The sequence below is a fragment of the Oryctolagus cuniculus genome, chromosome 8 (assembly GCF_051225735.1).
Source record: "Oryctolagus cuniculus isolate XC-2025 breed Fujian yellow rabbit chromosome 8, ASM5122573v1, whole genome shotgun sequence".
Classification (NCBI taxonomy): domain Eukaryota; kingdom Metazoa; phylum Chordata; class Mammalia; order Lagomorpha; family Leporidae; genus Oryctolagus; species Oryctolagus cuniculus.
This window is the reverse complement of record NC_142874.1, coordinates 138,954,389-139,024,982: the sequence shown is the minus strand read 5'-3', so window position 1 is coordinate 139,024,982 and position 70,594 is coordinate 138,954,389. Positions and strand designations below refer to the sequence as shown.

Here is a 70,594-nt window from a genome sequence, read left to right as displayed (position 1 = left end):
GAAAGCAAGCAGTCAGCTGTCTCCCATTCAGGGTGACGTTAGCTGTCGGTTTGTTACAGATGGCTTTTTATGTTGAGGTACATTCCTTCAGTAGCTAGTTTGCTCAACATTTTTCATCACAAAGGAAGTTGAATTTTATCAAATACCTTTACAACATCTATTGAGAAAATCAGGATCATGTGGCTTTTGTCTGACATTCTGCTGATGTGGCGCATAATGTTTATTTGCATGGGATTTAAGTCTATTTTACCAAATGGAAATGTGGCTAGTCTTCTTTTCTTTTAGATTCTGCTTGCATGGAATATCTTATTCCATTCCTTCACTTTCAGTCTATATATCCTTAGAGGCGGCATGAATTTTTGTAGGCAGGCTATATTTGGGTCTTGTTTTCATTGTTGTTTATGTGTTCAATCACAATGTGTGTTTTTTTTAAAGATTTATTTATTTACTTGAGAGGGTTACAGACAGAAGAGGGAGAGAGAGAGAGAGAGAGAGAGACACGTTCTATCTGCTGGTTCACTCCCCAAATGGCCGCAACAGCCAGAGCTGAGCAGATCCAAAGCCAGGAGCCAAGAGCTTCTTCTAGGTCTCCCGCTCGGGTGCAGGGGCCTGAGCTCTTGAGCCGTCTTTTGCTGTCTTCCCAGACCATTAGCAGAGAGCTGAATCAGAAGTGGAGCAGCCGGGACTTGAACTGGTGCCCACATAGGATGCCAGCGCCACAAGCAGATGCTTAACCTACTCTGCCATAGTGGCGGCCCAGTGTCTTTTAATTGGAGAATTTAATCCATTTACATTTAAGCAAAGTCTTCCTACTGTCACTTTGACGACTGTTTTCTAATTTTATTGTAGTTCATTTCCTTCTGTCTCTCTCTCTTCAATCTTCCATTGTGGTTAAGTGACTTTTCTCTGACAGTGTGTTTTGATTTCTTGCTTATTATTTCTGGTGTCTCTATTATAAATGTTTGCTTTGCAGTTACCATCAGGGTTATGATGAACATCTTTTCATTATAACAAGGTATTTTGAAGTGATAACTTAACACTGATAATAAAGTTAGGAAAATAAACAAAAAGATAAAAATATTAAATAAACTCTATACTTGCTCTTTGTTCCTCCTGAATTGTTTGGGATTCATTTCATATCTTCCTTTCTTAATACATTAATGTAGTTATATTATTTCTGATTGTTTTCCTTTTTACTGAGTGGTTTATATATGATATTTACAATGTGGCACAGTCTAAATTTTCTGAATAGTTATTTTACATTTCCTCTATAGTTTGTATAGTAACTGTAAATGAGTTTTCTACCTTCAATATTTTTTCTTCCTAGTTAGCATCTCTTTCCTTCAGTTTGAATAATTCCCGTTAGTATTTCTTGTCAGACACTCTGATTGTGGTTATAAATTCTCCCAGCTTTTGACTTGGAATGTCTCTATCTCCCCTTCATATCTTTTTTTAAAAAAAATATTTATGGGGCCGGCGCCATAGCTCACTTGGATAATCCTCCGCCTGCGCTATTGGCATCCCATATGGGCACCGGGTTCTAGTCCCGATTACTCCTCTTCCAGTCCACCTCTCTGCTGTGGCCCGGGAGGGCAGTGGAGGATGGCCCAAGTGCTCGAGTCCCTGCACCCACATGGGAGACCTGGAAGAAGCACCTGGCTCCTGGCTTCGGATCAGCACAGCGCCAGCCATAATGGCCATTTGGGGAATGAGCCAACGGAAGGGAGATCTTTCTCTCTGTCTCTCTCTCTCTCTCTCTCTGTCTATAGCTCTACCTGTCAAATAAAAAAATATTTATTTATTTATTTATTTATTTTAAAATCAGAGTTACACAGAGAGAGAAGGAGAGGCAGACAGAGAGGTCCTCCATCCACTGGTTCACTCCCCAGATGGCTACAGTGGCTGGAGCTGCGCTGATCCAAAGCCAGGAGCCAGGAGCTTCTTCCAGGTCTCCCACATGGGTGCAGGGGCCCAAGGACTTGGGCCATTTTCTATGGCTTTCCCAGGCCATAGCAGAGAGCTGGGTCAGAAGTGGAGCAGACGGGTCTTGAACCAGCATCCATATGGGATGCTGGCACTGCAGGTGGTGGCTTTACCCACTACGCCACAGTGCTGGCCCCCTCCCCTTTGTATCTGAAGGTTGGCTTTGCTGGGCAGAGTATTCTCGATGGCAGCCTCTGTCCTTCAGGATTGTGAAAACCTCATCCCACCAGCTCCTGACCTGCAAGGTTTCTGCTGAGAACCCTGCAGCAGGTGATCCGGGAACCCGGATGCTATTTGATCTCTTCTCTTGCTCTGAAAGTCCTCTATCTGTAACCCCGGAGAGCTTAATTAGAATGTGTCTTGGGGTAGACTTCATTGAACTGCACATGACTGGAGCCCTACCACCCACCTTGCTGAGTTAGTTCTCTCTCTAGGCTTGGAGTTTTCTCTTATCTCTTTGAATAAACTTTCTACCGCTTTGGCTTTCCTAGGCACCTTTGGAACGCCCGAAAGTCAGATATTTACTCTTTTAATTCTGGTTCCAACGGCCGGCGCCATGGCTCACTAGGCTAATCCTCCGCCTTGCGGCACCGGCACACTGGGTTCTAGTCCCGGTCGGGGTGCCGGATTCTGTCCCAGTTGCCCCTCTTCCAGGCCAGCTCTCTGTTGTGGCCCAGGAGTGCAGTGGAGGATGGCCCAAGGGCTTGGGCCCTGCACCCCGTGGGAGACCAGGATAAGTACCTGACTGCTGCCATCGGATCAGTGTGGTGCGCCGGCCGCAGCGCGCTGGCCGCAGAGGCCATTGGAGGGTGAACCAACGGCAAAGGAAGACCTTTCTCTCTGTCTCTCTCTCTCACTGTCCACTTTGCCTGTCAAAAAAATAAAAATAAAAGAGGAAAAAAAAATTAATTCTGGTTCCAAGCTCCCACAAGCTTTCTTCAATCCTCTTGGTTGTTTTATCTCCTCCAACTGCATGTTTTCAAATAGCCTTTCATGTGATTCATTCTGCTATCAATGCCTTCTATCACATTTTTTACTTCACTTTGTGTATTTTTCAGCTCACGAACTTCTGTATCATTATTTAAAATTACTTCAATCTTGGCCAGCGCCGTGGCTCACTAGGCTAATCCTCTGCCTGCAGTTCTGGCACACCAGGTTCTAGTCCCGGTTGGGGAGCCAGATTCTGTCCTGGTTGCTCCTCTTCCAGTCCAGCTCTCTGCTGTGGCCCAGGAGTGCAGTGGAGGATGGCCCAAGTGCTTGGGCCCTGCACCCCATGGGAGACCAGGAGAAGCACCTGGCTCCTGGCTTCGGATCAGTGCAGTGCGCTGGTCGTGGCGGCCATTTGAGGGGTGAACCAACAGAAGGAAGACCTTCTCTTTGTCTCTCTCTCTCTCACTGTCTAACTCTGCCTGTCAAAAAAAAAAAAAAACAAAAAACAAAAAAAAAACAAAAAAAAAAAACTTCAATCTTCCCGTAAAGTTTCTCTTACAGAGTGTTGAATCATTTCTCCATGATTTCTTTTTTTTTTCTTTCTTTTTTTTTTTTTTTTTTTTTTTTGACAGGCAGAGTGGACAGTGAGAGAGAGAGAGACAGAGAGAAAGGTCTTCCTTTGCCGTTGGTTCACCCTCCAATGGCCGCTGCGGCCGGCGCACCGCGCTAATCTGATGGCAGGAGCCAGGAGCTTCTCCTGGTCTCCCATGGGGTGCAAGGCCCAAGGACCTGGGCCATCCTCCACTGCACTCCCTGGCCACAGCAGAGAGCTGGCCTGGAAGAGGGGCAACCAGGACAGAATCAGCGCCCCAACCGGGACTAGAACCTGGTGTGCCGGCGCCGCAAGGCGGAGGATTAGCCTAGTGAGCCGCAGCACCGGCCCTCCATGATTTCTTAATGCTCGTTGAATTTTCTTAAAACAGACCCTTCAGATGCTCCAAGAGTTTGCAGGTATCTACTGCTGGAAGGTTGATTTCTGGGGCCTTACTCTGTCAGGTGAGGTCGTCAGGCTGTAAAAATTCTTAATGCTTGTTGATGTATGACATTATCTGCGCATTGAAGAGTTAGCTATTTACTTCAGGATGTCTGGCTTTGCCTGCACCTGTCCTTCTAGGAATCCCAAGCAGTCTGTTCTGTCTGAGTCTGGGCTGATCTCCGCCATGGCAGCACCAGATGGTGGCCCAAGTCCATGTTGTCATGAGTTCACAATTGGTGTGTTGTGGCTGCTTCAAGCCCAGGTTTGTCCCAAACCTACAACTGGCGAATTGTTTGTTGTGAACTGGGGAAGAGTCCAGAAAGGGTGATCCATCCCTGCAATCCTCTACCGGGGCTAGCGTTTCCCAGATGCCTTGGCCACAGTTACCAGCCATGACCAGGCGCTGTGAGCCACCCAGCCCTGGACTTCACTGTAGAGAAGTAGAGAAAGAGCTTCCATGCAGTGATTTGTCCGCCTCCCTTGTCTTCCCTCAGTGCACAGTTACTCTCTCTGTGCTTTGGGACCTGGAGTTGACACAAGACTGGGATAGGCAATCCCAAAGCCTCCATTGACACAGTGCAATTACACCTGGAAACCACAGAGCCCTGAGACCAGTGCAGCACAGGGGTAGGACCGATATGTGCAACCTGCTGCAGAGGCGGGCTCACGTCCTGAGGCTGTTGCAGCCAACAACAGCCACCTGGAGTCCACGTACCCTCAACTGGAGCTGTCTGGCATCAGAGCAGGCCCAGAGACTCCACGTGCAGGTATTGGCTTGGGGAAGGGACTATTAGATGTGCCCAGTGTTGGGTTTTTCTAACCCGACCCTGAGGTCTAAGACAAAGCCCTGCACTCAATTTCTGCTCTATTCCTGAGAACTGGAGTCTTGCTCCTCGTCGTGTGCCCATGGTTGGAAGGTGGGCGGTAGGAGCTGTTCTCCAGCTACCCAAGCTGACACTGGGTCACAGCTGATGCTCACAACTACAGGATCCAGCAGTCTCGGGAGCGCACCCCAGGCCCACAAACAGCGGGCAGTAACGCATGCAGGTCAGACTATAAGTCCATTTCACAGGGACACAGATCTCCGCCAGATGCCAGGGCGGGTAGAGAGGCTCCCTCTGCAAGCACTGGCCCGGGCCTACAGGTCTACGTGCTTTACCTGGGGCTAGGTCTTACTGTGCAGACCTTGGACCAAAGTCCAAGGCCAAGTCCCAGACTCACGTCCCCATCCTGCTCTCCAGGGGTTCCAGTCCTGCTCTGCTGTCTGTCCAAGATAGTGGGGGCGGCTCCTTAACTGCCTGCCTAAGCAGGGCCTGGAGACTCAACCTGCAGGTTCTGTGCTGGGAGCAGGGGTCGTGGGCCCCATCTGGCCCCGGTTCGCACTGTGGTCGGCCCGGTTCTGGTCCAAGGTCCAGATGTGTTTCCCTCGCCCTCTTTCAAGGAGGCTCCATCTGCATGATGCGTGGCTGGTGTCGGGGGAGGGGTCACGTAGGCAACTCCTTCTTTTCTTCCACTTCCTCAGCTGGGCACTGTGGTCTCTCGCCGGCTTCCTGAGCTCCCGGGAAGGTGGCTTGGCTGGTGCTGGTGTCTCCGTGGAGTGACAGTCACTGGAACTGCTCACTCATCTGCCATCCTGCTCCACTTCCTAATTTTTTTTTCCAAAGAAGACTGATTTTGAAGAATTTAAACTCTGGTTAACACGGAAGATTGAGATGGGGACAGTTTAAAGTTAATACATCCTAGATTCCTGTGTTGTTTGAGAAGATGCTAAAATATTGTCTAATTTTTATTTTGTTCACAACAGGTAGTTTTTCTTACACTGTATTTAAGCATACCTTTTATATAAAAGGTATTTTTTATTTTCTAACTTTAAAAATAACCGTCATGTATCATTGTACAATAAAACTCAAATAGGATCTATGATTTTTCAATGTCAGTATCTGATGATTTAAAATTTATAAAACTGATATATGTTTAATACTTCATACTCATGCAAATTATTTAAATGATATTTTGAAAGCTCTCTGGGGCTGGTGCTGTGGCTTGGTAGGCTAAGCCTCTGCCTGCAGTGCTGGCCTCCCATATGGATGCCAGTTCATGTCCCTGCTGCTCCACTTCCAATCCAGCTCTCTGCTGTGGCCTGGGAAAGCAGTGGAGGATGGCCCAAGTCCTTGGGCCCCTGCACCCCATGGGAGACCTGGAGGAAGCTCCTGGCTCCTGATTTCATATTGGCTCAGCTCCCACCATTGCAGCCACTTAGGGAGTGAACCAAAGGAACAGAAGACCTTTCTCTCTGCTCTCCCTCTCTCTGTCTGTAACTCTACCTCTCAAATAAATAAATAAAATCTTTCAAAAAAAATCTCTCCATCTCCAAAAAGGAAATTTAGTCTGTTAAGACCTGGATATTCATCATGAGGAAGTTGGTAGCATTGTGAGGGCTGTAAGCGTGAGCCTTTCGCAGTCACCTGCCATAACCTGGAATCGGAATTTCCATACCTCCATCTTTTGGGCTGTCTTAGGAAAGACACTCGAACTGTTGAATGCTGATTTTCCACACCTGAAAATGAGGGTTTGATGATCTCCAAGAACGCTTCCAGTCATGTTCCTAAAGCATTCAGATGGTTTCTGGAAGTTTCTAATTATAAATGATGCACATAGCCTTCTCCTACTCTGTTTCAAATTTCAGATCAACTCTGCAGTATAAATTACTAGGAATAGAAGTTAGTATATAGAGGTATTTTTAAGAGGTTTATTTATTTATTTGAAAGAGTTCAGAGAGAGAGAGAGAGAGAGAGAGAAAGAGAGAAAGATCTGTCCACTGATTCACTCACCAAATGGCCACAATGGCCAGAGCTGGGCCAGGCTGAAGCCAGGAGCTTCTTCCAGGTCTCCCACGTGGGTGCAGGGCCTTCGTACTTGGGCCATCTTCTGCAGCTTTCCCAGGCGCATTAGCAGGGAGTTGGATTGGAAGTGGCGCAGCCGGGACTTGAACTGGTATCCACATGGGATGCCAGCACTGCACATGGTGACTTAACCTGCTGCGCCACAGCGCCGGCCCCATCTGTACATATTTTTATGGCTTTTAAAACAATTGGCCAAACATATGCTCTGTTATGCTGTTCATCTTAGTTGATTAGCCGACAGTTATCAAAGGTTTTGAAAATGTTCTCAACTTTAAGGTGGCTGCTCCAGCTCTGGAAATGGATTGCCAAAAAGGGAGAAAAAAAAAAAAAACACAATGAATGTTGATCCAATCCAGTTATAATAAAGAATATAAAGAGAAAGAAATGTCCAAGAACAGAGACCACGTGATTATGGTACACCTAACAACAGAACTCTTTTTTTAAAAAAAGATTTATTTATTTATTTAATTGAAGGCAGAGGGGGGCGGGGGAGAGAGAGAGGTCTTCTATCCGCTGGTTCACTCCCCAGTTGGCCACAATGGCCAGAGCTTCGATGATCTGAGGCCAGGAGCCAGGAGCTTCTTCCGGGTCTTCCCACATAGTTGCAAGGGCCCAAGGACTCGGGCCATCTTCCACTGCTTTCCCAGGCCATATCAGAGAGCTGGATCGGAAGAGGAGCAGTGGGGACTAGAATGGGCGCCCATATGGGATGCCGGCACTGCAGGCAGCAGTTTTACCCGCTATGTCCCAGCGCCAGCCCCTAACAACAGAATTCTATGTGACTACCAAAACCTTGGGATTTAAAAGAGTGTTTAGTAACATAGGGAAATGTTCACAGCATAATTTTAGTGAAAAAGCAGATTTATAAAACATCATGCTTATTATAATCCCATGATAGCCATACATACATATGTATGTATATAAGAAACGACTTCAAAAAGTTTGTGGAAAATGGAATTAAAAGGTCAGTTCAGATTGGTGTAAAAACTTTGTAAATCCATGCATAATATGCATTTGTCACAAGCTTTTGGAAGTATATGTGTATATATGTGTATGTTCTATATACACACAAGATTATTATGTGCATTATTAATATTAATATCTGCTTATAACAACACATATACAAAACCAAATACAAATATAAAACACAAGTATAAAATAATCAGATAGATGAGGGTGTTGCAAAAAGTTGTAGAAAATGCATAGTAAGAAAAAATTATGAAAGGATTTAAAACTTTTGCACCAAAATAAACATCGATGAACCCCATTGCCCCATGAACTTTTTGAGTATCCTCCTATAATGAGGAAAGTGTCGAGTGTGCGTTTCACTGTATCAAATGCATACAATACACTGTATCAAATGCGTACAATACTTCAACCTCCTGGGTTGACTTGGGACATGGCGAAAGGCACAGGCCTCTGAGGTCTTTACTTGCTGAATCTGTAAATTGCCAACAAGCTTCGAAGAGTCTTTATTGAAGCAAAGAACGTCTTCCAACTGTGCCTAGCAGGACAGTGTTCTCTGGAGAGCTCCTTACAAGAGGGGTTCAGCAAGCCCTTGTTTAATCCATCCAGCCTCAAAGCCTGGGCGCAGCACCAAGACGCACCCCGGTCTCCTTTGCCACCCCAGCCTTCCCCAGTCCCGGCTGTACAATTACCGAAAGCTGTGGGCTGCCCATGAAACCCAGTGAGACCGCTGTGGGAAGCCAGGGAGGCCTGCCACTCTGCTGATGGTTTCTGTACCATTAAGCAGGAACTAAGTTCATAATCGTGGTGGTTTATGTCAACGCTCCCTGCTGCTCCCAGAGCCGTGCGCATCAGCTTCTCCGGTAAGCACTCGGGACAGCTTTATCAGAAAATGTAAGATTGCTTTGTGATCATTATTTTGCTTTAGGGCAGAGCGACTCTTAAGTGCCCCGCATGGCTCCTGGTGGGGCGTTATCTCCCGAAGGCTCTGGTAATGAGCCCAAGGCATTTAGAAGATTTCCATCCATGCCTGGTCACCCCACCCCCAACAGTCTTTTTAAAAATGTAATACTGGGCTGCTTTAAATCACACCGAATGGCCATTGATAAGACACGGAGAAAGCTGTGTGTTCTTGCGGGCTCTGTCTGGCTGACCTGGGCACTTCCTGTCCCCACTCCTACCTGGTCCTTCTTGATCTCCAAGCGCTGTACTTTCTTGCCATCCTCCATCAGTTGTGCAAACTCCGCCACTAGGTGTGTGCAATGTTCAAGGCAGTCGTGCTATGCCCTCAGTGCTTTGCAAGACAGGGCATCGCTCTTGTCTGCGAAGACCCCAGCAAACCACAGAAGCTAGGAACGCTCTGGCTCTCTTTTCCAGCTCAGTGGCTGGCAGGGGAATCACTTTTCACGGAAGAGAGGTCATCCAGGCTGCCAGGAAGAGTGAGTGAATTTCCAGGAAGTTTCCATCGCATGTCAGGAAACTCAAGACCCAGTGAGCATCTTAAATCCATCGGTGACGTCACACGTTTGCGTCTGCAGTGCGTGCAAAGGAATCCATAGAGCAGGCCTAGTTCTCGCTGGAAGGTTCCCCGGAGAGGAGAATGTCAGCTTGCAGGGAGGCAGGCGAGACACCAGCCACGTGTCCCAAAGCAGCCCCCGCCGTCCAGGCTCACGCACTCTGCAGAGAGCTTTCCTACCACAGCCCTTCCTCGAGAGTTGACTTAAAAATCCCAAACGCTAACCTGCAACGGTCTCTCCGGCATCCCAGCCCAATTACGGGATATTCGCTTATGAAGCCCCACTAGCACACAACCGAGGAAACCCAAGGATGCGATCCTAAGGGCTCTCCACTGCCCGCTCTGCCCTTGGCCCATCTGAGCAAGATCCCAGACAGCGCACAGGTGATGGCGACAGCAAAGCCCCAGAGAATTGCAGGATCCTGGGATGAACCAGGCCAAGAGAGGGCAGAGAGCAGGGCACGTGGTTATAAGCCCAGTCTGGGCATCTCTGTAGCTTGTATGGGACAGCTAAGACCACCTGTCTAGACCCCAGTCTCTTCAACCGTTAACCGGTGATACACGTAGTACCTAGCTCCTACCAGTGTTGAGAAAACAGATAGTAGATACATAACTGCTTGGGAGTTTGTTTGTCTAGCAGAGAGCAAGTGCTCAATAGATTATTATTCGTATCCAATCAATGGAAGTGATAGGGAGCTGTCGTTGTCACACGGTGGGAAGGCTGTTCAGTAGAAATGAGACTTAGACTTCTCTCTTCCGACAACCTAGTATTGACAGCCTTAACGCCTCACCTGGCTTCCACTTGGCCCTCCTGGAGGGCAAGGGCCTCCCCAAGTCCCCCCTGCCCCCCGGCGCCCCCAGGCAGCTTCCATCCCAGTGTCAAACCCTCAAGTTAGCAGCAAACATACGTGAGCCGCCGCCACATTGAGCCGCACTGTGACTTCTTCCAAGCCTCCCTCTGCAGAGACACAAGACCCCAGGGCGCTTGCCCATCCTGCCTCCTGAGGAGCCCAGTGGTTGCAGGACAACCGGCAGCTCTGCTCCTGCTCCAGCCCCGCTGCCCTTCCCACCATGCAGCTGCAGGGACCCCTACCCTCCACGGGGGGACCCTGCACAAGGGCAGGGGCGCTGGCAGCAATTTATGAGCCGGGAGAGCAGCCCACCCCCGGCCCACTGGCCTCCTGGGCTTAACAGCTCATTGCCTCTGCTCAGCTCTGTGGAACCCAGCCCCAGCTGACTCAGCTCTTTATCTCTGCCAGGGAGATCCTTATCAGCGGCCATATGCTCCAGGGCCTGTGCCATTTCCAAGTGACCCCAGGAAAGCCTCTAGGGCCTAATCAGTCTGCAGCAGGGGCCTGAAGCAGTGGGTGGGGAAGCCACAGGCAAGGGGTGGGGGTGGGGTCCTTCCTGTCTTCTGTCCACCATAAACCCGTCAGAGTCCGAGGGTCTGTCTGGGCGAGATGCCCACTCATCAGCGCCTCTCCCCAGGTGACCAGTGCCTGCTGCGTTGACCTTGAGAGTTGGGGGCCACGCTAGCCTGGGCCGAAGTGAAGCTTGGCTCCGTCCAGGGGTGCTGGGGGCGGCCTGTTTTAGCAGAAGCACGTGCGGTTAAAGAAGACGTCTTCAGTTTTCAACTCAAAGCCCCTCCGGCCCCAAGGAAACAAGTCCACGTGGCAGCTTCCTTCTGCTGGGGTAGCCAGGGAGGACCCAGCCGATGAGCCAGCTGGTCTCAGGCGCCCTCAACCAGTCCCAGCCTTGCATACAGACGTGCAAAGCACTCCCTGGCCGCTTGGAGACCTCATCTTACGCCATCTTGGGGCCGGTGGGGAGGTGCACTGCACAACGCCCTGAATATTTGCCTGCCTGCGTGCAGAGCACGGGAGCTCGGGGCTGCAGGGGCTTTGCAGCCTGACTCATGGATCCGGGTCACTTCTCCGCTGGGCACAGCCTGGATTCCAGCTCCTTGGCCACGGTGTCTCAGCTCCTCTTCCTGCGTCCGTTCCGCCCTGACCCCTGAACAAAGCCGAGGTCTGGAGCCCGCGGCGAAGGCTGCAGCGTTGTGTATATATTTGGGCGTCATCTGTGGAAGCAGCTATTTTGAAAACAAAACTAACTTTCCTGCCCTCAGAAAAACTTGGTGAGCTCTTGGATGTGCTAACTTTAACTGGTTGAGGCTGATCAGTTTTTTTTTTTTTTAAGATTAATTTATTTTACTTGGAGGTCATAGTTACACAGAGAGAGAAGGAGAGGCAGAGAGAGAGAGAGAAAGAGAGAGAGAGAGAGAGGTCTTCCATCTGCTGGTTCATTCCCCAGATGGCCACAACGGCCAGAGCTGCGCCAATCTGAAGCCAGGAGCTTCTTCTGTGTCTCTCACACAGGTGCAGGGGCCCAAGGACTTGGGCCATCTTCTACTGCTTTCCCAGGCCATAGCAGAGAGCTGGATTGTAAGAGGAGCAGCCAGGTCTCGAACCCACGCCCATATTGGATGCTGGCACTGCAGGCAGCGGCTTTACCTGCTACGTACGCCACAGCCTTGGCCCCAAGTTCTTGATTCATTGTTGAGAGTTTACTATGCACCAGGCTTTGCATCCATCATCATCTCCGTTTTATGAGGGAGGAGATTTATGCTCAGAGATGCTGAATAACTTGCACAGAGTCACCCAGCCAGAGAACGCTGGGGTCAAGATCCAAACACAGGTCTGTCTCACACCAGAGCTCAGCGTCTGGGTTTTTCTAACGGGCGCAGCTGAAGCAGAACATGGAAGTCGCTGGCCCAAGTGCCGCTCTGATTCCTTAACTCCTTGCAACACCTCACTCCTCTCCAGCAGCCACTCACAGAACAATCTCCCCTTGGCCCAGAGCGGGGAGAATCCACAAGGCACAAGGGGAACCCGTGACCCAGGGAGTGCCACTCGCACAGTTCCCACCCAAGACGAAAAGGAAGCCATGGAGAGCTCCCGGGTGCCGAAAGGGAGCCCCGGTGCGCTCCTTCCATCATCCCCCGTACTGCCCCCGTTTCCCAGCGGTTCTTCCTGGAAGCCACCCCGGGCAGCCTCGTCGGCGTGGGCTGTGGCTTGTCAGCAGCTCTTCAGCGTGGTTCCAGGCCGAGCGGATCCGGGGCGCCGGGAGACAGTGGGCCAGTGCCCCTGTTTCCTCCGAGTGTCTGCTGCACAGATCCAAGCCTCTTGGTTCTCTGGAGACCCCAGCGTGCCCTGACAGCACCGTCAGCAAGTGTCCCGTGAGGATTTTTGCTTTTCTGTTGCCAAGAGCAGCGGAGGCAAATGCTGAGCACCGCTTTGCTGGCGGGCGATGGGATGCAATCGCACTCACCAGGTGACGGAGGGGTGTCGCTGGGCACCTTAGCTAATTTCCCTGCTATTAAATGCTTCAATCTGAAGTCAGAATATCTTCCTTTTTCTCCCTTTTTTCCCCTCTTTTTTAAAACCCTTTCTTGAAACACAGTGCACGTACCAACAGGTACATCAGCATGCAGATAAATGAGGGTTTTTTTGTCATCCGATCACACTCATAGCTAACATCCAAATTAAGAACAAGCGCCGGCGCCGCGGCTCACTAGGCTAATCCTCCGCCTTGCGGCACCGGCACTCCGGGTTCTAGTCCCGATCGGGACGCCAGATTCTGTCCCGGTTGCCCCTCTTCCAGGCCAGCTCTCTGCTGTGGCCCGGGAGTGCAGTGGAGGATGGCCCAAGTGCTTGGGCCCTGCACCCCATGGGAGACCAGGATAAGTACCTGGCTCCTGCCATCAGATCAGCGCGATGCGCCGGCCGCAGCAGCCATTGGAGGGTGAACCAATGGCAAAGGAAGACCTTTCTCTCCATCTCTCTCTCACTATCTACTCTGTCTGTCAAAAAAAAAAAAAAAAAAAGATGTATTAAAAAAAAGAACAAGCATCACTAGGACCCCAAGAGTCCTCACTGTTCCCTCCCTCCCTCCCTCATTTCAGCAAGTGGAAGAATGGCCATTTACAGGGCGGGATTCAGGGAAGCAATATTTATAATATTTATTGATTATATATTTATTGTTTATATCTATTTATTGATATATTATATATTATATTATAATTTATGTGTTTATTATTTATATATATTATATCATATATATTATGTATGTTATAATTGATGTATTCATTGGTTATTTATAATATTTATTGGGTACCCGCTATCTTCAGGCACTCGGATAACGCAGTGAACGAAACAGACAAGAGCATCGCAGTGTCCCGGCATTGCTGCAGCCACTTTTCAGAGCTTCCGACTCCTGTCGAACGTCATTTTGGAGTTTCCAACGTTAGGGAACTTCTCCATTCTTTCCATGAGCCTCCACTGTCGCATAAGCCTCAAGTGTGCATTCCTAGAAACCGGTGAGAAAAATGCTGTATTTCATGTGGCGTGATTGCTCTGGGTCTTTCCACAGAATTTTACATGCGTGGAAGATGGATAGTATAGCTTTGTGCTGAAATTGATAAATTCGGGCGACCCATTGAAAATGATTGAAAGTACTTACTCACGGGAGATTCAAACCTCTGTCCTGCAGGTTTTGAAAACCTGAAGCTCCCGGAAAACGCTGCCATAAAGACAGAGAGAAAACCAGCCCCTCAGAACCTCACAGGAATTCCTGCAGACTTGATAAGCAATTCTCCAGAATTTCAGTTTATTGATAAATTTAATTTGATGATTTAGTCATTGAGCAAACTGATTTCTAGAAAGTTGATCACAGGCTAATTATTTTTGGCAAAATAGTATTTGTTAATTTTTTAAAAAAGATTTATTTATATGAAAGGTAGAGCGGGAGAGACAGATCTTCCACCCACAACACACTCCCCAAGCAGCATTCGGACAGGTGAAGCCAGACCAGGCCGAAACCAAGAGCCTGGGACTCCATCCGAGTCTCCCACGCGGGTGCAGGGGCCAAGCACTTGGGCCGTCTTCTGCTGCTTCCCCAGGTGCATTAGCAGGGAGCTGGATTGGAGGTGGAGCAGCCGGGACTCAAACTTGCGTTTATACGGGATGCCCGTGTGGCAGGAAGAGATTTAACCCGCTGCTCCACAAACATGCCAGCACTGTGTTAACCACTTCACAGCTGCCGCTACACCTGTTGCCCCATCCCAAAAACTGTGCAAAAGAAAAAAATCAAAGGAATGTATTTGATTTGTGCCCTTCAGCACGCCTGTGTCGCAGTCTTCCTGGGTACACCACCTAGCCGCTTCTTCAAACTACAGGAGTCCTCGTACAAGTTTTTAAGCCAAACAGACCGGAGAGAGTATCCCATTGGAGACCTTGGTGCAGTGTGAGGATGGGAAGTTACCCGACCATCTTTGAGAAGTACCACTGGACAAGCTGTAGATCTTCCTAACTTTACTGTCACCAGCATCTTCTAAGAATACACAACAGCCAGCCTGGACTGGGCACTGTTCACCTGTCACGCTGTGTGCTTTTCACACTCCGCATTTCATGCTCATCCCAGTGAAGAGCTGAGGCTGCAAGTGAGCCAGTCACTCGCCCACAGCCACACAGCTGGGACGGAACACACTCTCTTTCCTCCGGGCCTTAAATGCTGATTGCAGCACAGGGCCCCCGTGTTAAGTCACTGCCTAGTAGAATGTCAAATGCCAGCCATACTAAGACTCCTGGAGGTGCCAGGTCCCCTTAACATGCACTCTCCTGCGGGGGGCTGCTTTATTACAGGATGGGTCCGCTCGCTGCCTCCCACGAAGAGGAGAGTTGCCATCCTGGGTCTTTTCCCAAGTGAGAACATGCCCCAGGGCTTCAGTGGACCGGACTCAATCCAGGCATGGCCGCGGGTGCGGCGGCGTCAGCCCTTACCTGCCCATCCTCACTTGCGACGTGGTGATGGCAGCGCCGCGGCCAGGCTTCGAGGCTCAGTGCCTGCCACAGGTGGACGATCCCTGCCAGTTCCCTGCAAACCCCTCAGGTCTGAGTGACCACAGAGTGACTTAAAGGGCCATCAGTTAGAAATGACAAAACACAGTGGAAAGTAAATCTATCATACATATGTATCTAGACGTCCTACTACAACCATCACTAAGCTCGCCCTAATATCTACACCATCCAAAATTAATGCTCAGCGACACTTTTTTTTTTTTAAGTGTTATTTGCTAATCGTGTGAGATCTAGCTCGGGAATGGATTCCGGCATGTCACTCCTCCGTCAAGGAAGCAATTAGCGCTCCTCCTGTCCAGAAAACCGCGGGAACAAAAACTGGGCAGAACGCGGACAGTCGCTGATGGGTCAGCGATACGGGAACAATGCCAAGCCTTCTCTTCTCTCTTCGGGACAGATCTCCAAGGTAATCTGCCAGCCACACTATGCAAGGAGGGAGGGAGGGGGCAGGCAGGGCCCTGCGATATATCCTGATCTATCCCCGATGATTGAGTTGAAGGCAAAGTCATGTCTAGTGCCTCCAAGTCCAGGCTGCTTCAAAGACTCGCGAGGCGATTCATCCAGGACGGTACTTGGCTCTGCGAGCTGAATTCCTTTACAAAACGCTATGTGGCTCCTGACAGTATTTTTAAATGTTCAAAGGAAGATCATTATGTGAAACATGCCCTATTAAAGAATTCCTAGCCAATCTGATGATGATGATAGAATTTATTCTCCCTGCGCGATGGATTTTCATCCACTGGAAAAGCTTAAAACACAGAGCAGGAGCACAAAGAACAGTGCGACTTCTGAGGACACGGGCGATTCCTCCGGCGGCGCCGCCCACCCCTGCAAGGTGGCATTCTCCTGGGGCTCTGTCGTCTCCTTTTGCTCCTCTCACTCTGCCAGCGCGATGCCCATTGGGCAACATGAAGTGAGACAGGCGAAAGGAAACCCGACTTCCTCAGCCTTCCATATGAAGGTTCTTACCTGGTTTCTCCCTGGAGACTCCTGGCTCGCAAAACAAGTAGAGTGTCTCCATGGCGAACCTACGATACTTAATGGGGCTCTCGAAGGCAGGTCTTTATCCAAGAAAGACTGAACAAAGGGTGACCAGGCCTACAGGGAGAACCGTGCTCAGTTTATTAAGGTGAGACCATAAAGATACGGAGAGAGTTCTGGTATGAAAGTGCAGCTCCTTCTCTCTGGTGTTCTGTTGATAGCCTCAGCCCATACAGATAGGGAGACAAGTTTGACCAGTACCTGGTAGGACGCTTGTATCTTACTTCATGAAGGATCCCTGTGGTTTTGATGAGTTCACATAAATAAACTTTTTAGAAGACTATGTGGCACATTGTAAGCACTTTATAGATGCAGTCAAAGGTAAACAAACAAAAGGTTATCATTTCAAGGTTAGTATCCGGGGCAGAATCCTTGGCGCTTGATTGCAATGGAGGCCTCGCTTTCCTCCAGGGTCTGCTCCAGGATCCCGTCTGCCGGTTGCTCTTGTCAGCCTGGACAGTAGCTGTGAGCCGTGAGTGCTCCGCTCCCATCCAGCCTGAATCCTCTGCCTCCTCTCTGGGCTCGCATTCCCAGCAGTGTTCTCTCTGCGACAATGGATGCAATGTGTTCCATCCCCTGTGTCAGGATAAGTCAGTTGAGCTTAAAGAGACCCCTGCACACAGCACCAGGACCCCCATAAACCTGCCCTAGCAACCCCGGTTCCCAGGGCTCCTGCTGAGTCACGCCCCCCCCCCCCCCCGCCACGCTCTGTGTGGCCCCAGAGTTGCGCAGTGGGAGGCGGACTTCAACTGGGGGCACACCCCACTTCCCCGAGTGCTCTCACTCCATGCAGCCTCCTGAAGAAGGGACAATGGGAGCAGAACCAGAGCAAACGCCAGTGTTCTCATCTCCTGCTCTCTTTCAACTTAGATCTTCATTCGGGAAACAGAAAAGGAGGGAGAGAGACAGAGAGACTCTGACTTATTCCCCAGATGCCTGCAACAATCAGGCCTGGAGCCCAGTCCAGTTCCCGCACGTGGGTGGCAGGAACTTAATCACTGAGCCAGCACCGCTGCCTCCCGAGTGTGCACTGGCAGGCAGCTGCAGGCAGCCCAGGTGGGACAGCAGCCTCTTAACTGCTGGGCTGATAACTGCTCCTCTCTGCCCTTTTGCTATTGCAACGACGTCAAAGTTGAGAGCTCCCAACAACAGCTCAGATCTGGGGAGAGCCTGTCACCAGTTTGGGGCTAGTACAGCCATCCGTCCCTTGATACCTAATAGGGCATTGCTCCAAGAGCCCGGCAACAGCCAAGTCCATGGATGCTCAAGTCCCTCCCATAAAATCGCGTAGTGTTGCCCAGAGCACCACACGTCGATTCTAGGTGACTCGTAATTCCTACTACAACACAAATGCTAGGAAATCGCTGTTACACTGTGTTGCTTCGGGTACGACAAGAGAACAAGGTCCAGATGTGTCCAGCACAGAGGCGATTTCCAAAAATAGACTTGACTGCAGTTGGCTAATCTGAGCCTTGGACTTAGAGGACCATACACTGATGTTCTGAAGGACCCGACAGGAGTAGCAGGTGCATTCTCTTATTTTTAAACTAAAAAGTTGGGGCCAGCACTGTGGCATAGTGGGTATGCCTGCAGTACCAGCATCCCATATGGGCACCAGTTCAAGCCCTGGCTGCTCCACTTCCCGTCCAGCTCCCTGCTAAGGCTTGGAAAACAGTAGCAGATGGCCCAAGTGCTTGGGCCCTGCACCCACGTGGGAGACCTGGAAGAAGCTCCTAGCTCCTGGCTTTGGATCAGCGCAGCTCCGGCCATTGCGGCCATCTGGGGAGTGAACCAGAAGATGGAAGACCTCTCTCTATTTCTCCCTCTCTCTGTCTATAAGTCCGCCTCTCAAATAAATAAATTAATTTTAAAAAACAACTAAAAAGTTACAGTGAATTACTGAACTCAAGGCTGGTTTACAGGTAGTGAGGATGCAGCCTTACGTTGGGCCACCAAGAAAGACGGGTGGAACATCTGACGTCTCCTGACCCTCACGGGGCTGGCGTCAGCGCGGTGGGCGGGGCGCCCTGTCTCTCCAAGGCCGTGGGTCTGTTTGAGCTCCAGGACTTCAGGTCCCCTTGGCTGCTCCATTTCTCCCTGGGTTGCTGTCCCCAGCTTCTGTCACTTCCCTCCACTGCAATCCAAGCCAGTGTCCATGACTTGGCCATTTCAACTTCTTAAACATTCTGGAATATTCTCTAACTTATCCAAAAACTGCACTTAAAGTTTCCTGCAACACAGATTTTTACTGAAGTCCTAACTTTAACGTGGGAGATGTCCATTTACAAAGCCCAGCTTGATAAAAACAGACCCCTTTGAGCTGTGCTTCCTAACGAACTCTCGAACACACCAGTGGTCTCTAAGGGAAAAGGAATTTAGCTTTCTGGGTTTGCCTGCATTTTATCACCTGCTGCTAAATGTCTTCAGAAAGAGACACCTGACGGGGAGACAGGGAACTCGGGTTAAGTGAGCATCTACAAGCTGTGTGTGCCGCACCAAAGACGTCAAGGGGATGTGTGTGCTGCTAGGGAAACCTCGTCCAGGGGTCATGAACTTGACCTTGCCTGCAGCTCCCGCCTTCCCGGGGAGCAGTGCAGAGAGAGCAGGGAGACGCACAGGAGGGAGGCCTTGCCGAAATCATCCCAAGCCCTGCGGTTAGAGCCTACAGGCAGCTCTCTTGAGAAAGCCACGCATTTGTCTTCACTGCAGGGCAAGGCAGAGACAGGAGCTCAGGACTGGAGGTGAGCACGACACAGGAGAGAGGGAGGAGCAGGCCGGGCCTCACCTCCCAGCCACGCTGCCCCAGGGCCACAAACATTTCTGCACTCACTGCGAGGGTCCAGTTGGGTCCAAGTTCCTGGCAGGGAGGCCAATGCCAGGAGCCACTGGGGAGACAATCTTTTCTCAATGACAAAGCGCTGTGTTTTAAAATATCCAGAGTGGCTTAGACTCTGCTTCCCTTCATTGGTGGGGAGAGGTTGTGACAGCAGGGGCCGGGGAGGGCCCATCTTCAGGGCCAGCCTGAGCCCTGGTTGGCTAAGGTCTGGCAGGAGACCCAGATCCCCCAACCCCAGCCAACTGGCCCAGCTGTTCAGTGCTGTCCTTGGGAAGCAGCCACCACACAGCCACCCGCTTCTCCGTCATAAAACTGGGCAGGTCTCAGTGGGACGACAGGTTTGACAGACGCTACGGGAGGCAGTTCCACAACCACGGGAAAAGGGGGCGCAAGTGCAGGTGGCGATGCCCTGACCCTCACGTGTGCAAATAAATCCCAAGTGGACTCAAGTGCAACCAGAGAGGCAAACCTAGAATGTGGGGTTGTTTTAGGATTGGGAAGACCTTCCTCGATCACATGAAGAACCGAAGAGCCACCGAAAGAGGCATATGTGACACATTGCAAAATCCCGTGTAACAAGTCACAACAAAAGTAGGGAGATTCATCAGTGCCAGTGATTGTTCTGAGACATGAGGTCCATGGGCAGGACACGGAAACACGGATCTCGGTCTGTGTTACAAATACGATCGTGTGTGTGTGTGTGTGTGTGTGTGCACGCGCGTGAATTCTCTGTGCAATGAACAATTACAACTCAAGCCAGGAGTACTTGTTCTCAAAATAGCTGTGATAGTACCATACCATTTGTTTTTTTTTTTTTTACTATGAATATCTTTATTGCTTACAAAGTAGATGAACATTTATGAAAATATCCTTTATGAGATGAAGAGAGGCACCAGTAAAAATGCAAAACAGTCATACTATGTCTAACTCCCCCTCCTCCCTTTGAAAAACCAAAGAAATGGCAGGTACAGGAGAGAATCCTTTAAGGTTTCAATGCTTTTTTTAATAAAATGACAACAATTGCTGAAATACGATGGCCATTGTTATGCTACATAATACTGATACGAAGGGTGAATAGTACAAAGTTCATTATATATATTATACGGTTTTAATATATTACATTTGTTTCTACATAAACAGACTATAAATATGTGTGCCATAGCATGTCTTATAGCCATTGTTCCCAGCATCTCACACTATGGTACCAACCAATGGAAAAATAGTTTCTTCTTTTTTTTTTTAAAGAAAAGAACAGAACAAGGACAAAAATCAGAAGAAACAGCTTCATATGTTAAAAGTCTAAATAATACAATAGATGTTATTATAACTTTGGCTATAAAGTAATTTTGAAAAAAACAAAAAGCTAACAGTCAAGAGAGTGAACAAATCGAGTTGGGCTTACTGGAGTGTGGAGGGCCCCCAAAGAACCAATGTGGGGGCGAGGGCGTGGGGCTGGGAGGGGGGAGAAGGGGCGCAAGGCTGACACCTGCTGCGGTCAGTCCCAGACACCAGCCACCAGGTCGGCCAGGTGTACACTCAGCCAGACGCTCTAGAAGCCGCCTGCAGGGTCAGACTCCTGCCCGGGACAGGGCACCTCGGGCCCAGTGTCTTTCCTTCTCGGCGCTCTGCAGAGCAGATCGGCCCGGGAGACAAGGCGCCAGACCTGCGTCATTTCCTTCCCGGGACTCGGCCAGGAGCCACGTCAGGGTGCGGAAGGACCTCTCATCAGGGGTCGGAAGCGCACCAGGGACTCTCCTTTGGCCCAACTGCCCAGAGCACGCAAACTCCTCCAGCCAGAAACCCCAGGCGGCCTTTCCTAAGAGACCAGGGGCCACCTTCGCAGGAGCCAACACGAGGCGCGGGCAGGCCCCGCAGCCTGCACAGCGCCGTGCACTTGGCCTGGGCCCTGTCCGTGGTGGCTGGCCTCACCACCCCCAGCATGGGCAGCACCGCCCAGTTCTCCAGCTCTGGTGGCTCCCCAGGGCCGGCCGCTTCTTCCGGCTGGGGGCGTGAGAGGCAGTCTGGAAACCGCTGGAAGGGGAGATCGGCACAGGAGGAGACACACACACATTCTTGGGTCACGAGCATGTTGGGAAGCGCCTGGAAGACTCCTCCCTGCAGTCCGAGGTCCTTTCTGGTTTCTATGGAAACAAAAGTCACATGTGGCTACTTCCCGGTGGCGGCAGTGGCTGGCTGACCTTCGCCTCTCCCGGGACTTCCAGGAGTGGGGTACGCGGGCACTCCCTTTAAACAGCAGAGGAGCTCAGCAGGGCGCCAGAGTCAGGCTGGAGACCTAGGGCCGGGCCGCCCGCCGGCCCTCCAGCCTCCACCCGCTTTAAAAGTTCCGCCTCCTCGCTGGAGGACACCGCGGTGTCTGTGTCGTCCGAGTGGTACCCGGACTGGTAGCCGCTCGTCTGGTTGGAGCTTTCAGATGCCACAGACTCCCTGCTCTTGCTGGACATCATCCCACTGTGGAAGAAACGGAGAGCAAGTGAGTGGGCGGAGGGAAGACAGGGTGCTTGCTTGTCGTCCTAAGCCCTTTCCCAGCTCCACGTGGGCTGTCATCTCCCTGGGGACCCCGCCGGCCACCCTGTCTCTCCCAGTCGTCGTTAATCCGCGTGTCCGGTTGACTGGGACAGTATCTGTTTTCAGGTCCTGGTGTGAACCAGTGGCTGCAGCGTGGTCTCCCCGTCCAGGTGCAAGTCGCGGAAGCCTCCCTTCAAAGGAAAGGCAGTTCCGGGCTCTGCAAAGTTGCCACCCAAGGGAGTGGCTTTCTGGCCCTGCAGAGTGCCAAGTGTGTATACACGGACAGGAGCCAAGAGGCCACTTTGGTGGTCTTAAAGGAAATTAAGGGGCCAGCACTGTGGCGCAGTGGGTTAAAGCTCTGGCCTGCAGCGCCAGCATCCCATATGGGCACCAGTTCAAGTCCTGGCTGCTCCACTTCCCGTCCAGCTCTCTGCTATGGCCCAGGAAAGCAGTAGAGGATGGCCTGAGTGCTTGGGCCCCTGCACCCACATTGGAGACCTGGAAGAAGTTCCAGGCTCCTGGCTTTGGATCGGCACAGCTCTGGCCATTGCAGCCATCTGGGGAGTGAACCATTAGATGGAAGACCTCTCTCTCTCCCTCTCTGTCTCTCTCTGCCTCTGCCTCTCTGTAACTCTGCCTTTCAAATAAATAAATAAATCTTTAAAAAAAAAACACCAAAGGGACACTGGGATGTTCTCGACGTTCACCAGTGCTCTCCACACTCTCTCTGTGAGGGTACGACCAGGCACAGGTATGGGGGTTATAAGAGTTTTGAACAACTGGAAACTGTACCCCCTTGAGATGTGAGTGCACACAGATCAGGTGTCACAAACCGCTTTTCGCTCCTCAACCCCACATTCCTTGGAAGGACGGAGCCCCAGCCAGAGCGCGGGCTCAGTGGCCTGGCACCCCGACAGACTGGACCCGTGTCAGAATCGGGCAGTGCGCACCGTGCAGACCGAAGCCTTCATGACTGACATCTCAAGCCTCTCTAAGGAGTCTTCCCCTTCATCAGTGCTGCGCCCAAATCACTCAGGCTAAAAAGTTCAAAAAGGGGCCGGTGCTGTTGGCACAGTCGGCTGTTTCAGCCTGTGGCGCCGGCATCCCATATGGGCGCTGGTTCAAGTCCTGGCTGCTCCTTTTCTGATCTATCTCTCTGCTAATGGCCTGGGAAAGCAGTGGAAGATGGCTCAAGTCCTTGGGCCCCTGCACCCGTGTGGGAGACCCAGAAGAAGCTCCTGGCTTCTGGCTTCAGATCGGCCCAGCTTCGGCCGTGGCGGCCATCTGGGGAGTGAACCAGTGGCTGACAGACCTTTCTCTCTGTCTCTCCCTCTCTCCACCTCTCAAATAAATAAATAAAATCTTTAAAACAAAAGTTCAAAAAGAGGTTTGCCAACTCTGTTAATAAATGTTTAAAAGTTACTCCAAAGACTAGACATGGAATGTTTCCTTCAATCCACTCCTTTTTTTTTTTTTTTTTTTTTTTTTTTTTTTTTTTGACAGGCAGAGTGGACAGTGAGAGAGAGAGACAGAGAGAAAGGTCTTCCTTTTGCTGTTGGTTCACCCTCCAATGGCCGCTGTGGCCGGCGCACCACGCTGATCCGAAGGCAGGAGCCAGGTGTTTCTCCTGGTCTCCCATGGGGTGCAGGGCCCAAGCACTTGGGCCATCCTCCACTGCCCTCCCGGGCCACAGCAGAGAGCTGGACTGGAAGAGGGGCAACCGGGACAGAATCCGGCGCCCCAACCGGGACTAGAACCTGGGGTGCTGGTGCCGCTGCAGGTGGAGGATTAGCCTAGTGAGCCACAGTGCCGGCCCTATTATTCTTATGAACACAGATTTCCATGTATTTGTTACGTTAAAAGCAACTACAGGCATTCAAAGCAACTACAAGTTTATGTTGAGTCATATGGGAGAGATTATATTCAAAACCAAATGTAACACTTTGTCTACAATTAAGTACATAAGAATTCAGCAGTATTGAAGCATCTCAAATAAATAGGTGTGGTTTATTCACATAGCATCCGTCCTAAGTGAAGAGTCACTCATTTATGTCCATGATGATTTTAATCTATCGGTAGCTTTAGGGATCGCAACCTGTGAGATTTTTGTTATTTTGCAAGTATCACACAAACTAAGAGGCAAGGTAAATACACTCAGAAATCTCCTAGCACTCACAAATTCTCATCCAAATTAGCCAAATCCTCTCGTTTACCTCGGATTGTTTGTTCTGACTTGTCAATTTCATTGTTCCAGTCTTTGTTGGGTTGCTAATTAAGGACATTCGCTTCTCCCACCAACAAAGACACTAACAGGCAAAACCCCCCTTAACAGTTTTCAGAATTTCCTGCTGAAATTGGTTTCCTTTGGCTGAGCCTTACCTAAAAGCCGGAACTAATTTGGTTCTGTCTTCCAAAGTTCTCAGCTCTTCTGACGCAAGCACCATGCCACTGTCCGACTGGTTGTCCTGCGTAAGAGACAAGGAGACGCTCGGCTGACTGCGCGCAGGCAGGGACCCGCGACTGACTTCACCTGATCCCAACTCCTCTATCAGAGCACACGCTCCAGTGTCCTGCAGGGGAAGGCGAAGCTGTCGCAGCTGGAACGGCGCAAGCTAGCGGAGGGCGCAGGTGCTCCCCACAGGTAGGCCCAGGGTGGGGAAGAGAGGAGGCACGGAGCAGCTGGGAGGTCCGTTCCCAGCCCTCTCTCCCAGTGACACTCTCTGCACTTCAGTGAAACTGGGCACGAAGTTAGTCCCTCTTGAACCTTGGACTGGGGCCTTTCTTTCACGGAAAAACCAAAGTTCCATCCCCATAATGACCCCGTGGCACATACCACCAAGCACAGCCCTACGATGGGGCTCCAAGACTCTAAAGCTTAGGCTAATATTTGTGTAGCTAGTGTTTCAGCCTTCGTATTATTTCTAAGACTATTTTTAAAAGATGTACTTACATCTGGGACTACTTTGACTTCTGGTTCCTCCAGCGGAATATCTTCAAATGTTTTTACACTCACAGGCCGGCTTTTTCGCTTAGTGTTCTGCAGATACTGACTGCAAGAGAACAAATATTTATATTTTAGTGGTGGTATATTTGGCTGTAGATACCACAAGTGATACCTAAATTCATTATCTTTCAACCACAGTTGAGCAGCGACCTTCCAAACATCCTTTGGAGAAAGAAAACAAAACAAAACAAAATCTTTGCTAGCACACGTTGAAGGCTTCATTTCCTGTAAAAGTCCATTTAAAAGTATAATGTAACCGGGGAGCCTGGTTCCTTTGAATCATACTTCTGAGGTCCAGCGCTGGCCTAAGGACAACCCCAGCAGACTGCTGGCCTCCTGCATGCACGTGGCAACCCTGAGGGACTCTGGGTATCCCACTCACATCTTTGGGCCCAGAGCCTGGGCCAGTTTTTCCAGACACCACTCACAGAGCAACCTGGACAAGAGGAAGCACCTGTGGGCGTCCCTAAAGCACACTGAACGCAGCGAGGAGCTGCAGACACCTTCCTCCTTCTAGAAGTTTCCATAGAGGGCAGGAGGCGGGCTGAGGCTCAAGAGCCCCCGTTTCGCCTGTCTCAGGAAAGGCCGTATCCTGCGCATGTCAGAGTCTCCCACTGCCCACCCTGACTTGAGACCCCGTGAGTGTTTCTGAGCTGTGGCTGCGCTGGCCGTTCACTGCCCCGCTGCCCAGTGCGCACAGCTGTCGGGAAGGTGAATGAAGTGGCAGGTGTTGGGCTTGGCGTTCTCAGGAAGGTAGCACGCTCCTCTCCTTCGAATTCCAAAAGAAGCCCATTTCCATCAGGAGCTTCCCGCAGAGAACAAGTCAGGTCAGGCGCCAATCACCTCTTCCCTGGGGAGTGCTCCTGTGGGTCGAGGCCACACAATCCTACCAAAACCACACCCAGCCCAAGTCGGGGGATGGGAAGTCCCTGTCGCAGGAAGCGCCCAGAGAGACAGTAAACAGACTCTTCTCCCAACCTATTTCCTCCCATAGGCCGCCTGCTGGAATATGCCCATACACCTCAGGGCAAAGGAGAATGGAGACCTGGCCAGCGCCGTGGCTCACTAGGCTAATCCTCCACCTGTGGTGCCGACACACCGGGTTCTAGTCCCGGTCAGGGCGCCAGATTCTGTCCCAGTTGCCCCTCTTCCAGGCCAGCTCTCTGCTGTGGCCCGGGAGTGCAGTGGAGGATGGCCCAGGTGCTTGGGCCCTGCACCCCATGGGAGACCAGGAGAAGCACCTGGCTCCTGCCTTCGGATCAGCGTGGTGTGCCGGCCACAGCGGCCATTGGAGGGTGAACCAACAGCAAAAGGAAGACCTTTCTCTCTGTCTCTCTCTCTCACTGTCCACTCTGCCTGTCAAAAAATAAAAAAAAAAAAATTAAAAGAAAAAAAAGGAGAATGGAGACCAAGTCTCCCTCCTCCACCAAGGAGGCTGACTCCTCTCCCTACAAGGAAAGAGAACAAACATGGGGTTTGCCAGTGACCCACACACACAAGACTCCACACGACAAACAGGACTCGAGCTGCAGCCAGAAGCAAGGTCCCTAACAGTGGAGCTGTCAACAACGACACGCCCTACACATCCATGTCAATCACCCATTCACTCACTCAACAGGAAGCCCTCACTGAGGGCCTCCCCCACGTCGGGGAATGCTAAGTGCCCTTCCAACGCCAATATGGCATCCTTACAATGCTACTGCTCTAGGAGCGGGCATTACTAGCCCAGCTCTTCAGGTGGGGAAACTGAGGCACGGGCAGGTCAAGGAACTCGTGAGAAATCCCATGGCTAGAGCGTTATTATTTTGAAGGTGACGAGAAAGCCTGGAGGATTTTAAGCATGGGACTGACATGAGCAGATGCGCCCTTAGAAAGTTCACTTTGGGCTATGGACACAACCAGAGGTAGTGGGACCCACCGGAAGGACAACGCCCTGAACCAGAAGGCAGCCAGGCGCAAGGCAGGGAAGACCCACGGGAGCTGCAGACAGGCAGAGTCCAGAGAAGTCTGGGAGGGAGGGTCCCCTAGGGTGGTGAGCCTGAGTGACAGGGCAGCTGTCCTAGCAAGCGCCTGGATTCTGAGCCCAGTGACTTCAAGCGGGGCCCGGTCTTTCAGAGCCGCCACAGCACTTCCGCAACACGTGGCAGCCGCTCCTCACGGAACCACCAAACAGGTCTCCCCACGATTTCCCACTTGGAAATCAGGAAGCCAAGGCCCAAGGGGAAAAACAGCCAACGGGGGCTGGGACCATGACTCAAAGCCTGGGCAAGGGAGTATTTTGTTCTTTCCTCCACATCGACTCCCTTGGAAGGGCGTCAGGAGCGAGCGAGGGACAGGCACGGTTGTTCACGTCTGTGTGGGACACACACAGCTGTGGGTGCACTGACCTTGCGCTGGGAGAAAGAGGGGGAATGAAACAGACAAGAGGTGGAGACAGCAGTCCCCCGCCCCAGCCCGAGTGTGCACCTGGCAGGCTGCCCCATGCATCCTCTACCAGGGTCACTTAGCACTGGCAAATTCACCCCAAGAAGGACACGGTGTGAACCTAGGCTGTTCTCTGGGGAGAACTGCGATGCAGTCTTTGACCAGGGGCTTGGCATGGGAGGTCAAACTTCCGGGGAAATGACGGAGCCACCGCACACACGGTCCTCAAAGCAAGATGGGTCCTGAGGATACGCGCTTTCTCGCAGGAAGCACGCAGCCTGGGGGCCAGAGCTGACCCGTGGGGAAAATCAGAGACAGAGCGAAGTCTAGACAGGAGCGGGCCTTCCCCCACCCCGCACGCTTTCCAGCCTCCTCGCTCAATACGTGCTGCGCAAATATTTTGACAACTGTTTAAAGGGGCAAGAGATCCCGAGGCTAGCTCCCACAGCGATGCCTCCGTCCGGCTCTATTTATAACACGATGCGTTGAAAATCATAAGGCGGAAGCAAGAGCTTTTCTCTCTGGCTGGAAACGCACGAGAGGACAGAACAAGTCTCTGGAGAGGGGCCGCCGCCTCCACTCTGTCTCCCCAGAGAAGCAAAACCACAAGACAAGCATCAGAAACCAAGTGCGTCGAGGCCTCCGTTTGGTTCTTCTTTGTAACCCAGATGATTACAAGCCTGCTGTGAGTTTTATTTTTACAAAAAGGGGGAAATTAGAGGGGGTTGGGAAGACCTGCAGATAAAAGATTCCAATTTCCACTTTATTTTTCAAATTATGGCTGGATAAAAGAGAAATCAGGCTGAAGAGACCAGTTCAAAAACCACAGACAGAAAACAGCAGGCAGGTGCATGCCGGGAGTGTGGCGTCACTTTGGCCTGTGCACCCAGGCGGGAAAAGGCTCACACTCCTATCTCAGGGGCAGCCCTGTTTGTGGGCATGACGCGCACACCCATGGCTTTATCTCCTACTTGGTCCATGTGCTGCACTCCCACGCCAGCCAATGGGCTGCCGGCTTGCGTGCTCTCTCGAGCCAGTCACGCAAACACAGGAGGGTGGTTCAGGATGCAGTGACTCTGAGAGAGGAGGAGACAGCGCCGGCGCTGAACTTGAACTAGGAATTCGCAAGTGTGGGAGTGGAAACTGGGTCTTGTTTAGTGACTCTGTCTCTCTGACGGCCCCTCCTTGGTCAGGGGCCCAGGACTGGATCCATGTCAGGGGTGTGATCTGAGTAGGAGGGAGCTGAGCGGGAGGTTGGGCGCCCAGCCCCAGTCGCTTGGCTGCTGACTGCCACGCCCGGATGTTGAGCCACCACACCGTCCTGCCCTAGGTAATGGAGCTGGCCTCATGCTGCGACCGAGCAAGGAGCGAGCTGCCTTCAGGAATGGACTTCAGTACACATGTTTCAGATGAGCCCAGATGCCCGTTATGCAAATACAACGCTGAGAACCAGTCTCAGGAGGAGCCTGCAAGACACAGCATCCACTCTGACCCCAGCCACAGCTGCACGATGGTCTATGCCGCGGGCAGAGCGCCTTGCGTGTGTCTCACACTTGCACAGGACTCCCCCTGCCTGGATCTTTCCTAAGCCAGTTAATTCCCATGGATAAAGGCGGACATGGGGGTAATTTAAATGCAGATGTCTCTGTGAAACTGGTCTCTTTTTCTGCAGGGTAGCAAGCTGGGGCATTCCAGCTATTCACAGCTGCAGGGTGTCCGTGGCAGCAACATGGGCTCCAGGTGGGAGGAAGCACACCCATCCAGTGCCTCTCCAAGGAGCACCCGCCCACACACACACACACACACAGGTGTCTCAGCGCCAAGGTTCCGGGGAAGTGGGATGCAGCCCGCATCTTCCTCCCAGTCCCCTCCCCCGAATGGGTGTGAAGCTCTGCTCTCCCCACCCCCAGGGGAAGCTGGCCACACACACACACACACACACACACGCATACCTGATTCCTGCTGTGTTGTCATAATGGAATTTGGGGTCGCACACTTCCTCTTCCTCCATACAGGAAACAGGTGAGGTAGGCAGGGAGAGCCCGGAATCCTCTTCCATGCTCAAAGTCTCTGACATCGGAAGAACGATGTAGTCTTTGCCACCCTGAAACCGTCAGCACAGAGATCTATCGTTACAGCGCTGGTCCCGCAAGAGCCTTCTCATGGGCAACAGGGGCACGGCGGCCTCGGGGTGATAGGGTGTGCTGGCTTTCATATCTGCACGGTAATCAAAATGGTTTGGGCAAAGAAGGGCGCTTGAAAGCAAGGATGGGCGTGAGAAGGAACAGGAAAGGGGGTCATTACCGACCAGGAGGCTGGGGGCCCACAGCCCCAGAGAACTGCTCTGGTCACAGGTGGGACAAGGACAAAGGCAGAGACGCAGAGCTGAGGCCCTGGTCGTCACAAAGCCCGGCCACCAGGCCAGCCCTGCCAAGCACATCCAGGTGGAACTTCTGCACGTGGAGCACCGGGCAAAGGGATGACAGGTGAGTGGGTGGGAAATGGGCCTTCCAAGAAGACGGTGCACGATGCAACATTATTTCTCCAGAGAATGCAGCCAAGGGCAGTGTGGTGCCTCCAGGTGTTTGGAAGGTGATGGATGAAAACAGATCTTGCCTATTTCCCAGCGCCCCTCAGAAGCAGAGGAGGAAACTGGTTTTCACTGTAGGATGAGGCATAGACTAACGATGAAATTATTTTCTAATGGTAAAAGCTACAACTCTAAAATCCGCTAGTAGAAGCCATGGGATTGGGATTTTACCAAAAAAAAAAAAAAAAAAAAAAAAAGAAGAAGAAGAAGAAGAAGAAGAAAAGAAAATGCCTATTTTGCAAAGTTTGGGTGTATTTTTGCCTATGGAATTTATCAAACAGTTCTAGAAAATTCCTTTCATTGTTCATGTTCTGTAGATCAACTAGGTCCTTTTTTTCCCCCCTTAACTTTAGGAGAGCATTTGTAGGTGTCTTCAAAAGGTTCATGGAGAATGCACGTGATAAAGAACTATGCACATGGACTTCAAAAATTTTTTGTAGCAAGATAAACTTATCTTTGAATTCCATTTATCCATGAGCTTTTTGAAGTTCCCCCTTGTAAGCAGGTGGGAGTAGGAGCCGCCCACTCCAGGCCATGACTGCAAGGCTCCTCTGTCTGAAAGGGGAATTAGGGCTTTTAGAAAAGCATCGTTGTTCTGGTCTGGGGGAATACGCCCCTTAGCCCGTGGCTCCCAGGATGCGACGGCAACGCTGAGCAGGGCCAGGCAGCACCAGTGTCCTTGACACCCACGTTTTGTAGCAGCTTTGCAGAGGGAGGACCACAAACCTGCTGAGCGCTCGCTTGTAACAGGTTCCCTAGATGTTCCACCAGCTCGGAAAACGTGGGTCTCTCGTTGGGCTCCCCGTGCCAGCAGTCAAGCATGGTCTGATACCTACGGAAGCAAAACACCGGATTTCACGGACTGCCTCCGCCCTCCGGGCTCTGAAGCTGCGAACCGAGAGGCAACAGGTGAACCCCCGGGAAGAGCCGACCAGGAGCCAGCGTGCGTACCGAAGGCCAAGCAGAAACTGTGCTTGGCACACCCCCCTGCCCTCAGCAGCCAGGTACAGATAGAAAAGGAAACCCCACAAATCGGCATCTCCTAGAAAACCAACTGGCAGGGAGCGATCTCCGAGCGCCGTGGTTGCAAGCGCTCTGCCTGCCTGGCATCAGCAAGGGGACGGCAGGACCCACACTGGGCCCTGGAGGTGCTGGCAGAGGGAGCTGCATCGGGAAGCGAGGCTGGGCGAACGAGGGAGGGCCATTCCTGGAATCTTACATTTCGGGCGTAGTGTAATCAGGGGCTCTCATTCTCGTGCCTTCTTTCAACCGCCTACAAAATTCTTCATCGATCTTCACTCCAGGATACGGAGAAGCACCTAAAAATCCACGCAGGCGGGGCTGTTATCTGATGGTTTGATTTCCTCTGTAAGAGGATAAGGATGCTGCCACATCCTTATCATCTATACGACTTTTTTTTTTTCTTTTAGATTTTCAATCCAAAGTCTCCAAGTTTCACGTGGCAGAGGTGAAACCCAGGAGAGGATAAGACAGGTGGGGGGCTGCTAAGGTTCATCAGCCTCCTTGGACTCTGAGCCGGGGGGAGGGGGGGCATACACAGAGCGTCACTTACCCAGGGAAAATATCTCCCAGAGCAACACGCCGAAAGACCACACGTCACTCTGGATCGTGTACACTCTGTCGAAAATCGTTTCCGGGGCCATCCATTTCAGGGGCAGGCGAGCCTGCAAGGGTGGGGGACCAGAACGGGGACCCAAGTTAGCCAGCATCAGAGGGGAAAGCAACCTCGGTCCTGAGGAGCTGGGCCTCCTCTGCGCCCTGAGCCATCACAGGTCCATCTCTGCAACTTACGTCTCCTTTTCTGACATAATCGGGGTCTTTATAAATATCCCGGGCCAGGCCAAAGTCACAGATCTTCACCACGTTCTTCTCCGACAAGAGGATGTTCCGTGCCGCCAGGTCTCTGTGGATGCACTGCAAGGAGAATCGTGCGTGTGTTAGCTCCCCGCACAGCTCAGCTCCTCCCCATGGCTCGTGACCTCACGCTTCGGGGGAAAAAAAAAATCCCACAATAGAAAACCCACTGAGGAACAAGCACTGGGCTAGAATCTTTTATCAGCACTTCAGGGAAAAAAAAAAAAAAAGTCGGTGCACTTGGTTGGAGCACATCTGTTTATTCCATAAACAGCCCCAGGCTCTGAGTTAAATAACTGAGTTAGGGTGTGATGACGGTGCTTCTGGTCGCCACACGTCCCTTTGCCTGGTGCCATATATGGTGAACGGGAGGCTGCAGATGGGATTTCTTGTGAATGGAGGCACAGAAATCAGACGCCAGGGTGCTCACAGGTGGGGTGCTGTCTCTGGACCTCCCCAGCCCCTGTGGACCTGAGGCTGGCCTGACACTGATAGAACAGTCCCCAGGCATGCTGTTCCTGTTTGCTTGCAAAGTGTGGTTTTGTCGTAAAGGTCTACGAAGGCACGGACAGCCCGGGAAGTCAGGCAGGCGTGCAGTGCACCAACCAGTGCTACGGAGCTCGCCTCTCCTTTTCTCCGCCACATCCTGAACCTTCCCCTAACTCCCTGCAGCGGCCCCGCAGCCCCCGGGCAGACCAGAGAGGCAGAGCGGAGGAGTCCTGTGTCCCTGGGAGCCCCGCACCTCTGACCCCTGCTCCAGCACTGGAATCTGCCCGGCTTCCTCCTCTCACCCCAGTGTTTCTCCTTGCAGGGGAAATGGGGTCCCCCCCCCCCGCCGTGTTTACAACCTTCGGAATATTTGTAACTTGTCACGTCCCCACCTCTGCCTTTGTTTGGCCTACTTTCTAATTTTAGCTCTTTTAATCGCTCTCATCTGAAGCGGGTCCTTCCTGGTTTCTAATTATACGACTAACAAATAGTTTTTGATGGATGGTTGTAAACGGAGAATACATTAAAAATAGACTTTCACCCACCAAGATGTCTGCAAGGCCCCCGAGTCTCCCGTCTCCTAGCCATTGCTGGAATGTCACATTTGGAGGGAAACCTTTCTCAGCCACCTTGTTCAAAATTGTGCGTGAATACAGATCCCCCCAGCACACACGCGCGCGCACACACACACACACACACACACACCCTATATCCCTCCTGCTTCAGCCCCCCGCCCCCCGCCCCTACTCCAGTCTGACGAATGCATTTTGCTGGTGTCCACTGGCGATGGCTTGTTTCCCCCACGAGAACATTAAATTCCACCAGCCTGAGAGTTTTGCCTTCTCCCGGCCCCCAAGTCTCCTTGTGCCCAGAAGTGTTTATTCTATGAATTAAGTTCACAAAATCCTAAACACCTGCTGTGGTTTGATTTAAACACAGTTCATCCCCCACCCACACACTCCCCGCCCCCAACTCATGAAACCCCAACATCTTCTGCTCATGGCACTTAGAGACAGAAACTGGATCCAACTACAGCGGGGCCCTCAGGAGGTGATCACCCTGGGTTAGGTCACTGGGGCGTGGCCCTCGTGACTGTGTCCTGGTGGCTTCAAGTGACAGAGACAGACACGTGTTCCCTGAGATATGCTAAGCCACCAAAGGTCGGCCGGGGATGGGGGTGGGGGCTCTCAATCTTGGACTGTGAACCTCCAGAACCAGAAGCCAAAGTAAACATCTTTCCTCTACAAAGTCAGCTGCCTCGGGCATTCTCTTAGAGTAACCAAGAGCGGGCTCCTACCCCACTCTCAGATCAGCCTCAGGGAGCAGACACAGGGCCCCTCCCCCACGGAGCTCTTCCCAGAGCCCAGAAGTGGTGCCGGCACTGAGACCTCCCTGTCCTCCCTCCCCCACCCTGACTCACCTTGCGCGATGCCAGGAACTCCATGCCCCGGGCCACCTGGAAGCTGTAGCAGATGAGGTGCTCCAAGGTCAGGGAGTCCTTGTCCACACCCTCAGAAGCTGTGGGAAGAGGCAGGAGGCGGGGGTCAGTGCCCCGCTGGTCGACTCAACTTGTCCTCTGGCGATGACCTTTCAAACTGGGAGGCTAACTTTCCGGAAACAGAGCAGACAGAAGATGCCTCTGTCTTCTTAAAATCTGCCTAGTCCCGCTATGATTAGCCTGTATCCTATCCCTTGGGGAAAACACTGATCCCCACCCCCCCATTTTAGCTGAATTGAACCAGTAAATCCAGGAGGACTAATGGAAGGAAAACTAACAGGGTTAACGGGGAACACTTTTTCAGATTTGTTGCTTGAAATTGCCCTTGTTGTGTGTGTGTGTGTGTGTGTGTGTGTGTTTCATGTACCCAGTGGGATAAACAATGGCTTCATACTGAGAAGTCCAAAAATAAAAGAACAATATTCGGGGTCATCGACTCCCTGCTCTCCAGCCTTTGTCCTGGGACAGAGGGCAAAGGTCGAGCTGTAATCTACAACGGATAACTAAAAATACCAGAAATGTATTTACTTCTCTCGCTCTCAGACTTCAAAAGCGCCGTGAAGACATCAAGCTTGGCCTGTAGGGTGCCTTTTCCTTCAAGGATGTGGATGAGAGGCACCAGGGACGGGCAGCAGGAGGGGGTTACGTGCACTGGTATTATGTACCGCAGTGCGGCAGGCACAAACACACACCGAGACAGGGCTGGGTGTTTCGGGATGAAATCCTAACTCTGGTGGATGAGATAAGACTTATAGTTTCTTTCCTGGAGACGAACACCAGTGTCAACAAGAACTCAGCCATCGTAACCATCCGCTAGGGACGGACGAGGCTGGAGCAGTTTTCTCAATGACTTGCTGGGTTACAGCAGGACAACTTCCTGCAGGCCAAATCCCCGGCCAGCGCCCCTTCTGCCTCGATGCACCAGCTCAGCCAGCACCTAAGGTCTTCAGTTCCCCGACCGCCATTCTGTGATGGGAAGAGTGGGTAGCGAGGGCTCCACTCAGTGCGGGTCCCGGTCCCGTTCTGAGAGCCTGGACACCCCACTGCACCCTCTTCTAGGACTTTCAGGCAAAGATGTCAGATCTAAGCTCTGTCTCCAGCCTCATGGCGCAAAGAAACAGAAGCAGGTACCACGCACAGCTGCATGATGGGATTCTTGCATGACTGGATGCACACTGCTTGCCTGGATTCTTCTAGATTCTTGCCTCAAGAGAAGCCCGATGTCAGGAGGCACGGGCTGCCCGTGCTCCTTCCAAGGGGGTGTCCTCGAGCTGGGCAGGCCCTGGCAGTGAGGACTACACCGGGGCTCACTGAGCGCTGGCACGGTAACTGAACAGAGACCCGTGTGTTTAGCGAGACCCTCTGAGGCTGTTAGACTCAGTAAGCCACTGGGGCTGGGGTGACACAACAGACGGCTCCTAGGCTGCTGGGAGGAGGTGGCAGCGCCGTGCTGGGGAGGAACACAGCGTGGTGCCAACCATCCCGGGCAACGAGACGCAATTCAACCACCAGAGAGGCCGGGCTCGCACGCCGGAACCCAGTACTTCGCCTCTTCTGCTCATTAGTGCTGAACCAATGTGTTTTTTGTTAAAGTTTTGGCTTGAGCCCTGCTAACTGCTTAGCACTCTTGGGCTACACAGCTGTCTCAGGCTAGCCCTGCTTGGCCTCCCAAGATAGCCCACTGCTTAGAGTCTCCACTCTCCCCTTTTGCACAGACTGGAAACCCGGCTCTCTTTCGAATTCGAGGCAGCGCTGGACTCCTTCCATGAACCAGTTCCCCGCGACACCCTGTCTGTCACCTTGTCTGTACCCACAAGAGGATGTGTTGGCACGGAGCGAGCAACGGCAGCTACCTTCCTCTTCCTCCACGTCACTCAGGGATTTCTCCTCCACAAAGCCAGAGCTGGCGGAGCTCTGGCTGCTGGTGATGCTGTCCAGGCGGCATTTCAGGTCCACGGGGATTTCGCCGACATAGTCTTTCCCGTGACGGAACCGCGCCCCTTTGGTCTACAGAGAAGCAAATGAATAAACTCTTTGAACACAGAATGCGTCCTAAAACGTAGCTACGGAGACAGATGAACTATCACAAGGCAGACAGGAAAGACACCCGTGTCAGGACCATGCAGCCTCTGGACAGAAAGCTCTGGCATGCTGCAGCCATGATAGGGTTTCCTCCATAAAACCATCTCCTTTGTTAGCATACAGCGATGAACGCCCCCTTCTGCTTACACTCAGACCCCCTCCCGATGTCAGGGTGCTCTTTACAGAGGGAACATGGGGCCGGGTCTGGCTAAGGGAGAGAGAACAACGCGGGGCTGTCCTGCGCTCTGTCCTACCCACGTTCTCTCCCCGCCAGCACCTTCAGTGTAACAGGTAGGTAGATTCAAGTCGCAGAAAGAAACCGTGAAAAGCACACATTCCCCCCGGGAGGCTGAAGAGGGAGTTATGACAGCCAAGGGGTACCGTGAGATTCCTGACTGCATTTGGCCTACAGAAAACAAAGCCGCCCCGTGTTGGATGCCCCCTCCATTGCACAGCGTGGCCAGAGCTGAGCTGGGGGATGACCTACCTTGTAGGGCACAAATTCACTCCTCTTGCTCCGTAAGTAAGCCGAGAGGTTCCCAAACTTGCAGAATTCCACAATCACCATGAGCGGCCCTGCACACAGCACGGCATGGTGAGAGAGGAAGATGTGTTTCACCACGTTGCTCACCAAAGCATGCGACATTTAGGCAAAATGCATCAGTGGACCCCCAAAATGCCTTCACAGACGGCTACGATCTTCCCCTGGGACTGGACCGGGGCCGACGAGTGCTCCCAACCCTCTTGTCTTCTTTCCAAAAGGCAGTTCCACAAGACAGTTCATCAAGAACTCAAAAAGGAAACCCATCTTTTTTTTTTTTTTTTTTTGGCTTTCCATGAAATCAGCTGTGACACCCTCTGGGGGAGGGAGTGGAGAGAAGAGGAGCTCCTCTTAAGATCCTTACTGTCGAGTTTTGGGACAATTGTACTTCTCCCTCTAGCACACACAGAGCAAACTATCATAGCAACGAGACATCTCTTATCGCAGCAAGAGTTTTGGAGTAATTTAATCATGGCGCCCATTAAATCTCCGTGAAGTAGGCCTGCCGTGTATCCAGGAACCTTCATCTACGTTTAGGGAATCAAGGCTTTTAGAGTTGAGTGCCCCCTTCACCACCAGTGGGGAAGCGTGGGTCAAATGGGGCGGGGAGAAGCGTCCACCATCACTCACCTCCTGGCTTGGTGCAGGCCCCCAGGAGGTTCACCACGTTGAGATGGTGGCCGATGTGAATGAGGATCTTGAGTTCGGACATGAGGGCTCGGTGTTCGCTGTGCGTTGCTCCTTCTGCAAGAACGGGGCAAGAGGGAAATCACACAGGGCAGCCTTAACCTGGGGACGCCGAGTCCTCTCTCTCCATGGGAGCAGCTGGGCCCCAACGGGGGCGCAGCCACAACCTCATTCGCAGCGCAGGTGCATGTCCCCCAAAGTTGCGCGCAAACCCTGCTTTCCAATTAGGAGTCCAGTCCTCCTTTACGCTCCTTTACGTGATCCCAGAATGCTTGGCGTTTAAAGGGATTCACCGCGCAGCCGTTTGTGCAGTGAACACATCAGCAGTGGAGTCGCTGCCAGATTCCCTCCCTGCACCAGACTGGAGTTTTACACTTCCGGGGGACTATGCTGGTTAGAGACGCACCATCTCAATGCTTCCTACGAAGGAAGGGCTACCCTGAATGAAATACCCGCGTGCACTTGGGGTCATCCTGACCTGCCGGGCGGCCTGGGCCAAGCACATACCTTAACAAGGACCCACTGGGAAGGCTGGTTGCCATCTGAGGCCGAGGGGGCTAAGGCCCCGGACCTGCTCCCTGGTTGACAGGCACAGTCCACATCTCTGGCCCCAGTGAGCCACTTCATCATTACACATCCCTTGGCCACAAAAGGGACGAAGCAAAAGGAGAGAGCCCTGACATGCACAAGCCCTCTTGACCAAGGGTCAGCAGCGTTCTCTTCATCAGTGGACGTGCACCACCACTGCAGCAAAAGTTTCCTGTGCCTCACCTCCCCAACTTACAGACGGCAAGACCAGCACCCCATGACCACTAGCATAAGCCACTTTCCATTTTTCAAGAAGATGTATTTATTTATTTTATTTGAAAGGCAGAGGGAAAGAGGAAGGGCAATGTTCCATCGGCTGGGTCACTCCCCAAATGGCCACAACAGCCAGGGCTGGGTCAAGCTAAAACCAGGAGCCAGGAGCTCCATCCAGGTCCCCCATGTGGGTGACAGGGGCCCCAGGACTTGGGCCATCTTCCATGTTTTCCCAGGTGCATTAGCAGGAAGCTGGATCAGAAGCAGAGTGGTCACTATTCAAGCCAGCACTCTGATAGGCGATGCTGGTGGTAGCAAGCGGTAGCTTAATCCACTGTGCCACAACACCACCCCCAGTAATTTTTAATTATAAAAAATCACTCAAAATCCTCTCTTTCCTAGCACAATCATTCTTGTGTTGCAAATTATCTCTTATTCATAAAGGCCTCTGACATTGTCAAATTCTAGAGAACATGATGCATTTGCATTTTATTTTGACTTACATCAAACTCCTTTCCTTGTTTCTAGATGGTTTATGATCATCTCATGCCTTAATATATTAAGAAACACTTTTAATATAAAAGGTGCTTTTCTTTCCTCTGTAACCTTGTGCAAGCTGAGCCCCACACAAGGCTCCAAGGCAAGTGGTGAGACCTGTCCCCAGGCCACGCCCTCTGGTGCATCATTTTCCCCTTATACAAGGCACTGCACAGACTGGAGGAACGCTTGCTGGCAGGCCAGCTAGCCCCACAGCCAGAGACAAGCGAGACAAGCCCGCGCCGTGGTTAACAACTACGGGAAACAGAGACAGACAGGTGCATCCCTACGCGAGTTTGCTTTTACCTTTCAACATTTTGACGGCCACTGTCTTGCAAGTCGCTGTCTTGTCGATCCCAAAAGCATCGGCTTCCATCACTTGGCCAAAGGCGCCACGGCCCAGAGGCTTCCCTGGAGTCAACGAACAGAACAACACCAGAGTGGACGTGGCTCAGTTCACCACCAAAGTGACCTCAGAGCTCTGTGTCAGCTAGATAAGGTGCCCGCTCTCATACACCCAAGCGTATCACAGTGCAGGCACGTCCTTGACCTGACTTGGTCATCTAACAACCCACTTTCACTCTCTAAAGGTCTGGCTGACTATCCAGGGACCCCACGTCGAAGCGGCTGGACGGATGACTACTCCCATCCAAGAAATGGCATGAATATTTCGGAACTAGAATGCAACAGATGAAGGGACCGGATTTGCCATCCTCCTGAAGGAGGGCAGCCTGGCCTGGCCAACCCAGATTCACATCAACCGAAAACCTACCTAACTTGAGCCGATCCCTGGGAAACTCCCACTTGCTGGCATCATAAGGCAGGCGCTCACAGTGCTCGTCCAAGGGCAGCTCGTCTGGGTCCATGACGATGGACAAGTAGCCTGTCTTCAGTTCCCCTCCATTGGCCTGGAAAGCATTAGCCCCCCACTCACGTACGGCCCGTGGTTTGGCTGTTGTTTGCTGGCTTGTTATTATTGTTTACAGGAGCCTCCCTCCCGAGTTCTGCTTTCCCAATAAAACGCGTGGCCTCCGAGAGTCGTCCTATTATATTCTTGCCTCCAGTGTCCCTTATTCCCCCCACCCCACTGCAACAGGCTCAGAATTAAATCTTCAAGTCTTAATGAGACTGGACATTCCAAGCCTTTTCCCCTCTAGCAGCTTCCATCAATTAAAGCCCAGTGGTGGAGCCAAAGAAAGTGGGCAAGAATGTTATTGTATTGAAATAAAAATGTGCCCATTGAGCCCGCAACAATGGGAAGGAATACTCAAAGAGCCCCAGTCAGCTTCCATCCATCACAGACACCAAGGTGCAGTGGGCGGAAGGGAAGTTGTGTTGTTACCCGCTTTACGGTCCGCAGGACAATGACAAGGAGGAGCCAGAAGAACATGGCAATCACCGCCGTGCCGACGAGGATAATGACTTCCAAGTTCGTCTTCTCCTGGGCACCTGGAAGACGCAAGTGCATGGGCACCCACCGCTGGAAACACACCTTGGACAGGAGGCGGCACAGGGCCGTGCTAACACAAGACCTGAAATTCGCCCGCTTGGAGAAATCCCCGAGGACCACACCCTCCCGGTGGCGTCTGCAGTATTCTCAGTGGGAAGTCCAAGCTTGTGAACTAGGGCTCATCATTCAGCACAGAAAGCAGAAGCTACCGAGGGTTCGAGTACTGCTGTCTTGGGGCCGGCACTGTGGCGTAGTGGGCTAAGCTTCTGCCTGTGTGCCGGCATCCCATATGGGCGCTGGTTCACGTCTGATCCAGTTCCCTGCTGATGGCCTGGGCAAAACAGCTGATGCTAAGTGGTCGGGACCTTGCCAGTCTCACGGGTCCTGGCTTTGGCCTGACCCAGCCCTGGCCATTCAGGGAATAAACCAGTAGATGGAAGACCTCTCTCTGTCTCTCCCTCTGTCTCTATAACTCTGTCTTTCAAATAAAAAAGTAAATCCTTTAAAAAAAATAAGAAATAGTGCTGTCTTACAACACAAACACAGGAAGCTCTGGAAGGGCCGTTTTGGACTGAGAGAACACCAATCCTGTTCTACAGAGAAGCAAAGAATTTCATTGAAGAAAATAAAAGTCTGGCTTCACGCTGACCATCAACATTCTGATCTGTGCAGAGCTTGAAAACGGATCACCAGCGTCCGAATCCAGCGTTGGTTCAAGTCCAAGGAGCTCCACTTCCAATCCGGCTCCCTGATAATGTTCCCAGGAAGGCAGCAGCAGATGGCCCAGGTGCCTGGGCCCTGCCACTCCTTTGGGTGGAGCAGGCTGAAGCTGCTGGCTCTCAGCTTCGGCCTAGCCTACACCTGGCTATTGTGGACTTGGAGAATGAACAAGCAGATGGAAGCTTGCTCTCCCTGCCCCACTTCCTGCCTTTCAAACAAAAAAAATGTTTTTAAAGATTTATTTATTTTATTTGAAAGGCAGAGTTGCAGAGAAGCAGAGAGAAAGAGAATGAGAGGTCTTCCATCCGCTGGTTCACTCCCCAGATGGCTGCAATGGCCAGAGCTGTGCCGATCCAAAGCCAGGAGCCAGGAGCTTCCTCCAGGTCTCCCATGTGGGTGCAGGGGCCCAAAGACTTGGGCCATCTTCCACTGCTTTCCCAGGCCACAGCAGAGAGACTGGATCAGAAGTGGAGCAGCCGGGACTCGAACCAGCATCCACATGGGATGCTGGCACTGCAGGAGGCAGCTTTACCCACTACACCACAGCACTGGCCCAAAACAAACAAAATTTTTTTTTTTTTTAAAGAAACATCAAATAGAGAAATACACAGGACCTTCTGACTGGAGAATTTCTCGAGACCACACAGCCATGTGTCCTCCTGGCCTCACACGTGTCACCCGTGAGGGCCCTCAGCAGCCCTCAGCTTTCAGAACAAACGCAGGTCAGGGAGACCCAGCCACCGATCAAGGGCAAGAGCAGGCAGTGTCTGGCCAAGAGCTCCACAAGGCCCGCCCCACACTAGCCACTGCACTCCCCGCCCCAGTGCCGCAGGAGCCCTCGCAAGGCACAGGGAGCTGAGACGCCCCTGGGGCATGGTCTGCTGAAGCTCTGGAGAGACCAGGGGAGCTGTAGATGCCCAGGGCTCCAGAGGACCCGCTCTGGGTGGCAAAACTCCGGTGCGGGGTTGTGGGGGGCGATTTTGTTTCTCTGGTGGGCCTCCGGGAGTCATTTTCTACTTATGCTTAGAGACTGAACAGTCGACTCTCACAAAGAAATCAGAAAGCCCAAAGATTCCATGGGCTGTGTAAGCTGTGCGTTAATACTCCCGTAAGAAAATCTGGGGGCCGGCGCTGCAGCTCACTAGGCTAATCCTCCGCCTTGCGGCGCCAGCACACCGGGTTCTAGTCCTGGTCGGGGCGCCGGATTCTGTCCTGGTTGCCCCTCTTCCAGGCCAGCCCTCTGCTGTGGCCAGGGAGTGCAGTGGAGGATGGCCCAAGTGCTTGGGCCCTGCACCCCATGGGAGACCAGGAGAAGCACCTGGCTCCTGGCTCCTGCCATCGGATCAGCGCGGTGCGCCGGCCGCAGTGGCCATTGGAGGGTGAACCAACGGCAAAGGAAGACCTTTCTCTCTGTCTCTCTCTCTCTCACTGTCCACTCTGCTTGTCAAAAAAAAAAAAAAATCTGAGAGCCTAGCAGGAGTGCTGAATATATTGACTGCTCCCTTTCTTGGTATTTTCCTCAAAGAAGAAGTCCCTGCAGGCTCTGGGCCAGCACTCCCCAGCAGAGCACCTGGAACCAGCTCCGACGGCCGCCAAAGGCGAGCAGGGCACCAGACAGAAGCTGGGTGTCTCTCTAGCATTCACCCAAATGCATGACTCCCCCAGGAAGCCATCAGACCAAGATGTCTTTTGAAATGTCTATTTGCAAGTGCAGCTTATGAACTGATAATCTGCGCACAGGTTGGGACACACGTCCCTGTCTCTAGGGACAACACTTGGCAATGTAGATGAGGTGGATGAAAGGGACCAAAATCCAGACTTTGAGCAACCAGGGCAGCCCAGCTCGCAGACACCTCCCAAGCCCTCTTCTATGTCTTCGCACTCCCAACCTAGCCACATTGTTCCCCTGGTGGGTTCCACAAAATGACACAGGAATCCACTTCTTAAGATAAAATATGCACAAGTCACAGGCTACCTCTCCTATCTGAGAAAATGCCAGATTCACATCACTCCTGCAAACACACACAGCTTGCTTTCATATTTATGCAACCACCCAGCATTTCCCATTTGAGAAAAGCAAGGGTCTATTGTTCACAAGTGGATCTTAATTATCTCCAGTCGAATGAGAACTCTGAACCCTTGTGAATTTCTGGATAGCACTGACCTTCGTGAATAGGCTGTGATTCTACTGTTTTTCAAAATAAATATAGAGGTGTCCTTTCTATAAATTAATTGGAGCATTCAAACAAAGACAGAATCAGGGAGAAGAGGGTATTCATCCCGCCAGGCTAAGAATTTTCCCACAATGAGAACTGCTGTAAGCAGAATTAAGACACTATTAATTATGTTTTCTGGTTAAAAGAATAAATACTATAAAAAATTTGCAAAGTTAAGATTGAACATCCCTAATCCAAAAGTAAAAAAAAATCCAAAATGTTTCAAAAATTGAAATATCTTGAGTGTTGACATGATAGTACAAGTGGAAAAATCCACAGCTAACGTCTTAGGAGGACATCGTAGTCAAAACGCAGGTGCAGGGGCTGGCTTTGTGGTGCAGTGGATCAAACCACCACTTGTCACCGAGCGTCCCATATCAGAGTGCTGGTTCGAGGCCGGCTTCCTGCTGATGCACCTGGGAAGGTGGCAGGAGATGGTGCAAGTGCTTGGGCCCCCACCACCCATACGGGACAGCAGGGTGGCGTTCCTGGCCCCGGGCTTCAGCCTGGCCCAGACCTGGCTGTTGTGTCCTTTGGGGAGTGAACCTGCAGATGGACCATTGCTCGCTCACTCTCTCTGTCTCACTCTGTGCCTCTCTGCCTTTCAAATAAAACAAATAAATCTCTCTCTCTTTTTTTTTTTTTTTTTTTTTTTGACAGGCAGAGTTGACAGTGAGAGAGAGAGAGAGAGAGAGAAAGGTCTTCCTTTTGCCGTTGGTTAACGCTCCAGTGGCCGCCGCAGCTGGCGCACTGCGGCCGGCGCACTGCGCTGATCCAAAGGCAGGAGCCAGGTGCTTCTCCTGGTCTCCCATGGGGTGCAGGGCCCAAGCACTTGGCCCATCCTCCACTGCACTCCCGGGCCACAGCAGAGAGCTGGCCTGGAAGAGGGGCAACCGGGACAGAATCCGGCGCCCCGACCGGGACTAGAACCTGGTGTGCCGGCGCCGCAAGGGGGAGGATTAGTCTATTGAGCTGCAGTGCCGGCCTACAAATAAATCTTAAAAAAGAAAAAAATACAGGTGCACTAACAATATCGTATCCTAGGACTCGCAGGCTATGTGTACAAAGTGCACAGGACGCAGAAGTGGACGCCGTGTAGATGGGGTCCCAGTCCCAAAGCATCTAGCACGCCCTCACAGCCGTCTCCAAGTTCAAGTACATTCTCAGGCTGAAACACTGGTGGCCCCAGCATTTTGGACAAGGACTCCTCGGCCTCATACAAAGAACACGGGAAGCCACCCCTGGCCGTGCGCCCACAGCGTGGAGTGTGTGCGAGACGCAGCCGGCGCGCCCGAGACCGCCCACTGACCTTCCACGATGAAGAACGCCTCTGCTCTCACACAGCCAAGGACGCTGCACGCCTGGCAGGTGTAGAGACCCTCGTCCTCCTTCCTCACCCTGCGGATGGTGAGGTTCTGGTTCCCCGCCTTCAGGATGATACCTAAGCCGGGGGGAAAACAGCAGCTCTGACTCAGGAGGATGTGTTCTGCGACGTTTCCCCAGAAAAATCTAAAAAATGTAAACGCTGCCTTTATCTACCTCGGAGGGGCCGCTGCTGACTGATCTTGTCTGGGGTTTCCAGGTGAATCCGCCCAGCCTCTTCGTGCTCTGATCCCAAGGCTGTGCCATGAGTCAGACCACGAACACTAACACCGCTCCCTCCCCACCTTGAATCCAAGCGAGAAATCATATGAGGTTCTGGTCACACCCCCCACCCCCGGGGAAAACTGAGGACAGCAGACAAGTTGTAACCACCTGAGTCTTCTACCAGCATCTCGTTGTCTTTGAACCACGTGAACTGTGGCGGTGGGTTCCCGGACGCCATGCAGGAAACTTCGATGGTTTCACCGATACTGGTCGTCTGATTCTCTAGGCTGCCCGTGATCACGGGGGCCATCCGCTCTGTGCACAGAGAAAGAAAGCCATTGAAACACGGTCAGAACTTGCGGAATGCTCTTGGCATCTGTAAATTTTCAGACAGTTTAAACCTAGAGAACAGCAGCATGCTGATTTACTTAGCTGCAAACACACAGAAGCTGGCCACGGTACCGCAGAGCCCTCAGTACAGTCACGCCAAGCACGTGAGACAGGACTGTTCAGGTTACTGAGTGCCTTTGGCCACACGTACTAGTGGGTCTAGCAGTCATCACACCACAAGGCCAAGGTTCCAGGATCACCTTTATAGATTTTTTCCTCTAATCAGTCAAGGTTTCCCCAGGGGAAAACTTGCCTCCCGAGAAAGTTCTAGATTTCTGCCTTGTTCCATTTGGAAAGCACTCAACTTTGGTGTGATTTGAAAAACAGAGAATGCCTTATATTCGCTTGGCAACTTGGGCGAAACTCATTATATTGTTTCTCCTCACTATCAACTTGATATGACAGACAGGCTAAATCAGCCTTAGTTCACAAACAAAATAGCTGCAACTCGCGGCAGTTACACTTCTTGTCCAAGCCCTGTAACTAAGTAAACAGTTGAACTAATAATAGAATCCAGTGAGCTGAAAAGACCAGTCCAGTGCGGTTTCCAATAAACCACAAACAAACAAAACAGCAAGCCCCAAAGGCTGGGTCCAGGATTGAAGGGCATTTGTTGAAACGCATGGCAAACCTTTAGATATGTTTGGGTGATTTACACGCATCATTAGACAGCTGTGGGAATATCTCATCCAAACCGACTGAACGTCAACGGGAGTCACGCTGAAAGAATCCACGCGACCCTCAGCACTAGGAGCTGACCTCCACGACCCTCTACATTGGCGCCGAGGCAAACGCAGTGGACTCCAGCCTCGTTGTAAGGACAGAGTTTAGGAAAACAGCTAAGGAGTCCTCGAAGAAGCAAGCCGCTTGCTTTGAATGCTTCCACTGCTTTGGAATCAGACCACTCAGCAATGTCTACGGAGCACACGGGGTCACACATGCAGTGGGATTTGAAGGGTCCGGGAGAGGCTGTGACACAAGAATCTCTCCAGACAGCTGACCACCAAACCCAGCGACGTCACCTAGCGTCTGTCTGAGGCTAGCCCTGGAAACGTGCCAAAGCCTCAGAGCAAGGTGCTAGTCCTCTAAAAGTTTGGTAGAGAGAAGTTTACCTGGGCAGGACCCTCTCTGGGGACACACACATTTTGGGAATCCCGTTGAAAGGAGGTGGGAAGTGGAGGGGAAATAGCGCAAAGAATGACTCCCCAAATCTGTCTGATTTCCTGCAGAAACAGAGACCTGGCTGGCGGGCTTGTGCACGAGACACACACTTAGACAGGTGCAGAGAGTGACACAACAGGAAACTTAGCAACAATCTCCTCCTTGGAAAATCATCCCGTTGGCCTTGAACTGTGCCAGACCACTTGGGCTGACCCAGAAGCACAGGCGCTGAGCACAGCACCCTTCCTGTGGGCTCGTCTAGATCCTAAGCTCAGCCCACCATCACACTCCGCAAGCAGCAGAGATGATCCCAAGCACCTAGTCTGTACCACTACGTCCGATGACTAGCGCTATGGCAGGGAACGAAGCAGGAAACACGCCCCCTTCCTCTTGACAGAGCCCAGTGGGCGCCTCTGTGCTCATCCTGTCCATCCTATTCACCCCTGCGAACTTCTGGCCTTCCTCTAGCTCTCAGAAGGCATTCCACGAGCACGTGTCTACTGGAATACGTGAATGCCCAAAAATAAGGCAGAACAAGCAAATCCCTTGCAGACACGAGTGAATTACCCCAGCACAAGACTGGAAACAATCCTGTTATTATCGCTTTGTAAGATACCACCTCACCGTTATTAGCTTTTTTGTAAGCCTGGACAATTTGTAAACAAATAAGTTATGTGTGCACCAATCTGTTTCACAAGCTTGAAGAAGACAACCATCTTCACACAGCACCCAGTGACACTGCATTTAAGGCATCGACTTGACTAGGCAGGATGAGCCCGAGTCCCACCCTACCTAAGACTACGAGTTGTCTGACCACGCAATGCCTCTTCTTGGTCTTCTTGTCTTGAGCAAAGCAGACGTAGTGGCCCTGGTCCTGCAGGGAAGCATTCTGGAACTCCGTGATCAAAATGTCATTGGTGCTGTTGGAGAACACGGTGGCATTCAGTCTCGCGAGAGCACCCAAGTTCTCGCAGACGGGCACAGGCAGCTCTCCTGCGTGGACCGGCAGGGCCTGTGGGCCGAGCTTGCACCACGTGAGGTTCTCAAACGTGGTCCTGTCTGCGGAGCACCACAGAGACACGGTCTCCTGCTCCGTGGGCTGGGTGCTCGGGTGCAGAGTAATCTCGGGACCCCCTGAAATGGAAAGCCCACAGTTAGAGCGCCCATGTGACCTGGCACGGCCCACCACTGTCCTCTCGGTGGCCCCGGACTGCTGCGACCGGCCCGAAGGAGAGAAGCCCCTGGGCCCCCACATCATGTACTGCACCATTCAGGTCCCAAAACGTCCCTCGTGGCCAAGATGTACTGTTTGGAAATGTCAATGAATTCCCTAGATACTCATCACGTCTCTACCTTGAGCTCTAAGGTGTTACAACGCAGCCGGCTAAGCTGCCATGTGCGACACCCCCATCCCACATCAGAGTGCCAGTTTGAGTCCCGGCCACTCAGCTTCCCAGCTGGCTCCCTACTAATGCACCCTGGGAGGCAGCAGCTAATGGCTTAAGTTCTTGGGCCCCTGCCACCCATGTGGGAGACTCAACTAGAATTCTGGGCTCCTGGCTTCAGGCTGTCTGAGCCCTGACTATTGAGAGCATTTCATTGGAAGATATCTCTCTCTCCCTCACCCTCTCCCTCCCTAAAAAAGGATTTTTAAAAAAGCCTAAGGGAGAGTTTAGATGACTCCTGACTTGCAATGAGTCATCCTGGGGTTCTTCAACTTTATGGCAGCGAGAAAGAACATCCATGAAAATATTCTGTTTCTCACTTCCAGGACAGTGTTCAATATGCCACGTGAGCTACGTAACATCTTATTATAAAATAGGCTTTGTCTGGGGTGACTTTGCCTAACCGTAGGCTGGTGCACGTATTCTGGGCATATTCAAGATCGGCTGGGACAAACCATAATGTTCTGGAAGGTAGGAGTATTCAACGTATTTTCAACTTATGAAAAAACGCATTTTCAATCAACTCTCAATGTGAGATGATCCTATCAGCCTCAGTCAAGGGGCATCAGTATCTAATCCTAACACAGAATTTGAAAAATTAGCTCCCCACCAGTGCAGAACACCTATTGGCACTGGAGCTATGTTTATCACAACCAGTCAGCACAGCCTAAATATCTTATCCTACACAGTCAGCTATGGTTTATCCATAAAACTAAGACAAAGACAACTCAAACTAAGATTTGCTGATTTGCAAACTCAATCTGCTCTCGCGTCACCCGACTGCCTCCAGGAAACCCAACCCGTCTACTGTTGAACGAGGGCAGCAGAATTTATCGATTGTCAATATGGCACGCACATGCTACAGTCTCGTGCCCACACCATCAATATGGCACAGAGCTTGTGACTTAAAGCTCACGTGACATCATTCTCACTGCAGTGACGTCAGACACACTGGCATTTGAACATACGGACAAATCTGCCGATCAGCAACCCAAGTTCCCTTCCCCAAGGCCACGCCACTCACAGCCATGCAAGGACAGAGCCGTGGGGGGAGGCACTGTGTGAGTGATCCCAGCCAGCCCCCCGACAGCAGTACTCACTGGTCACGTGGAAGGAGATGATCCTCTCTCCTCTGCCCACTGAGTTGACCGCTTCACATTTGTACAACGCCGACACGTTCGCCGCTTGGATAACAAGGGTGCTCACAGTCTGTGAGAGCAAACAACCCCAGGTCACAAAGAAAGCAGGCCGTGTGTGCTCAGGCTGAAGTCCCAGAGTCTCCACCCTGCCTACTGCATTCTCGCTACACCACTGACCACTCGCACAGCCACGGAATTGTAACCACGCCAGCACGGAGCTCACACGTTACACAGAAAGGGCTCTGGACACCACGCACTTGACGATGTATTTTAATACAACACCTTCCCCTTCTCGGGCTCGCAAAATCAGGATCACCTTCTTTTTTTTTTTTTTTTTTTTTTTTTTATTTTTGACAGGCAGAGTGGACAGTGAGAGAGAGACAGAGAGAAAGGTCTTCCTTTTGCCGGTGGATCACCCTCCAATGGCCGCCGCTGCAGCCGGCGCACCGCACTGATCCGATGGCAGGAGCCAGGATCCAGGTGCTTTTCCTGGTCTCCCATGGGGTGCAGGGCCCAAGCACCTGGGCCATCCTCCACTGCACTCCCTGGCCATAGCAGAGAGCTGGCCTGGAAGAGGGGCAACCGGGACAGAATCCGGCGCCCCGACCGGGACTAGAACCCGGTGTGCCGGCGCCGCAAGGTGGAGGATTAGCCTATTGAGCCACGGCGCCGGCTTAGGATCACCTTCTAACAGACGGACGCATGAAATGGGGCGAGCGTTTCGCTTTTCTCCAACGAGCTATTCGGAAGTAAGTGGCTCTGCTAGAAGTCGGTGGTGTTTCCTAGCCTCCTTCATACACTAGCATCGTATCATACAGTCACGTTCTCAGTACGCCACCCGTACAAGGGGGCTTCAAAAAGCTCACGGAAAATGGAATTAAAAGATCAATTTATTTTGGTGCACAAGTTTTTGAAATCCATGCATAGTGTTGTTTTTTTTTTTTTTTTTTGTAATACTCATTTCCATGAACTTTTGGAAGACCCCTTCTATCACTGCACTATTCTCCCATGAAAGAGAGAGAGAGAGAGAGAGAGAGAGAAATTTTCGAATTAAAGGACTTCAAGCTTACTTTGTTTTTGCCTTCAATCAGGGCAAACTGATTTTTGCTGCCTTCAATTCTGTTGCCTCCCTGGAAATCCTCCACGTTTCTCCATTCTTTGCAAGTGTATGGGTTTGTCATTAAGGCCGACTGGCTGTAAGAAAGAGCGAACAGATCACTTAGGATTTTGGCTTTCCCTTTTCATAGAAGTCTATTTTTTTCAGCTGTAATATTTAACAGTTGCTAACGTTTCACCACACTCCCTTCCTGGGTAGACATTATATACTTACACCTATAGGTTACCTTTCTCTTGAAAACAGAGGAATTAATATTGTAAAGTGAGGGGTCGTAGGACTGATCGGAACGTAGAAAAAGAACGGTCCGTCGTCACGTATGTGGTAGGATTCGGTCCCCAGATCAATAGCAAGGAGAGGACTCCGACCCGGGCCCTGTGTTCCTAGAAACAGCTGTCAGGGCAGCCACACTGCGAGATGTGGCGCCAATTAAAAATAGGCCTGGACAGAGGGGGGACGGTTCGAGGCGGACCCACTCAGGATACAGGAGGGAAGCAGCTATTTTGGGAACAGCCTCCATTCATAAACGTGACGACAGACATTCACGTTGGTTCAGTTCAAAGGAAGGCAGGGAAACTTCCAAGCCACTGGATTTGTGAAACTCATTCCCCGGCCAGCGGCTGCGGAAGAAGCTCCTCGTGGCCATGGCGAAAACAACAACAGGAAGTAGCCGCGAGGGGCTGATGGGCTGCTTGTTGTCCTGTCCTGTCCCCTGAGGATGTCCGCACTTGTGTGAGAACTTGATAAACCAGGCCCGAGGCTGCACCCACCGGAAGGCAACAGCGCACTGGCCCCCGATTGGGCGGAGAGAAAGCCAAGGTGGAAAATCATCCAATTGAGCGAAGCACCTGCTATTGGAGAAGTGTGCCCCAGGCCGCCCCAAGAGGAGACAGCCAGCTTGTCCCAGAGTGGGACCCCCGAGCAAGCCAAGACAGCTCTGACACAAAACCCCAGGAAGCGGGAGAAGACCTCGCCCCCTCCCCAGGGGTCGCCGTCTTGGTTTAGAAGGCGGTGACAAGGAGCTGCACGGCCCCAGGCCCACTCACCTGGCCTGCTCGGAGCACTCCTCCTCCAGCTGCCAATACCAGTGGATGTGGTGCGGGGGAGGCACGGCGTACACGGTGCAGGTCAGCGTCTGCGAGCTGCCATACTGGTAGGAGTCCACAGGCGAGATCAGAGACTTCTCCCCAATCTGCGGCGGCACTGGAGGCGGGACAGTGAATCCGTGAACTGTCAGTCAGCTCAGGGGGTCGCACAGGAGAGGCGTTCCCGACCAAAGGAGAGCTTTGCATTGTTTTGTTTTGTGTTTAACGTTTTTAAACTGCGATTAGCCTGCACTACAGGAACAGTGTGCTATGTAAGACGTGCCTACACTGCAAGCTGATCGCCTCCAGGCACTTGGCACTTCCGTTTCCTTTTCATTTCTCCCTGTGTGCAGCCTGCCCTCTTCCAGGGCTGCCGGCACTGCACACTGAGGTGCCGTGAGCTACAGTCACCCCTCCAGGCCTGGGGCGCTCTGCCGCTTAACGCCATCTATGCTTCTGGGCCCACTTTGGACTTCAAAGGACAGCTGGGACAGGACACCTGAGGTCCCGTGATACCCATCCTAAGAAGCAGACAGGGGCTGGCGCTGTGGTGTAGCAGGTAAAGCCACCACCTGCAGTGCCAGCATCGCACTATGTCCTTCTGGTCGACCAGAAGGCTCAGGTGGTACTTCCATTACCCCCCTTCTCCCATGCAGCAGGGCAAATGCTAAGTGAATCAGATGTGCGCTGACTTCATGAATGGATGAAATGGGGACGATTCCCTGCCGTGCCTCCGTCTTTATTTCTTGTACGCTGCCTCAGCTCCGGCCACTGCCTCTTCTCCAAGCCCCGCGCCCTCACTGCACACGAGCACCTGTTCAGAACACGCGATCTTTAAACCCATCCCTGCAAAAAGGAGGGACGCCACGCTCAGTGCCATGAGAACGGCACACACATGAGCATTTTGAAGACCCCAAGAAGTTCTGCAATTACAAAATGTATTTCACACCATCAGGGCAGCTTCCCCACGAGTGTGACCATTGGACCCTTCCTTCCCCATCCCAAACATTTCGTTAGCCCTTTGAGTGTGGGAAAACAAGTCATCCTGAAATTAAAAACTTACTGTCGTCCCTCCAGCTCAGAGTCAGATGCTGTACTCCCGTCCAGAACAGTAAAAGTTCCAACCAAGCCAACGCCCTCTGAGCTGGGACCTGCCCGTGCCCCCCTGAAACGCCAAGTGCAGCCTTGAACTTCAAGGAGAGCCTCGGACATCTGTGCACCAGGCGCGCAGCTCCACGAGACAGGAGCGCGGGTCCCGCGGCCCAGGCTGACCACTGTCCCTGGGGGCGTTCTTGGCCACCGAGCCAACCATCTGCTTTAATCTTGCATTTGGCCACCAAACAGCTCACGGACAGGGCCTCTTGAGCCAAAACACGGCTGCAGGGTAGCACACAGTCCCACATCTCATTGCAAGTCCGCTGCCCCAGCCAGTTTTGTACACGGGCTCTGTCATGATATGGGTGACGGAGCAGGACACAAAGCCGTGGTGGCTTAGTGGCACAGGAAGACAAAACCACGCCCCTCAAGTCAGTCTTGGAGAACAGAGCAGACTCACCATTCACAACCAGAGACACCACGTGGCTCTGCTTCTCCCTGGTGATGGGGTTGGTGAGGATGACGGTGTAGTTTCCCGTGTCTTTCTCACTCGCCTCCGAGATGGTCAGTACGTGCCCCACTTTAATCGTGTGATTGGACTCCAGGAGTCTTCCATTTTTATACCTATGATTCCAAAAAAGCAAAAAAACCCGGGAATGAGTGCCATGGAAGCATCTGCCTTCTTGTGAAACAACACTCTTTATTTCATCCCAGTAGTTACCATTTGATTTCAGGCGGTGGGTAGCCCAGCCACCTCACGGGGACTCGGATGCGCGCTCCCACCGCGGCCTCCACCAAGGACTCCATGCCACTCCCAAAAGCAACAAAAGGCTTCTCTGGAAGAAAACAAAAGTCGTTATTCTCATAGGTGTCAACTTTCGGAGAGTGGCTGTTGGGCTTGGTTATCGTTGTTATTGTTATTCTTTCTTATTTCATGGGAAAAGCCGGAGGCCCTGTGAGTGAGCAGGTGTGGCTCTGGGATTCCCCACCCTGTCCCTGTGCAGGTCACACGCCAGCGTCCCCAGGGCCGGCCTCAGCATCTGCTTTTCTGCTGCCTACTGCACTCGCCAGCCTCCTGGCTCCTCGGGTCTCAGTTCCAGCCTTTGCCCCTCTCGGCAGTTTTCTCTGAGTCTCCCAGGGTGCCTCCTACCCCCGATACCTCGTACCCCGCCACGCATTGGGGAGCCTCAGGACTCGGTCCACAGGACTGCTCTAAGTCATCCTCCGACCTCAGAGTTAAAGCCCCAGCCCCAGTTACCTCCAGCCAGATGTCTCTGGGCTCCAGGTTAATATGATAAAACCCCCATTGTATGTCTAACGGACATCTCCATATGAATGCACCCAGCACTGTTTCCCCAAACCCCACACTCCCCTCCTCACCCCCTGCCAGTCCTCCATTTCTCAGTCACGCCACCATCTGCTCATGCTCAAGTTCAAAGCCATCGTCCTCTCTTTGCCTCTTGCACCTCATGGCCAACGAACCCATCGGCAATCCTGTGGACACACCTCCAAACCACAGCCAGCATCCATCACTCCTCCCTCCTCCATCTCGCCCCTCAGTGGTGGCACTTCGCCTCCTAACTGGTCTGCCCTTACTTCCCTAAAGTCTTCCCTATAGCAGAGAAATCCTATCAAAACAAAGCCAGAACACCTCTCTCTCCCTCTCTCCCTTGGATCGCATAAAAACTGTAAAACTTCTTTAAAGAGGCAACTGTAACTTAGTTCAAGTATGTCGGCCGTGACTTACCGTGGACTCTGACGAAAGTGCTGTTCCTCTTGGTCATCAGCCCGCTGGACGCCGCACAGATATACCACCCTTGGTCAGCCCGGGTCACGCTCTCGATCGTCAAGGTGCTCAAGAATTTCTTCATCTCACTCCCAGGCTGTGTCTTTAGCTCCCGGTTCACAACTTTCTTCGGCGGGTGCTGGGGGAAAAAAAAAGGAGTTGATCGTGTTGCCAAGCCTGGCGTGGCATGACCCGGGAGCTTCTAGAAGCCCACAAGATCAAGTCTTTGCCGTCGCTGGACACTAGTTATGGGGGATGCTCACATCACGTGGTTGGTTTCAGGAAAACACTCCTAAGTGGAACCGACCGTTTTATACACTTTACACAGTGAGCGTGAGCTGGGTGCTACTGCAGAAAGGCAAGCAAACATGGGCTGTGTTTCAGAAAAGCTGTGACTCCCGCCACCTCTTAAAGTGCTTTAAAGGCAAAATGGATCAAATCTTCTGGGGAGGGGCCAGCACTCTAGGGCAGCAGATTGAGCCTTCTCTTGTGATGCCAGCCTCCCTATGAACACAGGTTCGAGTCCCGGCTGCTCCAGTTCAGATCCAGCTCTCTGCTAAGGCACCTGGGAAAGCACTGGAGGATGGCCCAAGTCCTTGGGGCCCTGCACCCACGTGGGAGACCTGGACAGAGTTCCAGACTCCTGGCTTCGGCCTGGCCCAGCCCTGACCACTGTGGCCATTTAGGGAGTGAACTGGTGGATGGAAGATCTCTCTCTCTCTGTGACTTTAAACAAATAAAATAAAAGTTTTTTTTTTTTTTTAAATCTTTGTAGAGTAGCGAAATACAACGTGGAAATACGTAATCATGACACAAAACAAATACTCAACGTGGCTGGAGCAGTGGAGAGAGCTCTCTGCACTGCGTCTTTTTGTGAGTGTTCTACACTGAGTGCAATTCTTTTTAAGTGTGTGTGGGGTGGGGGGGAGGGGTGGTGTTAGACCCTTATAGTTTATCTGGCCAGAGAGCCCCTATCTCATCAGCAAACTTCGTGAGGCTTATTATCAAAGCATGCGCAGGTCTGGCAGCCAGTTACCTTCAAAGAAGGGTGCTCCCAGTTGAAGTCCAGCCCCACATTCAGCTCCGTTCTCGCTGTGCAGTTTAAGACAAGCTTCTGTCCCACAGACAGCTCCACACCATGAGGGGGGCTCACCAGCACGTCATAAATCCTGTACCCTAAAGCAAATCGGTTGAAAAACCAATCTGAAGTGAGAGGCAATGCCAACCTACAACTTGGCACAGATTTTTATTTCTTAATAATGCAACTTTAAAAGCTGCCACATCGTATTTTCCCTGAAGGCTTTACGGGTACCCAGGAAAATGGCCCAGAGATGTATAGGGTCTCAAAGATGTTGCAGCCCAGTGGGCAGAAAAGGAATCAGCTCGGGTGGTCAGGGGGCCTTCAGTAGACCGCTGAGCTGCCCACAAAGCAGATACAAAGAAAAACTAAACGGATGTCAAGCAGTGGTCTCACCACTGAATTCTTCACGTGCCCCTGCAACAACTCTTTTTCCTCCTTGTTCTTAGCAAGGAGGGAGAAAAACTCAACTGCAAGTGGGTTTACTTGGAAGAGACGAACAGATGTCCTGAGCTGCCCCACAGCACGTGCTGAGTTAATAAACTTCCCTTGTCCCTCATCCTCCGCCTCCTCATTGTCTGGTATCGCGACACAGACGGGAAGGGCCGTCTTACCTACAACCACGACTATGTACATGATGGACTGGTAAGTCTCGTCGTGGATTTTGGCCTCACAGAAGACCATGCCAGCATAGCTGATCATGTAGCTGGGGATGCTGAAACCCTTCTTGCTGTCCCAGGAAATTTTGTCCCCATCAGGAACAAACCTCTTTTCAGGATACCTCTGGGTGATAAAGAAAAAAGAAAATATATCAAATATGTGATCCAGGGCTAGCCACAGCACACTGAAGATCGCTAGAGAATTCATCTTCACTCGCAGGAGACAAGCTGGTTTTATCTACTGTCGTTCTCAGCGTTGCTGAAGGACCTGTAGCTCACTGTGGATGCTGCATCATAAATAGGCTGCCCATCTTAAAATTAGCTTAAAAGGATAAAACCTAGGGCACTGTGGCGTAGCAGGTGAAGCCGCCACTAGCAGTGCGGGCATCCCATATGGGCGCCAATTCAAGTCCCGGCTGCTCCACTTCTGATCCAGCTCTCTGCTATGGGAAAGCAGTAGAAGATGACTCAAGTCCTTGGGCCCCTGCACCCACCTGAGAGACCCGGAGGAAGCTCCTGGCTTTGGTCTGATCCAGCCCTGGCTGTGGCAGCCCTTTGGGGAGTGAACCAGCGGATGGAAGATCTCTCTTTCTCTCTCTTTCTCTCTCCCTCCCCTCTGTAATTCTGCCTTTCAAATAAATAAATCTTTCAAAAATCTGATAAAACCTAGGCAGAGACTGAAGAAGGTGTGGCTCACCGCACAGAGTGACACGTTGAGGTTTGACGTGGACCCCAGGCACGGAATCACCATGGTCTTGTTTTTGTTCTCAGTAATGAACACAACGCCGTGCTGGTCACTCACAGACGCAATGAACGGAGATCTGTAATCTGGAAGGAAAATCAGTGCCTCGGTGAGTCTGCAGTGTTTACTAGAAGGCCTGGCTGTCCGTCAGGCGCAGACTCCGCCCAAAGAAGGGAACAGCTCAAAACCTCACACAGGCCAGGCACTCACAGGTGGTCTGCAGTGGACCTGGGACTCCAGCAATGTGCCACAGGAGGGCACGTGTGTGTGCATGTGTGTGCGTGTTTGTGTTTGTGTGTCGCAGTGCATGTTGTGTATATGCATGTGAATGTGTGTTCATGTGTGTATACATGTGTGTATGTGTGGTGTGTATGTGCATGTGTGTTCATGTATGTATTTGTATGTATGCAATGTGTGTTGTGTATCTGCATGTGAATGTGTGTATACATGTATGTGCATATGCGGTGTCGTGTGCATTTGTGTGTATGTTCATGTGTGTGCATGCATGTGTATGTATGTTCACACGTATTTGTATGTATGCAGTGCATGCTGTTTATATGCATGTGAATGTGTGCAATGTGTGTGTGTGTGTGTTCTTGTGTGGTGTGTGTGTATGTTCATGTGTGAACGTATGTTCATGTGTGTGTGTGCAGTGCACATTGTGGACATGCATGTGACTGTGTGTGTGTGTGAATGTGCATGTGCACATGTTTGTGTGTGCACACTTGTGTGCTTATGTGTATGTGTATTTGTGTGTGTATGTGTGTGCATGTGTGCATGCGTGTGGGTGGGTGGGTATATTGTGTGAATGCGTGTACCTGTGTCTTGGTGTATGCATGTGCGTGCATATGTGTGAGTATATGAAAAATGTGGAAGACAACTCCCAGAATGAGGGTAACTCTTTTCTGCAAGAAACATCAGCAAGTACAACATATTTTATAGCTATCACATTTGACATCCTGATCTGTACAATTTTTTTAAAATGAAACATCTAATTGAAAATTTAATATTAAATCTCTATACTTAACCTGCAACTTTTACTGGCATTAAAAAACTAATTTGCAATCTATTTAGGCAATTAACATAAATGTCATGAAGATAAATGAATGATCACAAAAGATCTTTAACAGAAAATAGCTAACAATCTTTTAGTATTTGCCCAACTATGCAAGAGAATGCTTAAGTGGTCATTTTACGGCTGTGAAGACTAGAGGGGACGTAAAGGATGCTCCTCACATGGTTACTGCATGCAGTTCAGGGTCAACAGTCAACAGCACCCTCAGGCAGAGCACGAGGAGAGCCGCGGGGGGGAAGGCTAAGAGAAAAACCCAAGAGGCTTCACATTGTTCCGGTGCCATCCACGCGGTGTCGGCGAGCCGCTGGGGGGCCACACGGGAAATCTCAGAGAACTTCTCACACTGCCGTGCCCCAGTGTTTGCAGAGCACTGGGTGATGGCCGGCAAAGGAAAGAGTTAACCCAACCAAAGGGAACAGAGGCAGCTAGCAGCCTGCCGCAGCCCAGGCTGCATTTCCTTCCCAGCTGGAAAACTCGGAGAAGCAGCCGATCTAGCCCCCACATGCCATAGCCATTATCTTCTGAGGCCAGGGCTGGCTCCCCGGCTCCATCCACGGCTGCAGGAAGTAAGGTGGGGGCAGAGGGGGCGGTGCAGTCTTATCCATAGGGAACACTATAGTGTTGGCTTTCCCATTGTCAAACTTCACAGGCCGAAATCTGGACAGCTCTACTCTTAGAACTTCAGGGCTTAGACAGGAAGCAGAACTTAACGCTATCCCCAAAGGCAGGTAGTACGCAAATAAACAGTGCCAGAGGTTGCTACTACTTAACACTCTCTCCCGTTCGTCCTCATCTTACGAAATACTACCACACGGAGCCAGCCTTTGGAAGCCAAATTAACCCCTTGACGTAAGACTAAAGCTATTCCGCAAATCAATTCTATTTCAGTGTCCCCCAAAAAAGGAAATAAACAAAAGAAACCCAAACAACCACCCATCCTCTCAAAATAAAATGTTTACTGTAACTCGTGGAATGAGTTTTCTCATGCCTCCAGGTTTCCTGACTTGGGCAGAAGGAAATAAGCATATTCAGCGGGAGAGGCTGATCTCGTAGTATTTCCAGACAGGCTGAACGCAGGAAATCCTTGCAATCTTCTGAGCGAGCCTCCTCTCCCAGGGCTGCCAGATCAAAAGGAGCCAGAAATTCTCCACTATCCCAGCCCTGCCTCTCTCGAATCCTGCACGAGGGGCCGGGGGAGGCAGGCACCGACACACACAAGTCTGTCTGGGATGGGCTCACCCCAGGCAAAAACAATTCTCAAGCGTTGTGCAACCCAGGAGTGTCACAGGCTGTCCTGCTGCCCTGCCCGGCCCGTATCGCACTACTGCAATGTGAGTGGAGACAGGGGAGTGTGTTTCTCAAAGCTGATGAGATTCTTATCCCGGAAAAAAAAAAAAAAAAAAAAGTCCAAATCCTCTTCAGCTGCCTCAAATCCTCTGGGAAATGAAGAGGCACAGAAAGGGTTAAACAAAATGTCTTCAAACGTTCATCCTCACGGAAAAGAAAAATATTTAGGCTGTCCAAGCAAAACATGATGCAACGTGCAACACTTACTTTCCCCCCAGTTATACAGAACGATTGGTATCCTGGTTGAGTAGGGCTCTCACAGGAAGATGGGGGGGTGGGTAGGGTAAGACTTTGAAAACACAGAAGAAAGTATGCACCGCACCGCAAAGCCGGGACGTGGGCAACACTGCCGTGTTGATGTTCAGCTGGCCTGCTTGGCATCAACCCCAAATCTAAAGGCCAATTAGACCATCTAAGTGAAGGAGAGAGACACTCTCATCAAAGGCTCCTCGGAGGCAGTCTTCACCCATCGACACACAAGTACGGGAACTGCCGTTTCCACAAAGGCTAAGCAGGAAGAGAAGTTCCTCCACACAGCAGAACGCCAGAGCCCGCGGTTCCTACCCCACACATTCTTCAGAAAATCTCCTCTCTGTTGTAGATAAACTATCTCACCACAGGGACCTCCCCACAAGTCACCTCCAAATCATCCTTGATTTCAAAGATTTCCAGCTTTTTGCAAGTACCAGAAGGCTCTTTTTATGAGCCTCTGTAGCCAAAGGTGAACACGGATTCACCTTCGACACAGAGATGAGAATCAAACCAGTTGGGCAAAAGCGAGACAGCTCCAGAACTAACCCATGAGTCATTTCTCAAGGAGGCTGTCGCAGAGGGGAGTTCTGTACAATCCATTTGGCCAACAGCGTGACAGCGAGACTTCTCTCGGACTCCATTCTTCTTTGTGCCTATTGGGTTTTGCCACCAGTAAATCAAGATGGGAATGAATTCTGGTCCAACACTTACCTTGAACATAGACATAAACAACAGAGGCCATATTGGTGTCCTGGTAGAAGCACTTGTATGCGCCGGTGTCATTGGCGATGACTTTGGCAATTGTGAGTGTCTTGCAGAACAAGTCATCGCTGCACTCTGTCACCTCCACCCTCTCCTCGGAGCCGCTCTGATGGTTGGGCCAGAGCCAGTCCAACTCCCGCTGGCCCCTGAAAGAATCGATCCAGGGAGGTTTGTGGCAGGTGCTACCCTATGAGACTGGTTCTAAGAACACAGAAGGTTGGGTCCTGAAGCTTGGGCAAACTCCTCAACAGACAGAGTGAAACCCTTCAACCAATAATGGCAGGTTAGATGAACATTTGACAAAAAGCCACAGACTCCACTTGAGAACCCACTTAGAGGGTTTCCAGAGTTTCCCATTAATTCAGGCTTTCATTGAGTTAACATATTGATTTGAGCAACCACTATGTGTTAAGCATTTTGAAGGACTGGGGATGCAACAGTGAACAAGTCAGACAAAAATCAATGTCTTTTTTGGAACCTTAATCTAACTGGAGGGCATAAACAAAAAGTATTAAAGGTGGTGATAGGACTGCAGGGCAAAACAGAGGAGAGAGAGAGAAAAGAGTGGACGGTTCTGGACGAAGCTGGCCACGTGATTCTGAGGGACCACAGTGCTCCAGCAGGGGAACAGCATACGCGAACCCTCGGCACAGGGAGCATCCAGGGTATCAGGACCAGCAAGGAAGCCACACAGCCAGGGCAGAGCGGGCACTGAGGGGAGTGAGGGGTGAGGTCGGGAAGGCGAGCCTTGGAGGACTTTGTAAGGACTGCGTCAAAACACAGACTGCTCCCGCGGCAGCGTTCCACCACCAGCTCCCAGGAGCACAGTCACCACCAAGAACACCTTCATTCAGAGAACTTGAAATCTCCAGGAAGCTGCAACCATCAGCCCACTCCATGGCCTCTTCAGAACCCAAGACAGCTTCATGCAGAGTTGCCAGAAGAGTGGGATCTTTGGGGATCTTAAACAACCTTTGTTTTCAAGGTGAGAATGAGGACAGTCTACCTGAATGTGTCTTGAGCTAGCAAAGCTATCGAAACAGCACCAGCTACACGTTTTGTCCCAAGGGCTACTTCTTGACAACTTGCCCTGGATCAGGGGAACGGGGCATCCTTTTGCACTTTGCAATCTACAATCGATGCCCCCAGGTCTTCTACTTTTCCTTCTCAGACAGGGTTTGCAAGGCCAAATTTAAGGATCTCTTCTCTTGTCAAAGAGATGTTTTCCCAGTTATCAACATGCATGAGTATGACTTCGAAGTGGCACACGGGGAGACAGGCAGCCCAGGTCCCCCAGCCAGAGCACACGGCCCATGGGTCATGCAGAACGTTCTCTCATATTCACGATATGTTGCATTGCTCCTACCACAGTCAGGATTTTATCATGAAACACGCGCCTAAAAAGATGTCCAGGAGCCAGGCCAAGTGTGCTAAATACAGCCCAAGCATCTACACCTTTAAGGGTATGTCTGCAACTTGGTTTATGCATTCAATATTTAATGAGTGCTCACTATGTACTAGGTGCTGTACTGGTGTGTGTGTGTGTGTGTGTGTGTGCAGAACACAGTAGAAAAATATACCAGCCAAGCAGTAGAGAATATTTGATAGAAAATGTGTCCCATTTTTGCATTATATCAGTTCTTAGCCACCTCCCTACACGTGAACAATTGCTACAAATTTATTATAATTCTGCTGTCACAGAAGTTACCTTCCCTCAAAAAGCAATGAGGTCTTTCACACAGGAAATACGAATCTAAAATGAATCCTTACCTGCAAGTAATTTGGAGAGTTGAATTCGCCATAATTGTAAGGATGTCTTTTTGTGTGCTGAGCGTGGGTGACTCCAGCGAGACACCAGGCAAACCTGGAAACAAAGGAAATAAATGAGCGGCCCTGCCACTTAGCTGGACTCATTAGGAAACACCTTCCATGAACAACTCATACTCGGTACTGTAAAAGGCCCCTTCAGCAAGGCATTGTACCCAAGTGGGGATTTACTTCCCACCGTTCCCAGTAAAAGTTCACAAGCTGTGTCCTAACAGGAAGGATGGGCAGACGCTCATCCATGAGCACAACAGCACTGCAATTCACGGAGCCAGGGTGGAGTTCCTGTTTTCCTGCATTGCCAACCTCAAGGTCTTACAAAAGGATGTGGGACATTGAAACCAAATGAGCCTTCAGCTGATGACCTCACCCCTCGGGAAAGGACCCACTGACATTCTTATAAAACATAGGATGTCCACATTGGCCTAATCTGCTGATTAATGAATCCCGCTTGGAGAGATTACTGTGCAGCTCATCTGTGTTCCCTAATAGGGGGAGGGGAGTGTCACAGCTTTGTCTCGTTTTCCTTTATGATGTTCTAGTGCGCTTCTTCTGCAACCGATGTGTCGAGGTGGAAATAACAGCTCGTACAGACTGTGCACTAAAGCTGGGGAGAGCAACCGAGGGAGAGAGGCCGTGTTCCTGTTTCTAGCACACCCCTGCATATTAGCACACTCTGTGCCAGCAGGCTTCAACCAAGCATCACGATAACCAATTCCGACTGCGAGCTCGCAACCTATGCATCAAAGCTCTGAGCCTAACCTGACACCAAGCTTGCAACACAAGAACCTTGTCTTGACCCAAAGACTCAGGAGCCAGGAACCTGTCACGGGATGGATTCTTCACCACGGATCAGTCCACAGCAAGAGAGCAGCGTTCTCTGTCCATCACACGCCAAGGGCCACCACGTGTTGAAAAAGCATCAGAGAGGCCAGCGCCGCGGCTCACTAGGCTAATCCTCCACCTTGCAGCGCCGGCACACCGGGTTCTAGTCCCGGTCGGGGTGCCAGATTCTGTCCCGGTTGCCCCTCTTCCAGGCCAGCTCTCTGCTGTGGCCAGGGAGTGCAGTGGAGGATGGCCCAAGTGCTTGGGTCCTGCACCCCATGGGAGACCAGGAGAAGTACCTGGATCCTGGCTTTGGAACAGTGCGATGCGCCAGCCATGGCAGCCATTGGAGGGTGAACCAGTGGCAAAGGAAGACCTTTCTCTCTGTCTCTCTCTCTCACTGTCCACTCTGCCTGTCCAAAAAAAGAAAAAAAAAGAAAAAAAAAAAGAAAGAAAGAAAAGAAAAGAAAAAGCATCAGAGAAAAACTGTTCACCAGGCTAGGGTCTTTGCAGACGTCAAGATCTTCAAACCAGCAGCTTAAAGACTCGTGTAGACATTGGAGCCCTCAAGGTGCAGGTTAAGAGCTCCACGTTGTGGCATAACAGGTAAAGCCGCCACTGCATCTGCATGGCCGGCAGCCCTTATGGGCGCCAGTTTGAGTCCCAGCTGCTCCACTTCCGATCCAGCTCCCTGCTAATGGCCTGGGAAAAGCAGCGAGAGTTGGACCCCTGCCATCTACGTGGGAGACCTGGAAGAAGCTCCTGGCTCCCGGTTTTGGCCTGGCCCAGCACTGACCATTGCAGCCATCTGGGGAGTGAATGAGCAGATGGAAGATCTCTCTCTCTAAACAATTAATCTTTAAAAAAAATAAAATAAAAATAAAATAAATAAATAAAGCCCTCTGTCCCCCACTGGAGTTTGAGACCTGCCTCTGGCTCCCAGCTCCAGCACCTAGCTAACAAAGGCTCCAGAAACTGGGCTCCTGCCATTCCTGTGGCACATCTGGACTGAGTTCCTGGTTCCCAGCTTCATTCTGCCCAAGTCCAAGTGCTAGCCCAGTCCTAGCTATTGCAGGCATCTGGGGCAGGAACAAGCAGATGGAGTTGGTTCTACCTCAGATCTCTGTCTCTCTCTGTCTCTGTCTTGTCTCTCTGGCTCTTAAATATATAAACAAACAAAAAAATTCTTTTAAATAATCACTCAAGCTTTCCAATCCACACCAAGAACAAATGACTCTCCAGGCCTAAACTAGCCTTGACCTTGCTGGGCAAATAAGAGGGTATGAGCAAATCTGAGCGAGTATGAATAAAGAGAGAATAAGCAAATATCCCGTGTAAACACCCAGTGCAATGAACCTCTGCACCCTCATGTGCACAACCGCAGGCGAAACCAACAACTGACTGCGCGTGTCTCCACACACCCACACAGATGTGCAAAATCGGCTGCTGACCAACTGTACATTTGCTGATGGCTAACACAGCTTTTTCAGAAAAACACCTGGAAATTGAATGACATCAATCAGTCTCAGACAGTAGTTGGCCGACACTGGTCCGGCCTTCCTGGGTTTGGAGCCGTGCGTCTGAAACTTTAGGCTGTGTCCCCCAGATCCACAAATTCGCATGTGAACAAGCATTTCAGGTGCCTCTAGCACAGAGGGCTCGCCCTGGGACAGTGGCAGGTCTTGGCAGTCAGCCATGTTGAATTCATTCGCAGGACACTTTTCCATATGAAGACAGCATACCCACAGCAGGAGAGAAGCCTTCCCTTTGTCTGAGACAGGAAAAAATGAACACAATTCAAATAAATGGACACAGCTTTCAAGCCTGTGGGAAACCCTAGGTTGAGAAACACACTCAAGGCAGTAACTTACTACAACTCGCACACAAGTCTGAGTAGGAAGACACCTGTTAATTGGGCACATTGGTGTGAGACCAAAAAAAAAAAAAAAAAAAAAAAAAAGCAGTAAAACGAGTAGGCTCTCAATAAGCTATGCTCACCCCCAGCACCAAGCTATGAACTCTTGAAAGTCTCCCAAAAGCCATTACTACAGATCCACTCACATTCTAGCTATGCAAATTAGCTATGCAAAAAAAATTTTAAGCTATGCCTTCTATTCACAGGAAGCCAAGAAAACACCAGCGTATTTGAGTCCTGTCTGCAATGAGAATCCATTCCACAAGGCTGTGCTAACATCAACTTCATCTCTGCAGGCCGGTGCTCAATTTTTTGGTTTTTCCCCACTAAGCTTCATTCATTGTCACGGGCAAGGTTGAGTTCTTACTCTTTAGGAAGGTATAAGAAAATAACTGTTAACAGGTGCACGTGCCAGCACTCAATAAAAAGCCCTTCTACGTTCAAATCCCATAACCAACGTTAATTAATTTGTGCACTGTTACCCTTCCAGCTCAAGGCCAGGGAAGCAAACCAACAGTTCTTCTGTCTCTAGAATTTGATGGCACCAATTACAGCCCAATCCAATTAAGCAAGTCACCCGCTCCCAAAGGGTAGCCGCACATTGTACAAGGGCAACCTGATCATCTAGGAGGCACCCCAGGCTTACAGGCAACCCGCTTCTTTATGGGATACAGAGCAGCCACATGTCTCAGGCTCCCGTTCCCCTCCCAGAACCGGGGTTGGGGGAAGAGTGTCCATGGTGGAGCTGACCCTGATGAGCCGAGTCATTATCAAGAAAATTCTATGAAGGCAGACAAAGGCTCTTGGGACTGCGAAGGAGTGCCAGCGACTTTGAAGGCATGGGAGCCATTGTTTCCAACCAAGTGTAAGGAACTTTTTCCTGGCTTTGTTTGACTTTTGTTCCTTTCTCTGATCCTCCTCCTTTCTCACCCTCCAGAGGGTGGAGATCTGAGAGTCAGAGGCTGGGACTGCAGTACAGAGTGCAGCGCGCTGCGCAGAGGAGGGGTGAGGAGGAAAGGGGGAGGAGTTGGGGAGAGAGAGGGGACAGCGACCACATCAAACAGGTGTGTGATTCCCATCTTGAAAGAGGCAGGAGTTTAGGTGGCAAGGAGAGTGGCCAGTGACACTGGCACCAAGCCCCGCAGAGCAAGGTTTCCGAACTTGAACTTCTGTGTGCTAATCCCAAACCCTCCAGCCCTTTGAGAAATGTCAACTTGCTCTACAAGGGAAGCTGTTACTAAGAGACCCTTGGGGAAGCCGTCACCGCCCCGGGGTTCAGCTCCGAGGTCCCCTTCTTCTCTCTGCGAGGAGAGCGGCGTCCGGCACCAAAGAAAGAAATCAAGTTTCCTGCCCTCGGAGCCCAGCTCCTACAACGACTGGGAGCGCACTAGCGTTCGAGCCGCAGGGGAACCGCGCGCCAGGGCCGGCTGGAGTCCCGCAGAGGCGCAGCCGGACGCATGGTGCGCGCCGGGGCGGGAGTGGCCAGCGCAGTCCGACCGCGCCTTGCAGGCTGCCCACTGCCGCCTCCCCGGCGTCCGAAGGTGTGAGCGGCACACCCTCCAGAGAAGGCGGCGGTCCGAGAGCAGCGGCGTGGGAAAAGACCGGGGCGAGAGCTCCAGGGACCACTTGCGGCGCGCACGCGGGCCGGCGTCTCAGCCTCGGCTTCCCGGTTGATAACAGCAAGGCGCCCAGGTGCCGAGTTCCAGCCTGCGAGTTGGCTCGGGCCTCCTGGGCATCCCCATCTCTCCGCCCGCCCCGACCTCTCCACCTGGCTCCGAGGGAGTGGGCTCCTTACCCACAGAGGCGGCCCGGGTCTCCACGCAGAGCCACAGAGCGACGGCCAGCAGCGCCCTGCTCGCCATCCCGCACCTTGCGCAGGGCGCGGTGCCCTGAACTCGCGCGCCGCCTCTGGCTCCCGGCGCCTAGCCCCGCGGAGAGGGTGCCCCGAGGGGCGCGGGCCGCCTCGGAGCGCGGGACCCCGGAGCGCGCAGGGCAAGGGCACTGCGGGTGCGGGCAGGCGAGGAAATCCTGGCTGCGGGACTGGCTCAGGGCTTTCTGTGGAGCGCCCAAGGGATGGCCCGCGCGGGCGCTGGAGACGCGGCGTAGGCACTGAACCTGAGCTCGCGCGGTCCGGACACTCAGCGCTGGGTGGGAGCCGGACCCGAAACTTAGAGTGTGGGGGCGGGGCCGGGGCGGGGCGGGGCGGGGCTCCCTGTGCAGCCGGCTCCACCCCCTGCCCTGGTCCTGGGCGGGGATCCGGGGCTCCCCGCGCCTGCCCCGCCGCGCGTGGCCGGGGCGGGGAGAACGTCCCTGCGCAACAGGTCGGTTTCAGCTGCACGGAGACGCGGCGCGCAGCGGCTGTGGGCCACTCCGAGGCTCAGTCGGTGCTGGCCTCCGAGGTTGGGGAGCGTCGCCCGGAGCGCAGGAGCCACACGGCGCCCTCGCTAGGCGCGTCCGAGCTGTCGGAGCTGATCCGGAGTTCGGGAGCGAGTGGCGGGGCTCCCGCCGGTGGCCTTGGGGTTTTCTGTCCGAGTGCCCGTTCTGCCCGCTTTAGAGCCCGCAGCTGAAGTTTTAAATCCGAACTTGGATGCCTTTAAGCAGAACGCCCACTTGCGCAGTTCGCGACGGCCCGGCCATTGCATCTTTTACCCGGAGGTCTCGGGTTGCCTGCAGTTACCTGCGCAGCCCCCAGAAAGGCGTTCGCGTTGGAGATGTCTGCTTGCCTCTGCCCTAGAAACCTACAGCGGGAGTCCGGGAACGCGAGGAACCCAGTGCTCGTTCCACGGGGAAGCGCCGCTCCGGAGCGGGAGCCCCCCGCGGGCCCTGGGCCAGCTCCCTGCCCAGAGCAGAGCTTGCAGCCCGGGCGGCTCGGGCCTCCGGCGGGCTTCACCGGGGCAGCCCCGAAGCCGAGGCCAAGCCTCGAGGCTGTCCGCGCGCGCTTGGGCCTCCGTGCGCTTCTGAATACGCACCTTGCGTCTGGCGTTCTCCGCGCTTCTGCGCACACCTGGAGGGTGGCGCCAGGTGTCTCCTACCTTCGTGAAATGTGGACTTCCCAGGTGCAGGCAGGTGCTTTAAAAATGACAATGTGTGAACGTCCTTCAGCGAAAGGAGGAAGCAAAGTGACCCTTTCTATGCCTAAACCCACCGAGGCTGATTGCACACAATTAATGCAAAGTAGTGCTGCTTTTCCCCCTCGATTGAAAAATATTTACTGTGTGGATGCTTCTGAGTTTCAAGGTTGACACTTGAAATAGGCTAACGCTCTCTGAAGTATAATGTATGCATATGGTTAAGGTTGTTTTGGAAACATAGGGAGAGGTGAAAAGACCTTTCTCTGCAAAAACAAGCAGGTTGAAATTTCCGTTTCTCCAAGTTCATTCTGCACACGCGTGGGTGTAGTTTTGTTCCCTGTCCTTCCACATAGGGTAGCTTGGGAGAAATGTTTCAAGCCCTGACTTTTTTTTTTTTTTTTTTTTTTTCACTTCGAAATGCACCTTGGAGATCATTCCACCGCACAACACTTTAAGCTCCATCTGGTTCTTCTTGGTGTGGCGCGGGGTCTTGCTGTATGCACAGATTAATATTTCATCTACGGGGCATCTGTTTGGGAGGGGGGTCTTCCTAAAGAAATTTGGCTCTTCCTGCTGGTCAACTCAGCCAGAAAAACAGGGTGGGCTCCGCCAGAGCTGGACAAAGGGGAGGAGGATGGACCTGGCTTGGAAGGGGGTGGTTTTCCTTCCTCCCCACCTCTCCCCCAGCCTTATTTACAATTCATGACACATGCCTCACTTAGGCAGATAGTGTCTCCTCCAAATGCAAACCAGAACCTGCAGACCCTAACAGTAATAGCCCCTGTAGAAGCCTCAGAGGAAATGATGCAGCTTTGATGCCGCAGGACCAGAGTTTGGCAGCGTCTACCGCCTTCCCTCCCACACAGCGCTCAGACTGGTGTTCATGAAAAACGGCCGAGACGATTTTTCTTTCAAAGTCTCTTCTGAGTGCAGGGCCCTCCCCTTATCTGGCACTGCAAGGGAGTGATTTCTAGGTCACTCCCGCAGTACAGATGTGGCCACTCCCTGGCGAAGTGCCCTGGCGAGTGTGTTCAGCACCCCCATAGATGCTGTTCACCACCCCCCGTCCATGGAGAAGCAACAGAGGGATGGGTAAATGCACAAATTCTGGAGCCATTCCGCACGGGCTGGACTCCCAGGTCCACCATATCCACTGTGTGATTTTTGACCAACTTCCTGGGTACCTGTCCATGGAGCACAGGAAACATCAGAGCAGAGTTTTTGCAGAGATTAATTGAGTTCCTGCGTGGAAGGTGCTTGGACTGGGAGCCAGCAGCTGGTGAACACAGGTAAGCAGGTGCACTCTAAAAACCCTTATGCAGAGACCTCCTAGTACTGCCCACCGACCCCTGCAGGCTGCTGAGAGCTACACTCAGATAAGACTCCTTCCTTCCACAGCGCTCCTAAGCACCTACTGTGCACGAAGCCCTGGAGTTGGGATATGGAAGGGGGGTCACCGCAGCAACTTCACCCCGGCAAATCTAATTTAGTCACAGAGATTTCTCTGTCTCCAGCTACTCCTGGGGACGTGGGCACACAGAATATACATTGTTCAGATCCAGAGCAGGCTGCAGTAATTACACGCTGGGAGCCCCAAATTTGGTTACATCACCACCAGCTTGTTGGACTGCGGATATGAACAAGTAGACGTGGAGATTGGCAAAAAAGGTTAGTAAATGTGGGAGTTGAGTAAGGATTCGTTTTACTCTTCTGTCTACTTTCACAAGCTTAAGATTGTACAAGTGTGCAAAGAATTTCCATTTCAAGTAACCACGATCAAGTGAGAGTGGCCCCACCAACCTTCCCACTGTCAGGGTCTTGGTACCGTGGGAACAAGGACTTGGAGTGACCTTGAAGGAGCTTTTCACAGTTGCAGGCGTCGGTTTCTCCGTTTGTAAACGAGAATAGTCGTCCTTACCTAGCCTGCCTGAAGGATTGCCGTAAGATCCAAATGAGGAAGTGCCGTGTAAACTGTAAAATGCTCACTACCTGTGCCGAAGGTCTTAAGATTTTCCCAGACGATGTGAAATCTCTCTTAAGTGTTAGTGACTAAGGCTGGTGTCTTACACATACACCCTTATCTCCCCAAAATTGTTCCTGATGTTCAGAAAAAAGCATTTCCTGCCTTTTTTGAAATACAGATAGATATAGGGATAGATGCACAGATGGAGAAGAGACAAACTGACGAGAGAACGCTTGACAGAAATGCCTAGAATATGCACCAAACAAACGTCTCCTTTTGGGAACCAGCCGAGACAGAAAGGCCAGTGGTCGGGGATTTATATCTTGGGCTTCACATAGCTCTGTAATATTTTTTCCACGTAAGAAAGCTTTCTGTTCCAAGGAAGAACTATAAATCTAGAGCAGTTCTCTCTCCCCGTGGCTCTTCTAGGAATATCTTCCAATATTGCCATTATTGATGACATATTTGCACGACACCCTTGTGTTGGCGTCATGCCTTTGGCTTCCCATGGCCGTCTACTTCTGACTCACCGGCCAGATGTTGCTTGAGTTCCGTGGCCCATCTCTTCTCATGACTACTGTGCCTTGGGAGATTCTGTGCACATCCTTTAATTACGTCTGTAACTGAAAATATATCTCAATAGTAAGGGGGAAAATGTGGTGTTACCACAAAGCCCGACCTGGCCTCTCTTAGATGTTTTCCGTCAGTGTCCAATTTTATTCATAAAGTCTAATAAATCAAACATAACCCCTCCTTCTTTTATGATGAGAAATTCTGATTAAACCAAGTTGCAAATCTTGCTCCTTGCCAAGGAAAAAGTCTTCATTCCCATAAATATTTATTATACCTGTGTTTTATCCCAAACTCCCCCATGTAGTTTCTTGAAATACCTCACGTGAGGATAAATGTAATGATTCTAAAGTGCACAGGCTATGTAGGAAAATTTAAATAACTGAAAATCCACCCAGGGCCAGACAAGGGTCCTGGAAAACCTAAAGGCAGCCAGCACTTGCTCACATGACTGAAGCAGCTCCACTTTCAATGTTTTCCTCCATCACTCCCTCTGTGTCCCAGGTGGCCTGTGATCACTGGTAGTATGCTCCAGGAAGAGGAGAAGCAAAGGGGGAAAAAGTTGCTTTTCATTTAGCAAATGCTTCTTAGTCTTTCTGAAAAATTGTTGTTTTATCTTTTTGCAAAGAACTAATGCAGCTTTTCACCATTATTTAGCATTAACGCCAACACAGTCTTTGCTTTTTAAAATGATGATAAAGAAGAACAGATCTTCAGCGCATTTACAATGGATTATCTTCTTTAATTCTGGTGAAAACTTAATAGAGAAGATCCTGGAATTATTCCCATGGAATGTGAGAGTCAGGGTGATGTCTAGGTTTAGGTAACTTTCCCAGTGTCCCACCACTGTGAAGGGGGTGGACTCAGCATTTGAAAGCAAAGAGGTTAAGCCTTCCGACAGAGCCGTGCAAGCACACACACAATCCCTTGCTGAAGCTTGGTCCATTCCAAGCATGAAGCTGGGTGAGCTGATGCCATTGGCTTCCTCAGCAGGTGATGGTGATCACTCCCAGTTTATAGGCAAATGGGAGGCTGCGGATTCCACAGGAGAGGCAGTTGGAGGCGGCTGACCAAGGGAGAAGGAAAAGCATGCAACTCCAGCTCCCCAGCTTCACTGAACCTACCTATTCTGCCCTCAGA

At 51.6% G+C, this 70,594-nt stretch overlaps 1 protein-coding gene across 2 annotated transcripts; it reads right to left on the bottom strand.

The window, feature by feature from the left end:
- Window positions 1-20,110: 20,110 nt before the first annotated feature.
- Window positions 20,111-65,993, bottom strand: KDR (kinase insert domain receptor). Of its 2 annotated transcripts, NM_001195670.3 has the most exon segments (30): window positions 20,111-21,598; window positions 24,035-24,120; window positions 24,606-24,705; window positions 29,036-29,187; window positions 30,400-30,505; window positions 30,893-30,992; window positions 31,247-31,358; window positions 31,486-31,608; window positions 33,458-33,555; window positions 35,389-35,542; window positions 36,105-36,193; window positions 36,789-36,902; window positions 38,490-38,594; window positions 38,956-39,091; window positions 39,526-39,632; window positions 43,879-44,010; window positions 44,325-44,471; window positions 46,500-46,841; window positions 48,253-48,361; window positions 49,362-49,485; window positions 50,452-50,608; window positions 52,046-52,209; window positions 52,307-52,421; window positions 53,333-53,510; window positions 54,408-54,547; window positions 55,064-55,232; window positions 55,806-55,936; window positions 59,236-59,432; window positions 61,057-61,150; window positions 65,646-65,993. In NM_001195670.3, coding segments are annotated over 30 exon segments (4,071 nt in total). In that variant the 5' UTR covers window positions 65,713-65,993; the 3' UTR covers window positions 20,111-21,375.
- Between the last annotated feature and the right edge of the window lie 4,601 nt (window positions 65,994-70,594).

Coding starts and splice junctions, on each gene's coding strand:
- KDR (XM_017347243.4), bottom strand. CDS start 65,712: ATGGCGAGCAGGGCGCTGCTGGCCGTCGCTCTGTGGCTCTGCGTGGAG. Junction 61,151..65,645: donor GACCCGGGCCGCCTCTGTGG/GTAAGGAGCCCA, acceptor CTTTGTTTCCAG/GTTTGCCTGGTGTCTCGCTG. Junction 36,194..36,788: donor GGCCTGCACCAAGCCAGGAG/GTGAGTGATGGT, acceptor TGCTGTGTGCAG/GGCCGCTCATGGTGATTGTG.